General features: G+C 41.1%; 2 protein-coding genes across 3 annotated transcripts; one reads left to right on the forward strand and one right to left on the reverse strand.

Annotated features, from left to right (window-relative positions):
* The first annotated feature begins 19,043 nt into the window (after positions 1–19,043).
* On the forward strand, positions 19,044–22,871 carry LOC145057842 (ERAD-associated E3 ubiquitin-protein ligase HRD1B-like). The gene is made up of 8 exons (XM_079005753.1): positions 19,044–19,321; positions 20,103–20,648; positions 20,724–20,900; positions 20,973–21,122; positions 21,221–21,417; positions 21,893–22,049; positions 22,149–22,353; positions 22,470–22,871. Exons 2-8 carry the CDS (start codon positions 20,116–20,118, stop codon positions 22,698–22,700), a joined length of 1,650 nt encoding a protein of 549 aa, XP_078861879.1. The 5' UTR covers positions 19,044–19,321; positions 20,103–20,115; the 3' UTR covers positions 22,701–22,871.
* Positions 22,872–26,798: 3,927 nt separating this feature from the next.
* Positions 26,799–30,258, reverse strand: LOC145057845 (NAC domain-containing protein 82-like). 2 transcript variants are annotated; one of them, XM_079005756.1, is made up of 5 exons: positions 30,107–30,258; positions 29,207–29,592; positions 27,793–28,070; positions 27,277–27,705; positions 26,799–27,185 (listed from the first exon to the last, which is right to left on the reverse strand). In XM_079005756.1, exons 2-5 carry the CDS (start codon positions 29,361–29,363, stop codon positions 26,991–26,993), a joined length of 1,059 nt encoding a protein of 352 aa, XP_078861882.1. In that variant the 5' UTR covers positions 29,364–29,592; positions 30,107–30,258; the 3' UTR covers positions 26,799–26,990. The 2 variants fall into 2 exon arrangements, with proteins under 2 accessions (XP_078861882.1, XP_078861883.1); XM_079005757.1 differs by lacking the exon at positions 30,107–30,258 and adding an exon at positions 30,027–30,087.
* Between the last annotated feature and the right edge of the window lie 41,831 nt (positions 30,259–72,089).

A 72,089-nucleotide genomic window follows, 5' to 3' on the forward strand; every position in this document is an offset into this window, starting at 1 on the left:
TTTTGATTGCCGGTATTGGGCCTGTCCAACCGTGCATGTTTTTGTACTAGGGTTTAGTATATAAGCTGCATGCATGCAGTCTTAGATGTTATTGCTTTTATTATTATTTTTTTTCTCTGAGTTTTGTAAACCCTAGCTCGCCTCTACAGCGGAAGTTCTTCATCGAGCTCTGCTGAGGCGTGACTTTATTTTGAATCATAAGCATACATTTGATTCCATTCCGTGTTCATTCTCTTACTGTTTTTGACTTGTTTGATTTCCATAATCATACCTGTGAAAGATCTAATCGATATATAGTTTAATTCTCATCACCCATAAGCAATAAAGTCTCGACCTTTAAGGTCCTTTTATGATCATGCATGAGTTTGGAGTCATTTCCATGAAAGTTAGTTGCTATATTCCAAGTCTGGTCACACTTTGTCACACCCCAAAACCGATAACGGCGGAATACGTTTCGGGGTGGATGACGTAGCGAACAGTATCATCACAATTGCATAATAGTAGAAACAAGAAACATACAACCATAGTATTACATTGTGAGTTTAATTACAAGCGTGTTTTGTAACATTTAACAATCACCCAAAAGTAAATCAAAAATAAGAGATGGGTCTCGGGTGCTCCATCTTCTCCAAAAACACTGCGTCTGTACCTGTTTATCTTTGACCTGAAGATACAAGTTATTTTGAAAACGATTATCAGCATAAAGCTGGTGAGTTCATAAGAGTTTAGTGTGAGTTTTTGTATACAAAGCATTAGTGCTAAAAATGTATCATTTATGTTCATAAGTAGTAGAAACTTAGAAAATCCCATATTTTCCAGGAAATACATTGTAAGTGACAATCTATGAAAAGTATGCATTCTTTATTTCTTTGGAACAGTTTATTGTAAAAATACATTGGCAAATCTCCAAATAATAAATGTGATAGGATAAGTTAAGCCCGTGATCAATGATAGAGGTGCGAGCTTCCTTTAGTGATAGATACTTACTTACTTCGGGGTGCAGTTTAGCATTTAGTGTAGTATTTTAGAGTAGTTGTAGTGTATTCCTTGTATATTACTAATAGTGAGGATAATAGAGGATTCCATGACCTTCCCAGTCATGCACAGTATAGTGAAGTAGTGGCATCCCTGGGCCTGCACGGCGCGGACTGAGTTTAACAGTCGGGATGTAATAGCGTCTGCCCCGTATAGATCTATACATGTAGAGTCGTCTCCTGCTGGAACACTCCGGGCGTAGTGAATAGCAAATAGAGTATCTCGTAGCGGGTTAGTGTATTATTGTTGTTTAGTGCTTTCTATATTGTTATAGTGTAGTAATCTTTTAGTATGATCATAGTGTATTCTCTTACTAGTGTATCGTCTGGTAATAGTGAGTATTATAGTGTAGTTAGTAATAACTTTAGCGAGTAGTAGCGGTAGCGACCCTAACCATACCTATTATGGTTATCTTAGTGGGGATGTTTCTTAGCACGTTAGTGACTTTAGCATTAAGTGAAAGCAGTAATATTCGTATTCCATACTGATATACAGATTATATAAGTAAGAAATCAACGACAGTCGGACGGATAACTACTACCCTAAGCCCACAATCAAACAAGAACAGGAAATAAGGCGAGATATCGGTCCTAAGTCCTCCAAGTCTTATTTATATAAATGTATCAGAGTGGTTACATTTTATAAGTAAATTGATTTAATGAAAGTATTTTTCCAAAAGAACATTTATTATCTGACTCACTGTTTAAAAATAGTTTGAAAAGGGTGAAACCCGTTTATAAGGCATAGGGACAAATCACATGTGATTTGAACTAAGAGTAGTGAATCACATGTGATTAATCCTTGTAACTCGGAAATCGTTCTGTAAAACTTTACGTAAACATTTATAAGCAACTTGTATCTCCCCCCTAAAACATGTAAAACACTTGAAAGGTTCATTAAAGGGGTATGAACTCACCTGAAATCGCGGAAATCGGGTGAATCGGGTAAATCGGGTAATAGTGTCGATTGAGCGTTTGGTACCAAATATCCACTTGAGCACCTTTTAGGACCCTAATGTCATATGAAATATGTATTTTACAAGAAGTTAATCACCTTATGCTTTTCATTATAGTAATTGGACATTCTAGTGTCGTTTTCGGGGTTTTAAGGCCTAGAAAGGGTCCCCGGGAGTGGTACAAGGCTATGGATGATTTACGGGAGGGTCCATGAGTTCACTCTCTTAGAGTTTATGGCCTAAAAGCCACCCTTTGGGAGTTTACGGCCGTAAGCCCCCTAGGCTTGGCCGTAAACTCTTGTGACACTCCAAAATGTGTGTTTAGGGCCTTATCTCACTTCCTTGATTTAGTGGTGTGTGTTTTGAACCAAGAGGGAAGGATTAAACATCATAATTTGTGCCATTTTTAGGGAGTTTACGGCCAAGACTTGTTCTTGGGCCGTAAACTCCTATAGACCCTTCAAGATGTAGGTTTTACTTGTACAACATGGTCCCAAATGGCTTAGAAAAATCCTAGAAGGCCCTATAGTGAGTTTGGAACAATTTGGCCTACATTTTTGGGGAGTTTACGGCCCAAGAACATCCTTGGCCGTAAACTCTTCATTTGGTATCAAAATGAGGTGTTTAATGGTACAACACTCTTCCAAAGGCCTTAGGTAAATTCCTTTCATGCATTAGGGTAGTTTAGGGACTTGTTTGACACAATTTCTTGGGTGTTTACGGCCCAAGCTTAAGCTAGGCCGTAAACTCCTCTTTTTGGCCTCAAATGGAGTTGTTTGATGCATTTAAGTGTTCCTTGGAGTCAAGTCTAATTTACCAAACATCCTAGAAGTGTTTTTGGGGCTTAAAACATAGATTTTGGGGGTGTTTGAGGTGTTTACGGCCTAAGCACATGCTTGGGCCGTAAACTCCTTTTTAAGCATCATTTTCTTGTGTTTTAGTGTCCAAACCCTTCTAGATATATGCCTTAATTAGTCTACTAACATACAAGGAGGAAAAACTTGATCTTTGGCTTGGTTTTGGGGGTTTACGGCCTAAGGAGCTTCTTAGGCCGTAAACTCCTTTATGGTCCTTGATTTCTTTGATTTTTGGCCCTCAAATTCTATGAAGCATGTCTAGAATAAGATAGAGGATGAGTACTTACGTTTGGAAGTCGGAAATTAGTGGAAATCGGGGTCGTTTTCGAGTCTAGAGAGAGAAAATAGAGAGAGAAAGTGGGTGTGTAGTAAATGAGTGTTCAAATGTTGTGCACACCCATTGCATATGTCTCGGGAATCGCACCCGATACACGGCTACCCGATGTTTAAAGTTACCTGGGTTAAAACTTTTTACCCGGGTGAAGTGGTTGAAAAGGTAATACAACTCTATTAGGTTAAACGGGGTTAACACATACGAGTTATATTTTTCTTATGATAATATTAAGCCATGCATAAATTTAGATATTCGGATATTGACGATTCCAAATATTGCATAAAATAACGTATAGTGACACGTTCCGTTAGTGAAAATGGGGTTTGTAACGGAATTAGATTTGGGGTTGTCACATCATCCCCCCGTTAGGGGAATTTCGTCCCGAAATTTAGAATACAATCAGATACAATGTTACGATACTACTAAGCGAAGAGATGAGGGTATTTGAGTTTCATTTGATCCTCGCGCTCCCAAGTGAATTCCGGTCCTCGCTTGGCGTTCCACCGAACCTTCACAATTGGGATGCGGCTTTGCTTCGTCCGTTTTACTTCACGATCCAAAACCTCAGCAGGTTCTTCCACGAAGTTGAGGTTCTCATTGATCTCGATCTCGTCGAGGGGGATCACGAGAGTCTCGTCCGACAGACATTTCTTCAAGTTTGAGACGTGGAAGGTAGGATGTATGTTACTTAGCTCGCGGGGTAAGTTTAGTTTGTAAGCTACGGGGCCGATTCTAGCAATAATCTCAAAAGGCCCTATGTACCTTGGGTTTAACTTTCCACGCTTCCCGAAGCGTATCGTGCCTTTCCAGGGCGAGACCTTCAGAAGAACTCGGTCTCCGACCTGGAATTCCAAGGGTTTTCTTCGTTTGTCGGCGTAGCTTTTCTGTCGATCCCTAGCGGCTTTTAGTCGTTCACGTATCTGTACAATCTTCTCGGTCGTCTCTCGAATGATCTCTGGACCAGTGAGGGCGCTATCAGGAACTCGTCCTTTAGCTAACTGAGTGTCTCCCACCTCGGCCCAGCACAAAGGGGATCTGCACTTTCGGCCGTAGAGAGCTTCGAATGGAGCTGCCTTGATGCTCGTGTGATAACTATTGTTGTAGGAAAACTCCACAAGAGGTAAGTGTGTATCCCACGATTTCCTGAAGTCGATCACACAAGCTCGCAGCATGTCTTCTAATGTTTGGATCGTCCTCTCACTTTGTCCGTCAGTCTGCGGATGGTAGACTGTACTCATATCCAGCCTCGTCCCTAGCGCCTTTTGTAATGATTGCCAAAATCTAGAGGTGAATCTACTATCTCTGTCTGATATAATAGATATAGGGACGCCATGCAATCGCACTATTTCTTTTATATAGGTTCTAGTGAGTTTTTCCATCTTATCCGTCTCTTTGATGGGTAGGAAGTGGGCGGACTTGGTCAACCTGTCAACGATGACCCAAATGGTATCTAATCCACCTGCTGTTTTGGGCAGCTTGGTGATGAAATCCATTGTGATTCGCTCCCACTTCCATTCTGGTATTTCTGGTTGTTGGAGGAGTCTTGATGGCTTTTGACATTCGACTTTGACCTTCGCGCAAGTAAGGCACTTACTTACAAAGGTAGCGATCTCCGCTTTCATGTTCGGCCACCAATATAACTTTTTGAGATCCAGATACATCTTATCCGAACCCGGGTGGACGGAGTAACGAGTGTTGTGTGCTTCTCTCATAACCAATTCCTTAAAACCTCCATGGCGTGGAGTCCAGATTCGGTCCATAAAGTAATAGGTTCCGTCACCCTTAACCTCCAGATTTTTATCCATTCCGCGCAGTGATTCTCCCGCCACATTTCCAGGCTTTAAGGCTTCCAGCTGAGCCTCTTTGATCTGCGTGGATAGATGTGAATGTATAGTCATTGTCAACGACTTGGTCCTTCGTCCGGAATATTCTTTTCTGCTCAGGGCGTCTGCTACTACGTTGGCTTTCCCCGGATGATATCTAATTTCGCAGTCGTAATCGTTAAGTAACTCGACCCATCGGCGCTGTCTCATGTTGAGTTCTTTTTGGTTTAGTAGGTGTTGGAGGCTTTTATGATCAGTGTACACCACGCTCTTCGTCCCATACAAGTAGTGTCTCCAGATTTTTAATGCGAAGACGACCGCTCCTAACTCGAGGTCGTGAGTAGTGTAGTTCACTTCATGGTTCTTTAGCTGCCTCGAGGCATAGGCGATAACCTTGCCTCGTTGCATCAAAACGCAACCGAGCCCCTGATTGGATGCATCACAGTATACGACGAAATCTTCTGTCCCTTCGGGAAGGGATAATACTGGTGCGGTGCATAGGGCTCGCTTCAGGGTCTGAAATGCCTTATCCTGTTTCTCTTCCCAGTCGAATGGCACACCCTTTTGTGTTAGCATGGTGAGGGGTTTCGCAATCCGAGAGAAATTTTGGATGAACCGACGGTAGTAGCCAGCGAGGCCTAGAAATTGACGAATTTCCGTAGGCGTCTTTGGTGCTGACCAGTTCTCAATAGCCTTGATTTTGGAGGGGTCCATGTGGATTCCGTCTTCACTGACCACGTGACCTAAGAATTCTACTCTCCTGATCCAAAACTCGCACTTAGAAAACTTCGCATACAACTTCTCGGATCGCAGGGTTTCCAGGACTAATCGTAAATGGCTTCTGTGCTCTTCCTCGCTCCGAGAGTAGACAAGTATGTCGTCTATAAAGACGATGACGAACTGATCTAGATATGGACGACATACCCTATTCATCAGGTCCATGAATACTGCGGGGGCATTCGTCAGTCCAAAGGGCATCACTACGAACTCGAAATGCCCGTAGCGGGTTCGAAAAGCTGTCTTTGGAACATCTTCCTCGAGCACCCGCAACTGATGGTACCCCGATCTAAGATCAATCTTGGAGAAGTAACTGGCTCCTTGGAGTTGATCGAATAGGTCGTCGATACGAGGGAGAGGATAGCGATTTTTGATCGTGAGTTTATTGAGTTCCCTATAATCGATGCACATCCGAAACGACCCATCCTTTTTCTTCACGAACAAGACCGGAGCTCCCCAAGGTGAGAAGCTCGGTCTTATGAAGCCCTTGCTAAGCAGTTCGTTGAGTTGTCCGAATAGTTCTTGCATCTCGGCGGGCGCTAGTCGGTAGGGCGACTTAGCTACGGGGGTAGCTCCTGGGATTAGGTCGATTCTGAATTCAACCTGTCGTTTAGGAGGTAGGCCTGGGAGATCCTCCGGAAAGACATCAGGAAAATCGCATACTATTGGAATGTCTTTTGGATCTTTCGATTTCTGGTTAATGTCGACGACGTGAGCAAGAAAGGCGCGATATTCCTTGCGCAGGTATTTCTGAGCCTGAATACTAGAGATGATACGAAGGTTTGTACTTGGCTTATCTCCGTATATCACTAGGGTCTCTCGATTCGGAAAGTTCAGGCGAATGGCTTTCTCGGAACACAGGATGTCGGCGTAGTGAAGGCTTAGCCAATCCATACCAACAATGACATCGAAATTTTTGATTGAGACTGGTATAAGATCGATTAAAAAGGGGTGATCATCTAACGTGAGAGTACAACCTATATAGATTTCATTAGAGCTTTCTGTCTTCCCATTAGCCATTTCTACAACGAATGTTTCTTTTAGTGGTTGAGGGGTTTGTTTGAGTAGGTGTTTAAAGTTTTGATTTATGAAGCTTCTTTCTGCACCACTATCGAATAAGACACAAGCATAGGAGTGGTTGAGAAGAAACGTACCCGTGACCACTGTGGGATCGGCTACTGCTTCATTGTGACCGATAGCAAGTAACCTTCCAGTTCCCCCAGCATTTGCCATCTTCGGACAGTTCTTCTTAAAATGACCCGCTTCGCCGCAACCATAACACGTCGGGGTCACTCCCGTACCAGGAACCTGTGTAATAGGTTTGGGAAGGGCCTTGCAAAATCGGACAGTATGGCCCTTCCGTCCGCAGTTGGAACACTGCAATTCACGGCATGGACCATTGTGGTGAAAAGGGCACTTGGGACACTTAGGCAAATTCCCACTGTAAGCTTTCGGTGGGGCTGGAGCAGCTGGTGCGGCCGGGGTGGTGGCAGCATGGACCGCCACAATTTGCTGGTCCTTGGAGGCGGTTTGAGTCTTCTTGCCTTTCTTCTTATCCCATCGTTTCCTTTTTCTGTCAGATGATCCGGATGGTGCAGTGGTTGTTGTGGTTGTTGTTGCTGGAGTGGAGGAGATTTCGTGGTTGATCAGACTCTGGGCCAATTCCTTGGCGCTGTCGAAAGTGGTAGGGCGTGAGGCCAGAACATTTCCTCGATACGGGGGCACTAAACCCCAGATGTAACGTTCAATCTTCTTGCTTTCAGAGGGGATCATGTTGGGACACATAGCCGCCAAGTCGCAAAACCTGGCCGTATAAGCCGTTATGTCGGTCCCCTTCATCTTGAGGTTCCAGAGTTCTTCTTCAAGCTTCTGGACTTCGCCCCTAGGGCAGTACTCTCCTCTCATGAGATCTTTTAGGGTGTCCCAGCCCATGGCATTGGCTGTGACCAAGGAGAGTGCGTTGACATGGCCGTTCCACCATGACAAAGCCCTGTTAGTGAGGGTAGCAGTAGCGAACTTGATTTTGCTCTCCTCGGGACAAGAGCACATCTCGAATACAGCTTCGGTCCTTTCGAACCATTGGGACAACGCCAGAATTCCTCCAGTACCATCGAAGAAAGCGGGTTTACAATTCATGAAGTCTTTATAAGTGCATCCCTGCACTTGCTGGTGGACTTCACCAAATCTAGAATTCCCACCACTTGCATCACCCGAGTTCATTTGGGCCATGGCTGCTGTTACACCTGCAGTCACAACTGCTTGGAACAACACCGGATCGAACTATGGAGGAGGAGGTGGTGGAGGAGTTTGAGTTTCAGGTCTTCCTCTGCTGGGACGCTTTCGTGGAGGCATCCTTCACTGGAAGATCATAGAAATGATAGCAATAGTAAGAGCCTATTGCGAACATGAATAGGGTGTTTCGTGGATTAAATCAACATAATCCAAGATCAGGGTAAGAGTTATAGCAATAGAGAGATCAACTGCCAATATACTGGTATTAATGATGCAACACAAGTTCATGAAAATTGACCTAGCAGTAGGTCTTACATCACACCATAGAGAAAATGTTGGCAGTTTAGAGGTTCAGCTAGAGTACTTTTAAACTAGGAATGTTTACAGACAAGGGACCTACGGAACATAGAGATAAAAGGCTAGTCCTTTAATGAGGTAACTAGATGTCTTCTACTGGCGACGGCTGCTTGTCGGGCGAATCCTCAGATCCTCCAATTGACGCATAACTTCTTGAAGGTGTCGATCCTGAGTCCTTTGGCGTGCTCGGAGTTCCCTAACTTCAGCTCGGGATGCTGCCAGTTGATGCTGCAGAGCCTCGTTGGTCCTCCTTGTCCTGTCCATGGCTTCTTCGAGTTGGCGGATGCGAACCGTGTTGAGGTTTGAGTTGGCATCCACTTCCACAACTCGCCCAATAGCTGCTTGACCTTGCTCAACATTCCTGGCAATCCTTCGGATCATGATGGGCAGAACCTGATCCGCCGATCCTCCTTCGCTTATGTTGTAGAAGCTTCGGGCTCCACTGTAAGGCAAGGGCTGACCCTGCTCCTCGCTCCATCGATGCAAGGACATTGCCCACATAGGAGTGGGGCCCTGAAATGCCGGTCGAGGGTTAGGGTTCGGGGCTTCAGGAGGTTGGTTGTTGACTTCTGGCTCGGAGCTCGAGCTATCCGAGAAGCCTTCAGCATGATGATCATCCAAAGGAATAGGGTGATCGTCGTCTGACTCCTCTTCAAGCCATTCTCCATTGCCCTGGTTCAGAAAGTACGGATCGCCGGGTAGGTGGAAGCCAGCCATGCTATCTACGCGAGAAAGGGGAAAAGAAGATTAATAGACGTACTATTCTAAGATACTTATAGGGAGAATCATTATCAGTTGACCCAATACTTGCATAGTGCATACCGATTACATGCAATCGAAGCAAGATAGTCCTTTGAATAAACCACCCTAACTTCAGACCCCCAATCAAACAAGAACAGGGAATGAAGCAAAGGCTGCAGATTCTGAGTCTATAGCGCCCTAATCATATGTAATCGTGGTGTATCCACTTAGCAACTATTGTCCTACTAGTAACGACCCTTTTTGTTAACACATGCGTATAATCTAGAGATACAGAATACTCCTATAGTATTCTTATGGTAGCGTTATTGTGGTATTGTTGGTAAGTTTTAGACTTGTTGAAACATCGCAACCAAACTTAGGCACATGCTAGTCATTCTCAGGAAAACGTAGTTGATCAGGCTACATCGTCCTGAATGTGACTATATGTCTCTAAACCCAATTGCGCTGCCCAACCATCTTAATACTTTTGTTTTGTTCTAGAATGATACGGATTCCTGTGTTTTATAGTGATGTGAGTGTATATATACTTAGTTAGATCTTTTAGATACTTAACAGTATATATATTCTTGGTCAGAGTGTTTTAGTCCCGAAGTGTTTATAGTTCGTATATCTTTTATAGGTTGATATACTTGATTCACTATAAACCTGGCTCTGATACCAATCTGTCACACCCCAAAACCGATAACGGCGGAATACGTTTCGGGGTGGATGACGTAGCGAACAGTATCATCACAATTGCATAATAGTAGAAACAAGAAACATACAACCATAGTATTACATTGTGAGTTTAATTACAAGCGTGTTTTGTAACATTTAACAATCACCCAAAAGTAAATCAAAAATAAGAGATGGGTCTCGGGTGCTCCATCTTCTCCAAAAACACTGCGTCTGTACCTGTTTATCTTTGACCTGAAGATACAAGTTATTTTGAAAACGATTATCAGCATAAAGCTGGTGAGTTCATAAGAGTTTAGTGTGAGTTTTTGTATACAAAGCATTAGTGCTAAAAATGTATCATTTATGTTCATAAGTAGTAGAAACTTAGAAAATCCCATATTTTCCAGGAAATACATTGTAAGTGACAATCTATGAAAAGTATGCATTCTTTATTTCTTTGGAACAGTTTATTGTAAAAATACATTGGCAAATCTCCAAATAATAAATGTGATAGGATAAGTTAAGCCCGTGATCAATGATAGAGGTGCGAGCTTCCTTTAGTGATAGATACTTACTTACTTCGGGGTGCAGTTTAGCATTTAGTGTAGTATTTTAGAGTAGTTGTAGTGTATTCCTTGTATATTACTAATAGTGAGGATAATAGAGGATTCCATGACCTTCCCAGTCATGCACAGTATAGTGAAGTAGTGGCATCCCTGGGCCTGCACGGCGCGGACTGAGTTTAACAGTCGGGATGTAATAGCGTCTGCCCCGTATAGATCTATACATGTAGAGTCGTCTCCTGCTGGAACACTCCGGGCGTAGTGAATAGCAAATAGAGTATCTCGTAGCGGGTTAGTGTATTATTGTTGTTTAGTGCTTTCTATATTGTTATAGTGTAGTAATCTTTTAGTATGATCATAGTGTATTCTCTTACTAGTGTATCGTCTGGTAATAGTGAGTATTATAGTGTAGTTAGTAATAACTTTAGCGAGTAGTAGCGGTAGCGACCCTAACCATACCTATTATGGTTATCTTAGTGGGGATGTTTCTTAGCACGTTAGTGACTTTAGCATTAAGTGAAAGCAGTAATATTCGTATTCCATACTGATATACAGATTATATAAGTAAGAAATCAACGACAGTCGGACGGATAACTACTACCCTAAGCCCACAATCAAACAAGAACAGGAAATAAGGCGAGATATCGGTCCTAAGTCCTCCAAGTCTTATTTATATAAATGTATCAGAGTGGTTACATTTTATAAGTAAATTGATTTAATGAAAGTATTTTTCCAAAAGAACATTTATTATCTGACTCACTGTTTAAAAATAGTTTGAAAAGGGTGAAACCCGTTTATAAGGCATAGGGACAAATCACATGTGATTTGAACTAAGAGTAGTGAATCACATGTGATTAATCCTTGTAACTCGGAAATCGTTCTGTAAAACTTTACGTAAACATTTATAAGCAACTTGTATCTCCCCCCTAAAACATGTAAAACACTTGAAAGGTTCATTAAAGGGGTATGAACTCACCTGAAATCGCGGAAATCGGGTGAATCGGGTAAATCGGGTAATAGTGTCGATTGAGCGTTTGGTACCAAATATCCACTTGAGCACCTTTTAGGACCCTAATGTCATATGAAATATGTATTTTACAAGAAGTTAATCACCTTATGCTTTTCATTATAGTAATTGGACATTCTAGTGTCGTTTTCGGGGTTTTAAGGCCTAGAAAGGGTCCCCGGGAGTGGTACAAGGCTATGGATGATTTACGGGAGGGTCCATGAGTTCACTCTCTTAGAGTTTATGGCCTAAAAGCCACCCTTTGGGAGTTTACGGCCGTAAGCCCCCTAGGCTTGGCCGTAAACTCTTGTGACACTCCAAAATGTGTGTTTAGGGCCTTATCTCACTTCCTTGATTTAGTGGTGTGTGTTTTGAACCAAGAGGGAAGGATTAAACATCATAATTTGTGCCATTTTTAGGGAGTTTACGGCCAAGACTTGTTCTTGGGCCGTAAACTCCTATAGACCCTTCAAGATGTAGGTTTTACTTGTACAACATGGTCCCAAATGGCTTAGAAAAATCCTAGAAGGCCCTATAGTGAGTTTGGAACAATTTGGCCTACATTTTTGGGGAGTTTACGGCCCAAGAACATCCTTGGCCGTAAACTCTTCATTTGGTATCAAAATGAGGTGTTTAATGGTACAACACTCTTCCAAAGGCCTTAGGTAAATTCCTTTCATGCATTAGGGTAGTTTAGGGACTTGTTTGACACAATTTCTTGGGTGTTTACGGCCCAAGCTTAAGCTAGGCCGTAAACTCCTCTTTTTGGCCTCAAATGGAGTTGTTTGATGCATTTAAGTGTTCCTTGGAGTCAAGTCTAATTTACCAAACATCCTAGAAGTGTTTTTGGGGCTTAAAACATAGATTTTGGGGGTGTTTGAGGTGTTTACGGCCTAAGCACATGCTTGGGCCGTAAACTCCTTTTTAAGCATCATTTTCTTGTGTTTTAGTGTCCAAACCCTTCTAGATATATGCCTTAATTAGTCTACTAACATACAAGGAGGAAAAACTTGATCTTTGGCTTGGTTTTGGGGGTTTACGGCCTAAGGAGCTTCTTAGGCCGTAAACTCCTTTATGGTCCTTGATTTCTTTGATTTTTGGCCCTCAAATTCTATGAAGCATGTCTAGAATAAGATAGAGGATGAGTACTTACGTTTGGAAGTCGGAAATTAGTGGAAATCGGGGTCGTTTTCGAGTCTAGAGAGAGAAAATAGAGAGAGAAAGTGGGTGTGTAGTAAATGAGTGTTCAAATGTTGTGCACACCCATTGCATATGTCTTGGGAATCGCACCCGATACACGGCTACCCGATGTTTAAAGTTACCTGGGTTAAAACTTTTTACCCGGGTGAAGTGGTTGAAAAGGTAATACAACTCTATTAGGTTAAACGGGGTTAACACATACGAGTTATATTTTTCTTATGATAATATTAAGCCATGCATAAATTTATATATTCGGATATTGACGATTCCAAATATTGCATAAAATAACGTATAGTGACACGTTCCGTTAGTGAAAATGGGGTTTGTAACGGAATTAGATTTGGGGTTGTCACACACTTGGTGGGTTGCAAGCCACCAAGTAACCGACTTTATGGGTTAATACAGGTTATTGGACTCAGATCGATAATTTGGACTTAGTGTCTTAAGGGATTAAACAATTTGAAGAAAATGGCTTAACAGAGAAGTACACTGGGCGTACACGCAAGTACGCGCAGTTTACAAGCCATGCAAGCTGTACGCGTAGCGTACAGAGGAGTACGCTCAACGTACTCTCAGATTTTGGGCTTTGCGACATTTGGGCCTCGATTTGGACAAATCTTTGGGCTTAGCAGATGTTGGGCCGAAATGGGCCATTAGAAGTCAGATAGTGGATCAAGGACATGTTTAGGCTTAAGGGAAGGCCCATTTGAGGAGTTGGGCCCAATTTAGAAAATTAGGCAATTGGTGGGACGTTAGTTGGTCATTAGTGAGTTGGAAAGATTAGAAGGAATTGGGCCTAGGTTATGGTCCAAATTAGATCAGGGGTAAAATGGTCATTTTACCCTTAGAAGGATTCTCAGTTTTTGACTAAGCTTTTATTATGATAATGATAGGCAGGGAGTCGTTGGAGAATCCATCAGAGATTTCCTCACACGAGTCTTCAGCAGTCAGCTTGAGAGGTGTGTCTTCTCCCAGTAGGAATGGGTCTAAGGCACCAATGCCGACCCGTTTATGTGTGTTAGCAATGTTGGGATTAGCCCAATGTAGTTATATGTTTTCGGACTTCGGTCCGATGCCGGGGAAAGCTTGAGGAATGTTTGTATGCTTGATGTCTTCGTGATTCTTGCATGTGTTTGCTTATGTGTTCCGGACTTCGGTCCGATGTCGGGGCAAGCCCGAGGAATGTTTAGCTTATATGTTATGTCTATGTATACCGGGCTTTGGTCCGATGTCGGGGCAAGCCCGAGGAATATTTATATGTTTATGTTATATGTTTACATTATATGTTTGTTGATTGATATATGTATACCGGACTTACGTCCGATGTCGGGCGGGCCCCGTTGTAGTGGGCATGGCCCAATGAATGTTATTATGTGATTATGTGTATGGTATGTGGTAGTTTGAGGAGACTTACTAAGCTTCGTGCTTACAATTTTCATATTTGGTTTCAGGTACTTATGCCAGCAAGGGGAAGAGCTCGGGATGACTGCATGACACACACCACAACTTTTAGCCTGGGATGTTTAGACTCTGATATTTGACACATGATTTTGATACAATATTTTATTATGATGATTTGAGATATATATATATATATATATATATATATATATATATATTGCCATTTTACATTGCTTTTTCATGACCTCGGCCTTGCAGGTCAACTTACATAAGTCTAACGTCTTTGGCGTGGAAGCCACAAGTTCTTTGGTGGAACAATTTGCTTCTTTTACAAGTTGCAAAGTGGCGAAACTCCCTTCTCATGTCTTAGTCTCCCAATGGACGATGTTATGTCACGTTCTACGGGGTAATAACCAATTATTGATATGTTCAGAAAAACTTTTGTCTTGGAAAATAAGATTTTTATCTATGGGGCGCTATATTGATGTTACTAAAATCCGTGTTGGGGTCCCTAGGGATTTATTACACGTCTCTATTTCAAAGGCATAAAGTTATTAATAAATCCACGTAGAATTTGAGATCGAGTTCCTTATGGGGTGGTGAAGATTGTGAAAGAAAGCTTCATCAGGTAAAATGTGATCTTATTATGGCAAGTAAAGAAAAAGGTGGTATGGATTATGGAAACCAATTCTCTTGTAGCGTTTAATAACACTCTTCATTTCAAATATAAGTGACGTTTTTTAAACACCCCTTATGAATTGTGGTGTAGAGTTTTAAGGCTACTTCATGGTCCTATCGCAAGGTTGGAGGTTTTGAATGGCAATCAGGTTCTGAAAGAGAGAGTTTGGTCTAAAATTGTAGGTATTATTAATCAACTTCATGATAAGGAAAATATTCCGAGGGACGCAGTGCAAATGATAATTTGAAATGGTAATAGTACTTTATTTTGGAAGGATCAATGGATTGATGATAATACATTAATGATGCGGTTTCCTATTTTTATCCTTTAGATACAAAGAAAGATTATTTCCTATTTTTATCCTTTAGATACAAAGAAAGATTATTTTATTAATCAGAGAAGGCTTGGTAGTAATTGGAGATAGTCTTGAATGCGTCTAATGAACTCCAAAAATATTTACCTACTTTTATGTTAGAAATTTGGGTGTAGAAAGGCTTGGAAATTCTGAGAATTGTGATTATCACTTTCAAATCGAAGTATTTGGTGGTACTCCCAAATCCTCAATTGGATAAGACTCAGAGAGACAAGAACCGAGAATGTTTGATGATATTTTCGTATGTACCAGAAAATGAGATTAAAACCAACTTTAATATCTTTGTCTGAAAACTGTCATATGACAGTTTTAAACTGTCATAAAACCATAAAAACTGTCATAAAAACGGATATATGGATAAGGGTCAAACCAATGGTCAATTATCTGAAAAATCAATTTTCTGATGCATTTTTAATACAGTAACATACCCTATATAAAAAATTTTCGCGCTGACCTGGCAGCTCGATCCCAGCCAGGGGCTCTGCCCCTTGGACCTCGCTCCCAGGGGCGCTACCCCCGGACCCCCGTTCGTTCAGGGGCTTCGCCCCTAAATGACAGTGTACTTTGAAACTTGATCAAACTTAAACAAGTGTGTACTCCACACCTTCCTTACTTGTTTAATATTTATCAAGATCATTTTGAGTCACACACAAAGTAATCTCATTACACTTAAATAACATTGATGATAAAAAATCACCAACATTTTAACATCTAATGAAATTATTTGGTGATTTTTAGTTCTCCACATCTAATGATAAATGGAGATGGAATTTGGGAGTCACTTAGGTTGCGTTTAGTTACGGAAAAACAATTTTCATTTTCCGTTTTTTATTTTCCCTTTTCGATTTTTGTTTTCCGTTTTCATTTTTCATTGAAAAATTTAGAAAACGCGTTTAGTTAAACTTATTCATTTTTCATTTTCAGTTTTAGAAAATTAGAAAACATGTTTAGATGTGTATTTTTCTATCAGTAGCGGTGGTAGAGTGTGGGTGGGGGCGGTGACGGTAGAGGGTCGGCGGCGGTGGTGGTGGTGGTGATGAAAGGCGATGGTGGTGGCGACGGCAATTGTGTCAGTGGTGGTGATGGTGGCGGCAGCGGTGGTGGTGGTGCTAGTGACGGGTTAGTGGTGGTGGTGGTGGTGATGGTAGGTCGGTGATTGTCGTGGTGGTGTTGGGTGGGTGGGGGTACGAGTGTGTGTTTGTGGGGGTATGTATAGGTTTGTGTGTGTGTGTGGGTGTGTGTGTCTGTGAGGGTAGGGGTGGGGGTAGGTGTGGGTTTGTGTATGGGTGTGTGTGTGTGTGTGTGGGGGTGGATATGTATGTGTGTGTGCGTGCGGGTGTGTGTATGGGTGGGTATATATGTGTGTGTGTTTGTGGGTTGGTGTGTGTGCGGGTGTGTGTGTGGGGGGGGGGGTGTGGGGGGGGGTAGGTATGTATGTGTGTGTTTGTGGGTGGGTATGTGTGTGTGGGTGGGTATGTATGTGTATGTGTGTGTGGGTATGTATGTGTGTGTATGGGGGCTGGGTATGTATGTGTATGTGTGGGTGGGGAGTGTTAAGGTGGGGGTAGGTAGAGGTGGATGGGGTGGAGTGGGTGTGTGTTTATAGAAAAATTTTGGAATTAGAAAAATGTGGAAAACAATGATTATCAGTTTTCCAAAAATTTCCAACTTCTTTGTAATTTTAGAAAACGGAAAATTTTCATTTTCTATGAAAAATTTAGAAAAATAAACGAACTAAACGCGTTTTCAAAATTTTCATTTTTCTTGGAAATTTTTTCCGGAAAACGGTCCATTTTCCGCAACTAAACGCACCCTTACTGTTTCATAATAGAAGATGTTAGAAAAACTATTGATGAGGTCATTTTATCGAATAATAATGTTTATTATGAGAAGATTGTGAATAGAAATAAAAAGATCAACATTAGCATAATGTGTTAGCTTTAAGCTAACTTTTTAATAAATCATTTAGCTGTTAAAAAAAGTTCTTATATATATGTGGAATATAAAAATCCAGATCTATAAATTTTCAACTTAATAATCATTATATAATTTACAAATATATAATTTACTAGTTTATAACCCGTGGGAACCACGGTTATAAAATTAATCAAACCTTTATAGTAAAAACTCAAAATTATTGATAAGTTAATTTAAATAAATTATTAATTTAAGAGATATTTTTTATTAGTTATGTGAAATTATAATCATTGATTCAAATAAATATATAAAATTAATTTTTAATATATATTAAATATTTTTTATTTGTGAGTTAATGAAAACAATAATTTAAAATTTAAAAATTAAAATAGAATCATATTAATGAGGAGGTCTAATAAATTTAAAATGGAAAACTAATAGATTGACAAGTGACAACACATTAATTAAAATGCCTAATATGATGACACATGGCAAAAAAACTACTCTTTTATTAGTATAGATTTTGGACCTTAATAAGTTATTTTCTAGGGTAAATTACACCAATCGTCCCTCGTGGATATGTCAGAAAGCGTGTTTAGTCCCTATTATCAAAAATTAACTCGGACCGTCCCTCGAGTTGTTTTTTCTTGCACGCTTAGTCCCTCCGTACATAAAAAGACCATTTTGCCCTTATTTATTTATTTTTTGATTTTTTTCTATTTATTTGTTGTTTATTAATTATTTATTAATTTGTTTATTATAAAAAATAAAGAAATACTCTTACAACTCTTTCTCTTCTCTATTACTCTTTTAGGAACCTCCCAGTAACCAACATTCATCGCCATCGGGAACCACCATCCACCGTCACCACAAATCACCGTTCACCGCCATTGGAGACCACTATCCAACGTCGATTACCACCGGTTCTCTCCATATCTCTCTCTCTCTCTCTCTCTGACCTTTCTCACTTGTCATTATCCCCTCTCAAAACCTCTGGTACCTTCACCTATGACCGATAATACCTCCTGAACAACCATCATTTGACTACCACTAAAAACACCATTCACCACCACCTAACAAAACCAAAACAAACCTGTAATCAACACCAAAAAGACAATGGAGCTCGATCTGAAACCCTAGGCTGTTTCTGAAAACCTAGGCGGCGTTTGTTCGAAACTTAGGCAATAGGGATCTGGAGAGACGAAGATGTTCCTGAGATGGTGAAGGTTCAAAACAACTCACCTCTGAGACAAACGGTGTACATCACACTTCCAGATCTATGAGCTTTGATGAACTACCATCTCCGTCTCCAGATTTCAGCTCCAGTGAGCCACTGATAAACCCCAATCTAGCAACACCATTTTCGAAATGATGGCTAACAAACCCAATTCTATGAACGTTCATCGGCAGATCTTAGTGGTTCATAGACGTTTTTCCACAGATAAACTATCTGATTATCACCGTAAATTGGTTCTACAGAGGCAGCAATTAAAAGGTTTAATTGATAATGTTAATTCGTTCATTTTTTTATTGTTGATTGCGATGATATCAAGGTTTACATAGAGTCGATTAGGATTAGGTTGATGTATTATAACGATTCAAGGAGGAATCTGATGAAGGATGATGTTCCTAGGGTTCTTGGTATCTTGAAGGTAAAAGAAGTAGTGGAATGTAACGTAGTTGAGAGAGAAAAAAGAAATAAGAGTAAATTAAAAGTGAATTATAATTAACAAGGGATTGTAATTAGTTTTTTTATTTTTTATTTCTTTTAAATACAAAATCAATTATAATTAAATTAAAAATAAGACAAAAGGGCATAATAGTCATTTTATGTCGCATAAGGGATGAAACGTGCAAATTAAAACTAACGAGGGATGAAACGTGCAAGTTTTAACCAAATGAGGGACGGTCCGAGTTAAATTTTGAAAATAAGGACTAAACACACTTTTTGGCATGTGCACGAGGGACGATTGGTGTAATTTACCCTATTTTCTAAATTGAAATAGTTTCATGTTAATGACTGTCACTTGAATCAAACTTGATTTCAAGATGGATGACAAATCTCGTTGCCACATACGCAAGAGCAGCCTAGTCGGCATGTTACACGTGGGAAGAAGTAATTGGTAGGGATCTGCAGCGGTGACGAGAACGAGACCCATTTTGTCGTTTAATTTATCTAATTTCGTCCTGTGTTTCTCCGATCTTCATCTCTGGGTTCTTGAACTTTCGCCCCACCTTTTTCCAGATATTCAAACCCCTATTGGCTCCATCTCGTCGTTGATATCTTGAATACGAATGATTTAGGGTAGGATTAAACGTATGGTTTAGGAAATTTTACTCCTATCATACAAAATCAATTTGCAGAAGTCAAATAATCGGGAGTTTTTTAACAGGTACAACGCGATCCTTTCCAACTTCGAGGTTTTTAATGGAATTTTAGGGTTTATTATGATCGTACGTTTCCGATTCTTGTTACGCGTGATTATTTTCGTAATCGTTAGGTGTCGATTTGTTGTGATTTTTAGGGTTTAACTTATTTTTTGTTTGTCTTCCTAGTGTTTTCTCATTTTCTGTTTTTAGTCTGTTACATCAAATGTGATTTCCGTGAAATATGCCAGAGATGTCTCTGAAAGAAACCTTTAATAATGTTAGCTAGTTTAACTACACTTTCCTTCATTTCCATCGCCTTTGGCGTGTCTTTTTTTAAATCTGGTAATGATCCAAACGCATTTTCCAAAGAATCTTAGGCAGCTTTTATAGTTTCGTATTCTGCTTCTTAGATCATTTATCAAACGTTTATATAAGATTGTGGATTTTTGTTCACCTGTGGTCTAATGATGTGGCAAGCTGGTATTATGATAACCAAGTCCTAGCTTCAAATCCTACACTGTGTCATTGCTCAGTGAGTTACAAGCATCCGTCAATGGGCGTCCAATTGACAGATATTAATGTCCGACCCACTCTTTTGTGGTTTCATGGGTCTCCAAGAACAGATAATGCAATCTGCAGTTTGGACGCCATGTAATATTATTGCAAATTTAAGTGAGAATCAATGAATCATATAGAAACCGGATAAGTGGAAACAGATCTCTATTTGAACCATGGGTGTAGGTTAAGAGTATATGGACGACTTTCTTTTCCGAGAAGCTAATTGATTACTTTGTAATGTAACAGTGCTTACAGCAAAATGATGAAGCTGCAGACTTATGCTGGACTCAGTGTGATTGCTACACTGGCTGTCATCTATCATGCCTTTAGTAGTCGAGGACAGTTCTATCCAGCAACAGTCTATCTTTCTACCTCCAAAGTCTGTTTAGTGCTTCTTCTCAACATGGGTTTGGTGATCATGTGCATTATGTGGCAGCTAACAAAACGAATCTTTCTTGGTTCTCTTCGAGAAGCTGAGATTGAGAGGCTGAATGAGCAATCATGGAGAGAAGTTATGGAAATCCTTTTTGCCATCACTATATTCCGCCAGGACTTCTCTGTTATGTTTCTTGCCATGGTTACTGCTCTTTTACTTATCAAGTCTTTGCATTGGTTGGCTCAGAAGAGAGTTGAATACATTGAAACAACTCCAACTGTTCCCATGTTGTCTCACATCCGAATTGTTTCTTTCATGGGATTCCTTCTCCTTGTAGACTCTCTTTTTCTATATAACTCAGTGAAGTATTTGATACAAACCCGACAAGCTTCAGTTTCTCTTTTCTTTTCATTCGAGTAAGTGACTTAATGCTTATAATATCTCCTCTTTAAAAATATTTTGGGTTCATTAATGATGTTTGTCAAATTCAGGTACATGATATTGGCTACAACAACAATATCTACATTTGTGAAATACGTTTTCTATGTGAGTGACATGCTCATGGAAGGACAATGGGAGAAAAAAGCTGTGTACACATTCTATTTGGAGCTTATTCGCGACTTGCTACACTTGTCTCTGTATCTCGGCTTTTTCCTTGTAATCTTTGTGTAAGTATTTTACCTTTGGTGAAATATTTGGAAGTCAAACTGGCTATGTTATTCACACTTTGGTTTCTACAGTAACTATGGTGTGCCACTGCACTTGATTCGGGAGCTATACGAGACATTCAGAAACTTCAAACTGAGAATTGCTGATTACATCCGTTATCGAAAGATCACATCAAATATGAATGATCGGTTTCCAGATGCAACACCTGAAGAGTTGAACGCGTTAGTTTTCTACAACTGATAGAGGTTTATATTACTCATGCAAATCAGTGATGTATTTGTCTCATATCTTGTATATTTTATGATTTTGTCATATACAGAAGTGATGCAACCTGCATTATCTGTAGAGAGGAGATGACTACAGCAAAAAGACTAGTCTGTGGGCATCTTTTCCATGTACACTGTCTCAGGTCTTGGTTGGAGAGACAACATACATGTCCCATTTGCAGAGCACTTGTTATACCAAATGAGAGTGGGACAACCACAACAAGGTCACGACCTGGAGCTCATCGTCAAGGTCAGAATTTCCATTTTTTTTTTTAAATCTCTCGTCATTTGTGTAGATGACAGAAATACCCTTTCTAAACCCTTTTAGGGGTTGCTTATCCCTTTTCTCCACTAAGTCTGTATGGTTAAAGTAGATGAATGGGTAATGATTTCTGTCTGCATAAATTGCTGTAAACACAGTCTGTTTATTTTCTGGACTGAATAAACTGTTTGAATGAGACCATTTTACCCTTATGTTCCGGAAAACAATTTTTAATACTCTTCACTTTTACGGTGAGAGGGTTAGGAGAAAAAAAGAAGGGCAAATAAGTGAAAAGTTAGTGTCTTAAATCTTAATACTTTAAGCCAATTGTTTTTTGCTTAACCCATTAAGCCCATTAGGTGAAAAAGAAACAACCCCTTAGTAACACTGTAGCTTGTTGGTTTCTTTGTTTTATTACTTAAATTTTGTAATTTAATATTTATAAATTATAATATGTGTTCAGGAGCGAACTCAGCTACTACATCATCTCAAGAACGAACTGGTGATGGTGCAGAAAGTGGGAATATCAGCAGGCATCAAAAGAGAGTCCAAGCAGCAGCAGCAGCAGCCTCAATATATCAAAAATCTTTTGTTTACCCTTCTCCAAGCTCTTTACCATGGTATATACGTGCTTCACATTTTTTGAAATTACTAAACTACCCTTGATATCATGCTTCAAGGAATTTGTGGCGCTTGGAAATTAAACATCATGGTTGCAGGTCATCTGGATATGGTGTGCTTCCCAACAATTCCACACCTGGAAACAATACTGGTGAAAATGACAATTCAGTCCCTGGAAACTTGCCATCTTTTCAATTCCCACATTCTGGTTTCATGCCTCCTGGTGGGAGTCCTAACCATGAGCTGCAGATGTCCGTGTCTCAACTTGAGGCCCAGAAAAAAATAATTCAGCATCAGATTGAGGTATGGGAATCCAATATCTCCTAGACTAGACTAGTGTTGGTGTGGTGGAATGGAATTTCATTCCATAGGAATGTATTCCCTTCCATTTTGTTAGTGACATGATGTTTGCTTAACAGGTGTTGCAAAATCAGCTTGAGCGCTTACAGAAGCCAGCATCTGCATCTGAGAAAAGCCCAGTCACAGAATCCACCAGCAGCAGCAACGGCGGTGGCGGCAGCTGGACGGTGGCTGCTTCTGATAGCAAAGGGAAGGCGGTTTCATCATCGTCATCATCATCGTCGTCGTCTATGGTGGTTTCTGGTGGTGTGGCTGATAATCGAGATGAAGGGAGCTTTACACCATTGTAGATGCAGGAAGTATTATTGTGGATATGATATTATAGACAGGGGAAAAGGAACAATAGATTTTGTTGCAACAGCGTTATTAGATTTTGTTTTTGTTTTTTTATTCCTGTATGTGTACAACTTACTTGGTTGTTCCAAATTCTGCTGAATCAATAGTGAATTTGCACAATACAATCGATCTTGTCCAAAGTAAAAAAGGTCACCGATTATTTTATGCACACAATAGATCGTATTTATCGCTCCCTACTTTTGTTTTGTGGAGTATTTAATGTTTTCATGCAAAACACCTTACCACATTTAGCTAAACTACTGATGCTATCAGCTAATTAGCTGTTGTCCACTAATTAACATATGTGAATCAACTGATTAGCTGTTATCAATGTATTATGATATATGAATATCAATTAACTGGGATGTCGAATTCGTTTTACATCTATATGAGTTACATGATACTACGACCAGGTCGTTTGTTTATAAAACAATTAACTTTCCCTTTTAGAAAAGGGTATATATATATATATATATATATATATATATATATATATATATATATATATATATATATATAGGGTTAGGTTATTTTGTTTTCACTATCTATTGTGTGTCTGTATGATTGATTCTGGACCAATCATTTTAGTTATTTTAAGAAAGTAATTAATGCATATTACATGTTGAAGATATAATGGGTATTAATTACATCTTCAGCATTTAATATGCATTAATTAGTTTCTTAAAATAACTAAAATGATTGGTCCAGAATCAATAATACAGGCACACAATAGATAATGAAAACATTTGAACCTAACTCTCTCTCTCTCTCTCTCTCTCTCTCTATATATATATATATATATATATATATATATATATATATGTGTGTGTGTGTGTGTGTGTGTGTGTGTGAGCGTGCGCGTTGAAGTTTAATATAGAAGCATTATTAACTATGAAACCAAGGAACCAATATTTTTTTTAACTTTTAGAGCTTATTTTTTATAAAAAAAAACAAAATAAAAATACAAAAATTCATAACTTTTTATCCTTTTTTCAATGATATCAAATTCAATTAAAAATTTATTTTTTTCGTCAAATTCACAGTGTGAATTTATGCAGATTCACAATGTGGATCTAAACTCAGACAGTGAATCCGAAAAATATATTTAGCATTCACTAAGTGAAGATATGAATTAAGATATTTTTAATTTTTTTTTATTTTTTTGATAAAGACTAAGCTCTATAATTTAAAAAATATATATATTTTTTGTTCCTTAAAAAACCATTGATAATGATTCTCTATTGAACTCTCTCTCTCTCTCTCTCTCTCTCTCTCTATATATATATATATATATATATATATATATATATATATATATATATATATATATATATATATATATATATATATATATATATATATATATATATATATATAAAATTTAAGGCCAAATTTTGTTAAAATTTAATACAAATATTGGAGCCACACGAAACCGTGCTTTTAAGAACTTTGAGGAAAACAAATATGAAGAAACAAGTCGCATCCCTCTCTTATCGGCAATACACACCTCTCTTACTTTTTGTATTTTTATTTTTGTAATATTTATTGTATATACAACAAAATAGGCGGGAACTAACAAATGAGCAAGTCCAACGTCTAACTAACTAACACACGTGTAAATTACTAAATGCCCTTGTGCAGCTTAATTAGGAAATTGAAGCTAACAGTTTCGAACTTCAAAGTACATAAAAGGTTTCATTCCAATTGGGCCCCGATCCATCACATTTTCTCACTCTTGGCAAAAGCTACTTTCATCACCTTGGGCCCAAAACACCTCCTATCACAATTCACAAGGGTAATTCTGTAATACATAAATCCATTTTTAACTTCACTTGCATGAAATTACAACGATTTATTTAATTTTCTATTTTACCTATCAAAAAACAAATTTAAATAAATTAATGTATTACATTCTTTTAAAAACCGGTATTTAAACATTTTAGTTTGTTAACAATCACTATCCAAAACATCAACTTACAATTCAAAACCTAGATCAATTTAATAGAACTTATATAAAGTTGGTGAAGTAATAGCATATCTTAGCTAATAATCGTATTTAGAGTAATAAAACATGAGAAAATGACTCGAAAATATTTAAAAGGGTCAGACTTCAGATATTCGTTTTCACTCCGCAGAAACTTCTTTGCCATTATGGATGACAATTCTCGACACTACATGCGACACGACACGAAATAAATGGTTTGGGTTGAGTTTTTCAACCCGTCAACCCGTTTATTAAACGGGTCATATATGGGTTTCTCAAAAAATAAACGGGTTAACCCGCCAACCCGTTTATATTCTTAATAAAAAAATTAATTTATTTTTAAATTTATTTGTGTATCAAGTATTAGTATTTAACAGTGTTTTAAAACCGGTTCTAACCGGCCGGTTGAATCGGTCGAACCGGAAACCGGAGGTCAGGACGGTTCGATTTGGACCGGTTTTATAATGACTTTCTGACCGGATTGAACCGGCCGGTTTTGGTAAAAAACCGGTTCAACCGGCTAAATTGAACCGAATGGACCGGGTTGAACCGGATATTCTTGGATTTTTGTGTTTGTTTTGGACTCTTTTGTTTGATTTTGACTTCTATAATGATTGTTTTTATATGTTGCATTCTATTTACATTTGTAATACTAAAAAGATGACAAGTTTTGTAATCAATGTATGCAGAATAATTAAAAACATATAAAAATATAGAACCGGTTTGACCATCCGGTTGAACCGGAAAACGTCCCCCGACCGGTTCAATTAAAAAACCGGTTTTTAAAACATTTGTATTTAATAAGTATTATATAATATATACCATTGATTCATAGACCATTTGACTGTTTTGATATTTTGACGCGTGGTGGATTGTCTAAGGTCATAAGTCGTGACCTATAAGGTTAAATCTGTAACATGTTTCTAGAGGTGACAAAAATTAACACGATACGAAACCCGACACGAACCCAACACGAAATAAACGAGTTTGCGTAAGATATTTCAACCCGTTTAAATAAATGGGTTGACACGATACGACACGAAAATTAAATGGGTAAGGTTAGGGTTGAGAATCTCAACTCGAATATGACTCAGAAATGACTCGTTTATTTATATGCAAGTTTTTTGAATTATTTAAATCATCTAGAAAGATACAAAACCAAAACCATAAGCAAAATAAAATCTTTGAATTGAATTGTTTTGTAATGTTGAAATGACTTAGCCGTCTACATCAAGACTTCATTTTTGTTTTTCCATTCTCTCCCAAACTACCCAGTCTCTTTCACCATTCTCACATCCTCATGACCTTGTCATCCGCCTCCCCAACTCCCACTCTTTTAATTTTGTCATCTGAATTTGCTATGAATTCATCTATTATGCCTTCAAACTATTAGTTTTTCCTTTCTGCTACCCATGTCTTACTCTTTCAACATGCTCAATTTTTTAACCTCACATGACATGACATATTTCAAGGTATATCCCTAACCCGAAACCCGACACGAACTCGACACGAAAATAAACGGAATGACACGATACGACACGTTAATTAAATGGGTCGGGTTAGGGTCGTGCACTTTCAACCGTATAGTGTTTCGACACGACACGAACCCCACACGACACGACACAATTGCCATCTCTACATGTTTCTATGAATGTTTTTAATTTTCATTTGGATGTTTAAGACTTAAATGTCTAAAATTCGAACCCACGAACCCAAATCTGAACCACGAACCCGCCAACCTGTAAACCAGTATAAATAAATGGGTTGGCGGGTCATATATGGGTTTATGTTCCAAATCCGCCAACCCGTGACCTGTATATTTAAATGGGTCGTGTTTGGGTTGACATATTTTGACCCGCCAACCCGCGACACGCCAACCCGAACACGACACGATTGTCAGGCCTATTTGTCATTCCCTCTTTGAAGGTCCAATCCCGAAGAACAAGTTTGCAGAGGGTATTGCAGACTCATTAAAAATTGCCAAAATATCCCTTCAGAATTGAATTATCCTTAAAAGGAAATCTCTTCAGTTTCTCAATAACTAATAGGTTTCAACCAAACATCATAATAATAGAAACAAACAAATTTATTCAGGAAATTCAAAATATACAAAGAATCCAGCAAATTTTTAAAGCCATAAATTAGGCCAAATAGTCAGTCATACATTGGCCACCAAATTACAAAAATCACCTTCAGTCAGGATTAGGAATCATCATCAGCACAAGTAGCAAGTTTCCAACATCATCCAAAAACCATCCCTTCAATCGACACAAAATCTTCCCAGATCAACATCAAGATCATCAGCTCCCATCATCATGCCCATCGTGTACTCACTTCCATCAGTCTCAAACCTATTTAATTCAGCTCCTACAAAGTCATCCAGATTAACCAAGTTCACCAAGTCACCAAAAATACCTTCATCTTCATTGGGTCCCACGCCTTTGACTTCAACCCCCTGCATGCAAACAAAACAATATATAATCAATCTAAAAAAAAACAAGAAAAGCAAAATCACCATTTTACCCTTTCTAGATCAAAAGGTTTACCTTGTCTTTGTTGTTGCTATTAAGGCCACCAGTAGGCACCCCGAAAATCGAGGCAAGGTCTTCATAAAGCATGACATCATCATCATTGCCAGGTGTATCATTTGCATTTGCATTTGCAGAAGAAGATGGAGCTGGTTCAGTTAAGGTACATGTACTTTGAGGTAAAGTCTTGTTGTTGATTGTAGCTGCTGGACCTTTCTGCTTGTAAATTACAGTCTCATTTGCAGAATATGTGATTGTAGATGAACCTGGTTCAGTTAAAGACAAGGTGAGTGGGCCCTTCTGCTTATCATCCGGTTTGTTTGTGGGCCCAGAACAGCTTGCCACATCATCATCCCACTCTTCTTCATTAAACGGTGCACCATATTGCGCACCATTTTTCGGCCCTGCACCCTCTTTCTCAAAGATTTTACACAGCACATACATATCCTGAAATACAATGTGTTAAAACATTATAATATAACCATTTGTTTGCTAAATTGGAGAGATATAAACTGAACAACCCTAATAAAATACCTGAACGACGCCTTCATCAGCTAACTTTTGATCTTCCATATTGTATTCATGCATGACCCAGTTTGTTCTTTGGCCATCTGATGCAGTTTTTAGATGAAAAACCAGAGTCTTGATTCTTGCTACAACTCTTCCTTTGTATTCAACCTTCCTGTCTTTCCCAGTGGCTTTCCAGAACCCAGATTCAGTTGTCCGGTTTGATCGGGCCCCACTTGAATATTTTTTTGATTTCGGACAAAAAAAGAACCACTCCAAGTCTCCACTTTTTAATGAGGATTTATCTGAAGATTCCGAAAGGATAATTTTGTAAGGTAAAAAGAAATATAAGCAAAAGTAATGCAGATAAAAGTTCAGTTAAAAGATAAGACAATGCACAAAAGTAGTTGAATGATTAATAAGATTTAGGTGATAAATGTCCTATCTATATTTTGAGTCTGCATTTAGCCATTCTTTAAAGTTTTTAATCACTACAAACCAATGTATGATAGCTTTTTTCATACAATAGCATGTATTAGACATTTGAAATTTGTATAAGATGTTTGAGATTAACACCTCTTATGCTTTTTTCATGTTATGTTTGGTTTAAGGAGTTTTAAGAATTCAGGATTCCTGCTATTCCTTTTTCTAATGAAATTACATTGTTTCTGGATGTTATAGTTGGTACCAGAGCATATGTTTTAGCAAATTAGATATTGCTTTGCTACCTAGGCCTAAACAAAATAGTGCAAGTATAAGCACCTAGGTAATGATGTTGCGCCTAAGCTTAAACTATGACAACGTTACAACTATGTTATGATGTTGAATACTCCTATGGAAGTAAATGATAATATTATATTAAAGGTGATGTAGAAGAATGAGAACAAGGGTTAAGTTGTAAGTATACATTGTGATATGATTTGTAAGAATGAGAACAATGTTAAATCTATCTTACCTTATTTTTACAGTGACATAACGAGCTGCATTGTATGGTGATTATGTATTTTACTATTTAGTTAATTCTTATTATCAATAAGTAAGTAAATATAGAGATCACTTCTTAGATAAAGATCAGAAGAGAAGTAGTAAGGAAAACAATGAAGGGGCTAGCAGTTTATGAAGATCAAGCAGTTAGTAGGTATCAATTTTTATGTAGTAAATACCAATGGGATTTAAGTATATGAATGTTACATGTTGTTTAGGAAAAATATTGCATGATTCTTTTAATAAAACAATATAACAAGTTTATAAGGAAATTGCCTAAGATGTGTACAAAGATAGCATAAGATGATTTAGCATATATTGTGCAATGTTAGGACTTAGGAGGAAGTTGTAGGTAAAGTGTATGTAATGATGCAGGAAGTAGTGTTACAAGCGTATGCAAATGATGAAATGATCCTATAAAGCATCTGCAAAGTTTGTAATCAAGAAAGATTAATACCTGGAAGATCCCAGGGACTAAACTCGTATATATTGACTTCAGCAACAGCATTGACAATGATTCTCTTCCCCAATAACTTCCTCTTCAAATAGTACATTACCAACTCATGATCAGTAGGATGAAACCGAAACCCCGGAATGAGAGATGATCTTTCCATTGAAACAAAAAACTAATGAAATGTTCAAAAATCAATATCTTATGGAAACCAATAAATCTTTTGGTTAAATAACTAACTAGCAAACAACAAACACAAAATTTTTAATCGTTATCAGGTCCAATGGCGGAAAAATATCCACCCAAAGCTTCCCAGTCTTCCCCGGTTCATCAAGTGCACACGAGAATGTAACCACTTATGTGCGCAGGAGGTGGCAAAAGACATTTGTTTCCTGTATAAAAAAAACTATATATTAGAAGAGCAATCAAACCCAAGAAGATAATAATAGGATTCTTGCGTCCATGAATGTCCCAATTAGTACACTAAACATAAAAAGATCGGATATAATTTGATACAAAAAACCAACACTAGAGTTGAATTTTAGTAGTGTTAATCTAAAACAAGTGTAAGAAACCACACAAGATCGGACTTAATTTACAAAAAAGAACTCAAATCAACTTTGAAGTCGAGAACACTACCACGATCCAAACCAAAAGTCAACGAAAACCTAAATCTTGGACACGTAGTGTAATTTCAGTACAAGATTCACAGAAACCCTAGATTATTAAAGTCGGTCGAGTGGAATAACCCTAACGTTGGACGCGAATAACCCAGAGACAACATATAATCGTAACTGATACCAAGAATAAAAAGAATTTAACTTACCAAGATTGCAGAAGAGATTGAAGAGAACAAGATTAACGATAGAGATACAAATAAAAAGAAAACGCAGAAAGGTAGCTTACCGGAGAAGGATAGGGATGCGGGTGGCGCGAGAAATTTGGAGGAAGCAGTGTGGTGAAAGTGAGAGGTACGAAGGGCGGAGCTTGGAGGTTTTATGGAATGACAGTATACATGGCCCAGCCCACGCGTATTCCACTTGGTTTTGGGCACAAATTAACCAAATCAAGTGATAATTACATAATTAGAAAGGTTGTTTACATAAAAGTTTCAAGCTTTTTAAACTTTTTTTTTTCTTTGATTAAAATATTTTTTTTATAAAAATGGGTTTAATTTATGGTTGATTTTTCAAATAAGGATAAATAGGTAGTTTTTGTACCAATATCGGTAATGATATGATTACATGTCAAACATATGTGTATTTTGTAACGTCCCAAATTTAATCCAAAATTTTTATTTTTAAATAAAGATAATCATGCAAATCTTATTCCCAAAAAGTATGATTAAGCATTCATTTGTTATGTAAAAAGATGATCAAACCATAGTAATATAATGATAGTAAAATCAAATCAGCAAAAGTCTCTAAAACATATCCATGGATACGATGCAATCAAACCATGCCCTTCCCGTTGCAGTCAAACCACTTGAAAACATTTAACTTAAATGATTAATCGCAAAGCTTGGTGAGTTCTTCAAGATACCACATATCCAATATGAATGTTATGATTCAACCATAGCCTTACAACCACTTTTGGTGCTACAGTCTCACTAAATCTTTCCTGTTATGACCTCATCATAGTCTTTCATGCAAGTATTATGGACCTATAGTCTTTCATACAAGTTTTATGGGCCCCATAGTCTTTCATACAAGTGTTATGGCCCACATAGTATTTCATGCAAGTGATATGGTCGCCATAGTCTTTCGTACAAGTGTTATGGCCCCCATACTTTTCATGAAGAAGGCCACAAAGACAATCTAACATACCATTAGTCCATGACACCTAGTATCCTACATAGTATAGTGAGAAAACTCATATGATTCTAGTAACATAACTCAACAGTGACCTCTACAAGTGGATCAGCTATCACAAACCACCTAATCACTCAACTGAGACCAAAAATCAATCCAACACTCAAATCCATTAAAATTTAACCAAAACTCATATCAATAAAAAAAATCAATGGTCAAAGGTTATTCGCGGTGCAACCCAGCTCTTGGTCATGATGCTACCACAAAATGTCAAAACAGTCTCAACTCAAAACTCGTGCCACGACCCCATCATTGGTCATGTCCCAAAATCTGAGGCAGAATCATCTTTCCATTAAGTTCTTAATACCTTATGACTAAGGCTTAAACTTTCCAGATCACATCAAAATAATGACTTAATGGATAAAGTTTCCAACTTTATTCATTTGCATGCCTAAAACACAACCATTTCTAAATCTAAGTCTAAAATTCGACCAAAATGATACAATCTTCATGCATGGTCAAATGGGAAGTTGGTCACACACATAATGCACCACTAAGGGTCCAGAATAATAGTCAAAACCATCTATCAACCTAGAATTATCCAAAATCCAAGGAATCAAGAGGAAAAAGGACCCGTTAAGCTCAAAATACTAGACCTAGCATGGAAAAAGCCTTAAAGGTAGGAGCTTGATGACTTATAGAGCACAAAGAGATGATAAGAAAGCTTATATTCTCTAGATCTAGCTTTTAGTGCACCAAATCTTTTTGTTTCTTCTTCAAGCTTCACCAAATTGCACCAAGAACACCAAAATAGGATGAGAGCGGCTAGGGTTTTGCGAGTTAAAATTTCTAGAGGTTTTTAGTCGCAAATGAGAGAAATTCTGTAACAACCAAAAATTTGAGTCAATTTAAAACATTTTATTTCATTCAAAAACCATTAAGTTCATACATCTTATTTTCAAAATAGTTTAAACATCAGAGTATCCCCCAGAACCATATCACGTGAATCATAAAACATGAGGAACGATACGATCACGCCTTCGCCTTGCCACAATCTCCTGAAGTACCTGAAACAATACACTAAACTGTAAGCCCGAAAGCTTAGTGAGTTACCCCCAAAATACCAACCACATACAACCATAATCATAACATATTGTATCACAATATAGAACATCCATGCCTCTCAAGTCTGTAGCGTGACTGGTCCACCCTCAACAGGCCTTCAGTTCACCTGGTCCACTCTCTGAGTCTACAATATGACTGGACCGCCCGCACCAAGCCTTCAGTCTACCTGGATCTATCCTAGCCTTCGATATGACTGGACCGCCATACCGGCCTACAATCTATCCGGACCGCTCGTAGGGTATGTTGGCCTTCAGCACAAGGCAGGACCGCCTCAACCCAAACATCAAGCAAATAACCATGTGTACATATAACAGGAAATCACATAACAGTCCATAGGCAAACAAATCGATCTAGCAGATCATAAAGCATAGCATCATCCTATATACTAGGATACCGACCTAAACTAGGTCACTAACATAACATCATCCTATATACCAGGATACCGACCTAAACCAGGTCACTAACATAACATCATCCTATATACCAGGATACCGACCTAAACCAGGTCACTAACATAACATTGTCCCAATTACCAGGACGCCGATCTAACAGATCAATAAGCACATCAACAGTACAAGTACAAATATCAGATATAACTATCTCACCGATCATCGATCATAGCAATCTCTCATGACCGAGGCATCGACCTAACCAGGTCACTAACATACTAATCCTAACGGATCACATGAGCATAACAACATACTGTCTATTCTGACACCAATCTAACAGATCATAACCACATGTAGCATATTGTAAGCAAGATAACACCTATAAGGGCCGGCCTTGGTGCCTTAGACCCTATTGATATAGTGATGATAACTCACCTGAAGTTGCTGACTGAAAAGATAAGACTAAGCTGCTCCGACCTCCGACACGATCTCCGCCACTGAACACTACCAAAGAACCAATTCCATAAATACCAATATTACCAAAGTACCCTTGGAAGTCAAACTAGTCAACTCTTGGTCAAGGTCAATGTCCTCAGTCAAAGTCAACCCTCCTGGTTGACTCTACTCGTTGAGTCGCCCGTCGACTTGCCGAGTTCCCCTTACCCAGAAAACTCTCATGACACAAGTTAACTCGCCGAGTCGCCCCAAGACTCACCGAGTCCAACGATCTCTGAGTCCCATCCCGTCGAACTCACTGAGTCGCCAACCAACTCACTAATCCAAGTGAAACGACCCAAAAAAAATTTCATTTTCAATATCACCAAAGACCATAAATCTGAGTGTTATATAAATAAACCACACACTATGTATCTCAAACCATAGTAAAATACTATGAGTAAAACTGTATCATAACTGTAACAAAACATAATCAAGAAACTGAATTAACTCCCAGGATAAAAACTGAAGTTGTGGTGTGTGCGATGCCATCATCCCGAGCTCTTCCCTTTGCTTGCGGAAGTACCTGAAACCAAAACTGAAACTGTAAGCACGAAGCTTAGTGAGCTCCCCCAAACTACCACATACCATACAATACATATAAAGCACATATTGGGCCTTGCCCACTGACTGGGACCCCGTCCCCTGCATCGGACCGAAGTCCGGAGCTGACTCTCTGGGACCCCGTCCCCTACATCGGACCGAAGTCCGAAGCTGACTGGCTGGGACCCCGTCCCCTACATCGGACCGAAGTCCGAAACTGACTGGGACCCCGTCCCTTACATCGAATCGAAACCCGAAGCTGACTGGGACCCCGTCCCCTGCATCGGACCGAAGCCCGGACTAACTGAACACAGCATAGCATAACATATCAACTGGCATAAACACATAAATCCTGTCTGAGCCACGTAGGCGTCAAATATACCAACTACTGCATTGGACGGAAGTCCAGGAACTACTGCTAACTGAACGGGCCGGCATTGAGGCCTTAGACCCATTCCTACTGGAAGGAAACTCACCTCGTGAACTGGCTGCTGTGTGTATGGCTCTGGAAGCTAACTGCTGCTGCTCCGGTATCTCCCCGACTACAAATCCATAACACACTGAATCAAATGCTAATCACTGCACTGGGGTAAAATGACTCTTTTACCCTTGGTCAAAGTCAACTCTCCTGATCAAAGTCAACTTTCCTGATCAAAGTCAACTCTCCTGGTCAAAGTCAACTCTCCTGGTCAAAGTCGACCCACAGTTGACCTGACTCGCCGAGTCCCTATTCTCACTTCTCAACCCTACTCGCTGCTACTCGTCGAGTATGGCATCAACTCGACGAGTTCCCTTTCGAATCCACAACTCAGGCAATCTGCATCCGACTCGCTGAGTCGTATGAACAACTCGACGAGTTGTTCTTCGAGCTAAGAAGATTTCCTTGGACTCGCCGAGTTATATGAACAACTCGCCGAGTCCCTCCATTACTGAGTCTGACCTCAAACTCGCTGAGTCCACTCTACCACTCACTGGTACCACTCGGCATCACTCGATAAGGGAAAATCGGGGACTCGTGACTCGACTCGCCGAGTCGTTCTTCCGACTCGCCGAGTCGCTTGCATGCAGCAACTCAAAACTCGATTCTGCTTGAATCCAGTGTATGAAACTTATAGATCTGGACTCCCTTAACTTGATTAGCACGTAAAGATTCCATCTTTACGTGCCCATATGCATCCATGAAGATAAAATAGCTCAAAAAGCATAATAAAGGCTAGATCTAGGGTTTTCATGCAAAGTATCTTCAAAAAGGCAATAGATCTGGGCTCTACAACTCCTAAATGAACAGATCTAAGGATATCTCGTTCTACTAAGGCATCCATACAATCATAAGGCTTGAGAAAGGCATCAAACTATTACTAGAAGAGTTCTAATGGAAATTTGAAGCATAAAAGGGGAGGAAATCCGAAGAATACCTCAATGGATTCTGATTTGCCCTTGAATCTTTGCTCTACACTTCTTCCCCTTGCTCCTTTCTTCTTCTTCTTCTTCTTCAAGCCTTCAAAATATCACACAAGAATACTTAAATCACTCAAGGATGGATTAGGGTTTTCTCACAGCTCTCTGAGGGTGAAGGAGGCGAGATTGGGGCTATAAGGTGGTTTAAATAGTGAGCAACCCGGGGATTTAGGGTTTCTTCCAGGCAGGCAGACTTGCTGAGTCCCGAATATGGACTCGCCGAGTCGCCAACTAACATGTGCTCGAAATCCCATCCCTACTCGGCGAGTCAGGCTATGAACTCGCCGAGTCCCTCATGCAAACTTCTAATTAAATACCATGGAATCATCATACCGGAGACGGGTCGTTACAATTCTCCCCCACTTATCTCAGACTTCGTCCTCGAAGTCTGCTACGGCTGAATCTGCAAATATCTCTGGGTAGTGCTCTCTCATCTCCTCCTCAGCCTCCCACGTCCACTCAGACCCCTTCCGGTGCTGCCACTGCACCTTCACTAACTGAATTTCTTTGTTCCTCAAGGTCTTTGTCTTCCGATCCAAAATCGCGACCGGCCTCTCAATATAATTCAGGCTGCTATCAACCTGAATATCCTCTAGGGGAACGACTGCTGACTCATCCACCAAACACTTCCTCAACTGAGACACATGGAAAATGTTGTGGATATGACTAAGCTCCTCAGGAAGATCCAACCGATAAGCAACCCGACCTACCCGGGCCAAAACCCTGAAAGGACCAATAAACCTGGGACCCAACTTGCCCCTCTTCCAGAACCTGATGACACCCTTCCATGGTGAGACCTTCAGAAGGACCATATCACCCACCCGGAACTCCAAGTCTGAACGCCTCCTGTCGGCGTAGCTCTTCTGCCGACTCTGCGCAGTCTGCAGTCTACTACGGACCTGCTGGATCAACTCGGTCGTCTTGAGCACCACCTCTGTGCTCCAGATGACTCGCTGACCGACCTCGCCCCAACAAATCGGGGTCCTACACTTCCTCCCATAAAGCATCTCAAAGGGAGGTCGATCAATGCTCGCATGATAACTGTTGTTATACGAAAATTCCGCTAACGGAAGATACGTATCCCAACTGCCACCGAAATCTAAAACACATGCCCTGAGCATGTCCTCGAGAGTCTGAATCGTCCTGTCACTCTGCCCATCCGTCTGAGGGTGGAAAGCGGTGCTGAAATGGAGACGAGTACCCATCTCGTCGTGGAACCGCTTCCAGAATCTGGATGTAAAGCGGACATCTCGGTCTGACACCACCGATACCGGTACTCCATGACGTGCCACAATCTCACGCACATAGATATCATCTAACTTTTTTGCCGATATACTCTCCTGGATCGGGATAAAATGAGCAGTCTTCGTCAACCGATCCACTACTACCCATATCGAATCTACTCCTCGTGCAGTCCTGGGAAGCTTGGTGACAAAATCCATGGTGATGTCCTCCCATTTCCACACTGGAATGTCTAACGGCTGCATCTTGCCGTGAGGCCTCTGGTGCTCTGCCTTGACCTTCCTGCAGGTCAGGCATCTCTCAACATACCAGGCGACGTCCCGCTTCATGCAGGGCCACCAATAATCGGGTCGAAGATCTCCATACATCTTCGTCGCCCCTGGGTGGATAGAAAATCGAGACTTATGAGCCTCATCCATCAACACCTGCCGTACCCCACCCCAGTACGGTACCCACACTCTCCCGTGAAGCGTCAGCAACCCCCGACTGTCATAATCGAACGAAGCTACTCGACCCACTATCCTTTCACACTTTTGTCTCTCCTCCTTGAGGCCCTCAACCTGAGCCTCCTTGATCCGCTCCAACAATGGAGTGATCACTGTCATCCTCAAACACATATCTCTGATAGGGGCTACCGACACTTTGCGGCTTAGGGCGTCGGCCACCACGTTGGCCTTCCCTGGATGGTAAAGGATCTCACAATCATAATCCTTTAGCACATCCAACCATCTCCTCTGCCTCATGTTCAGACTCGGCTAATCCATAAGGTACCTCAAACTCTTTTGATCCGTGTAGATAGTACAACGGACCCCATAAAGATAATGTCTCCAAATCTTGAGGGCAAACACCACCGCCCCCAGCTCTAAATCATGGGTAGGGTAATTAGCCTCGTGAGGCTTCAACTGTCTCGAGGCATAAACTATCACATGGCCTCGCTGCATCAACACTGCTCCCATACCTGTGATCGAGGCATCACAGTAGACTACGAAGTCCTCTACTCCCTCTGGCAAGGTAAGGATCGGAGTCTCTGTCTGAGGGTCTCGAACGCTGCCTGCTGCTCAGGCCCCCAACGAAATACCACCGACTTCTTGGTCAGTCGGGTGAGCGGCACTGCTATCTTGGAGAAATCCTGAATGAATCTTCGGTAATACCCTGCCAACCCTAGGAAGCTCCGAATCTCGGATGGAGACTTCGGGACCTCCCACTGCATCACGGCCTCTATCTTGGCCGGATCTACCAAAATACCCTTCTGGTTGACGAGGTGACCAAGGAACTGCACCTCGCACAACCAGAACTCACACTTGGAGAACTTTGCGAAAAGTCTCTCCCTCCTCAAAACTTCCAGCACCTCCCTCAGGTGCTCCTCGTGCTGCTCCTGCGTCTTGGAATACACCAAGATATCATCTATGAATACTATCACTGACCGATCCAGCATCGGCCGGCACACGCGATTCATGAGATCCATGAACACGGCTAGAGCATTGGTGAGCCCAAATGGCATCACCACAAACTCATAATGACCATACCTGGTCCTAAAAGCAGTCTTCTGCACATCCTCATCTCTAACCCGCATCTGATGATAACCGGAGCGTAGATCGATCTTGGAGAACCAAGACGCTCCTTGAAGCTGGTCAAACAAATCATCTATCCTCGGAAATGGGTAACGGTTCTTCACCGTTACCTTATTCAACTCCCGGTAATCTATACACATACGATGCGACCCATCCTTCTTCCTCACAAACAGGATCGACGCTCCCCAAGGCGAACTGCTCGGCCGAATGAAACCCTTGTCTAGCAGCTCATGCAGCTGCGTAGACAACTCCTGCATCTCAGGGGGATCTAGGCGATACAGTGCCTTGGCTATCGGAGCCGCACCAGGAATCAGGTCGATCCTAAACTCAACCTGCCTCTCAGGAGGTATCCCCGGTAAATCCTTGGGAAATACATCCGGGAAGTCTCGCACTATAGGAACATCATTAACTGTCGTCTTGCCCTTCTCCCGGGCATCCAAGACATAAGCTACATAACCAGCGCAACCCTGCTGAAAATAGCGCCTCGCCCTTGCGGCGGAACAAAAGGTCGGTCCGCGCTGTGGCCTCTAGCCCTGAATCACTAACTCTCCCCCACTGGGAGTGCGAACCCTCACTAGCTGAAGCTCATAATCAATCACCGCCCCATTGGGGCTTAGCCAATCCATGCCCACAATAACCTTATTCCCTCGCAGGGGAATGGGAACCAGGTCCACCGAAAACTGCTCATCAAACAACTAAAGAGAACACCCTCTATGCACTCTGCCGACCCTCACGGTCCTATCATCTACTATCTCAACCTCTAATGGACAATCCAGCTCCCCTGGAGCTCTACTAAATCTCTTGCTAAGCGCAAGCGATACGAATGATCGGGTAGCCCCCGAATCGAATAATACCATAGCAGAAATGCCGTTCACAGAGAACGACCCTAAATAAAACATACAATCATAAGCAATAATCAATCAATAATAATAAAGAGATGAAGGGAAGATACATACCTGTCACCACATCAGGAGTCGCTCGCGCCTCCTCTGCTGTCATCTGAAACACCCTACTCTTCGCTATTGGCGTCTCGGCTCGGCCCTGCCGGCCATCTGTAATCCTCAAGGTAGCAGGGGCAGGTGCAGCCACCTTCCCTGCTGCGGCTAAGCTCGGACACTGGGACTTTTTATGTCCCCTCTGATTGCACTGAAAGCAAATCAGATCTGATGCTGCAATGGCAGTAGCAGGGGTCGTACAATCCCTGCTCAAATGCCCCGTCCGACCGTACTTGAAGCAGCCGGAACTCCCTGCCTTGCACACCCCATCGTGCATCCTCCCACACTTGCCACATCGACTGTGGCTCGGCTGACTCCTGGACCTGTGATCTGAAACATCGGGCTTTTTGCCCGAACTGCCTGTACCCGAAACCGCCTCCGGTTTCCTTTTCTTCTCCATCTCGAGATCAATCTCCCTCTCCCGAGCCCTAACAATCATGTCATCCAGCGTTTTACAGCTGGACCGGCTCACAAACTGGTGGATATCGCTCTGCAACATCTCATGATAACGGGCCTTCTTCATCTCCTCATCGGCTGCATACTGAGGAACGAGAAGAGCCCTCTCCCTGAACTTGGCGGTGATCTCCGCCACTGTCTCTGTAGTCTGGGTGAGGTCCTGAAACTCTCTAGCCAACTGCTGCACCTCAATAACCGGTGCAAACTCCGCCCTGAACCTGGTAGAGAAGTCAGCCCAGGTCATGGCGTCCAATGCTGCATCATCTCCAATGGTATGCCCGACCTCCTCCCACCAATCCCGTGCCCTGTCCTTCAGAAGACAGGACGCCAATCTGACCTTGTCCCCCTCGGGACACCTGCTAGTGCGGAAATCGTTGGCCACATCCACCAACCATCTAGTACTCGCTATGGGGTCCCGCGCCCCGTGATAATCTGGAGCTCCACAGGCCCTGAACTTCCTGAATGTAAGGGTGCGCGACCCCATCATGGCCGCCACCTCGGCACGGAAGGTGCCTAATCTCTCATCCATCAGCTCTAGGATACCCTCCTTGATCGAACCGAAGATCACATGAGTCTGCTCTATAATGATACGAGTAATCTCTGAAGAAAGAAACTCTCGGGTTTGCTCATCCATGCGCTCGCCTCCGAGCCTGAACCTGATCCCTCCCCGGCACCTCCACTGTCGGCTGCTGGTCTCGAACGCAAAACCACCATTCTGAAACACATCACAACGACATCAGAAAACTGAAATATCTCGAGGAATCATTGATGCTACAACTAGCTTCCTGGTCTTGTCTCGGCCTTCCTTGATTCGAGTACGGATCCTCTGCTTTCAGTAGTACGGGCCCATACTACCTTCCACATCTATCCGTACTTTCCTCAAGAACTGCCTTGACTCCACCAAGTCACTTCTACTACTACTGATCTCTGCTACTCTCATCCTAGGCTTGCCCTAGGGAAATCTCTGACTCCACTCAACCAGTCCTCAGCTGCTGAAGGCCTCCTTGTAATGCCAATTAGCCACCACCTGAATACCATCACATGTGACGAGGCTCAAATAATCCTTCAAGTAAAAGACTCATCCCTACAACGGTTGGACTCAGACAAGAGCTGCGCAATAGGGCCAATTCTAGCACTCTGAGATTATTCAACCCTGATCACATGTGGTGTGACGTATTCACCTAATGGCTAATTCCCATCACTCAGAGTCCCACAAAGCACAAAGCAAGCAGCATTCGAACACAAGAAACTACTCAAGCAATCCTATCCCCATAACGAGGAAACTATACTAGCATATAATGCTAAGCTCATACTATCAGGCATAACCTAAACAAGCTATCCTACTGCTGTCTACTCAATACTAGCATGCAATACTCATAAAGCTGAAACACATATAGCAGGCACATAAGGCATCCTCCTAGATCCTTAGTCCTATACTAGCATGCTATTCTACTAAAACTGAAACTGAACAAATAACTTATATGGGTAATTTGGGAGTACTTACTTGAGCTCGGCTGATCGCATGCACCACACCCTTATCTCGTTTAAACATTTCTTTCTTTTTAAGTGCTTTTAAAATTCTTTTAGAAAACATTTTCCTTTTTTAAAAAAAAAATCTTTTACTTTCCCTTAGTTTGAGTTCAGATACACCCGGAAGTGTATCCGAATCCCTCAAACCAAGGCTCTGATACCAACTTGAAACGACCCAAAAATACGACCCAAAAAAAATTTCATTTTCAATATCACCAAAGACCATAAATCTGAGTGTTATATAAATAAACCACACACTATGTATCTCAAACCATAGTAAAATACTATGAGTAAAACTGTATCATAACTGTAACAAAACATAATCAAGAAACTGAATCAACTCCCAGGATAAAAACTGAAGTCGTGGTGTGTGCGATGCCATCATCCCGAGCTCTTCCCTTTGCTTGCGGAAGTACCTGAAACCAAAACTGAAACTGTAAGCACGAAGCTTAGTGAGCTCCCCCAAACTACCACATACCATACAATACATATAAAGCACATATTGGGCCTTGCCCACTGACTGGGACCCCGTCCCCTGCATCGGACCGAAGTCCGGACTAACTATCTGGGACCCCATCGCCTGAATCGGACCGAAGTCCGAAGCTGACTGGCTGGGACCCCGTCCCCTACATCGGACCGAAGTCCGAAACTGACTGGGACCCCGTCCCTTACACTGGATCGAAACCCGAAGCTGACTGGGACCCCGTCCCCTGCATCGGACCGAAGCCCGGACTAACTGAACACAGCATAGCATAACATATCAACTGGCATAAACACATAAATCCTGTCTGAGCCACGTAGGTGTCAAACATACCAACTACTGCATTGGACCGAAGTCCAGGAACTACTGCTAACTGAACGGGCCGGCATTGAGGCCTTAGACCCGTTCCTACTGGAAGGAAACTCACCTCGTGAACTGGTTGCTGTGTGTATGGCTCTGGAAGCTAACTGCTGCTGCTCCGGTATCTCCCCGACTACAAATCCATAACACACTGAATCAAATGCTAATCACTGCACTGGGGTAAAATGACTCTTTTACCCTTAGTCAAAGTCAACTCTCCTGATCAAAGTCAACTCTCCTGGTCAAAGTCAACTCTCCTGGTCAAAGTCAACCCACAGTTGACCTGACTCGCCGAGTTGGGCCGCCAACTTGCTGAGTCCCTATTCTCACTTCTCAACCCTACTCGCTGCTACTCGTCGAGTATGGCATCAACTCGACGAGTTCCCTTTCGAATCCACAACTCAGGCAATCTGCATCCGACTCGCCGAGTCGTATGAACAACTCGACGAGTTGTTCTTCGAGCTAAGAAGATTGCCTTGGACTCGCCGAGTTGTATGAACAACTCGCCGAGTCCCTCCATTACTGAGTCTGACCTCAAACTCGCTGATTCCACTCTACCACTCACTGGTCCCACTCAGCATCACTCAATAAGGGAAAATCGAGGACTCACGACTCGACTCGCCGAGTCGTTCTTCCGACTCGCCGAGTCGCTTGCATGCAGCAACTCAAAACTCGATTCTGCTTGAATCCAGTGTATGAAACTTATAGATCTGGACTCCCTTAACTCGATTAGCACGTAAAGATTCCATCTTTACGTGCCCATATGCATCCATGAAGATAAAATAGCTCAAAAAGCATAATAAAGGCTAGATCTAGGGTTTTCATGCAAAGTATCTTCAAAAAGGCAATAGATCCGGGCTCTACAACTCCTAAATGAACAGATCTAAGGATATCTCGATCTACTAAGGCATCCATACAATCATAAGGCTTGAGAAAGGCATCAAACTATTACTAGAAGAGTTCTAATGGAAATTTGAAGCATAAAAGGGGAGGAAATCCGAAGAATACCTCAATGGATTCTGATTTGCCCTTGAATCTTTTCTCTACACTTCTTCCCCTTGCTCCTTTCTTCTTCTTCTTCTTCAAGCCTTCAAAATATCACACAAGAACACTTAAATCACTCAAGGATGGATTAGGGTTTTCTCACAGCTCTCTGAGGGTGAAGGAGGCGAGATTGGGGCTATAAGGTGGTTTAAATAGTGAGCAACCCGGGGATTTAGGGTTTCTTCCAGGCAGGCAGACTTGCCGAGTCCTGAATATGGACTCGCCGAGTCGCCAATTAACACGTGCTCGAAATCCCGTCCCTACTCGGCGAGTCAGGCTATGAACTCGCCGAGTCCCTCATGCAAACTTCTAATTAAATACCATGGAATCATCATACCGGAGACGGTTCGTTACACCAAGGCTTTAACCAAAAGAGGTTGGGGTTCTGCGACCCGACTCGCCGAGTCCAAGGCAGTCTTCAACGGACTCGCCGAGTTGTTCTTCCAACTCGTCGAGTCCATGCACGTGTTCATACAACTCGTCGAGTACACCCATGTGACTCGCCGAGTCTCTCCAGTTCTCAATCCATTCAGAGGCTTTTCGAGCCATGCTGAGGCTCCAATTGTAGACCCACCCTTCTACAATCTGTCCCTCACATAAAGTTGCAAACTTTACATGAAACCAAAGAGATATAGGCCCAAAACACACTAGGGCTTGGGTTTTAGACAAAAGGGTTTCACTAACAATTCAATAACTGATGCTTTATGACTTTCTGGAGCAATACAAGTTTAGATCTGAAGTAGCAACCTCAGATCTGGACTCCAAACCCGAGGTGGATCTCAATCATACAAAAATGGCCCCAAATCTCATTCACGAATAAATCTAGAAGCAACAAAGGAAAGGTAACACCTCATTACCTCCAAGATGTACCTAAAACTGCAGTAGATTCTGGATCTACACTACTTTCTTGATGCAAACCCTTTTTGATCTTCAAGTTTCTTCCACTAGAACACCTCTCAAAGCTTCAATCTCCCTCTAATGGCCTTATACACACGAGCTAGGGTTTACTAGATCTCAAAGGGGCTAAGGGAGCTGAGGTGTCACACCCCGAAAACCGAAGGCGGAAACATTTCCGGGGCGGACTCCACGTTGAGTATCAAATCCAATGCACATAGTAAGCAAAGTAAACAACCATTACATTACATATATAAAAGGTTTACATTTGTTTCAAAAGTAAATTGTACAAGTGTGATACATAGTATATATGAACAAAATGAGACGAGTCTTCTACGCACTCCGTCTTCGCCAAAAGAGATCGTCGGGTACCTGTCTAATGCGAACCTGAGAATACAAGCGGTTTGAAAATCAGCATAAAGCCGGTGAGTTCATAAGCAGTTAGTTTTCTGAAAATGTACGAGTTCCTTTAGTTTCCTGAAAATGTGGTTATCCAAGAAAATCCCATATTTTCTTAAAAGTTGGTTACCAAATCCAAAATGTAATTGTAAAAGATGTACACTGAAAACATGATTGTTCTTGTGAATTGTAAAATTTAGTTATCTAAATTGTTACACGTTTCTGGTTACGTATTACTGTTACCCAGGAAAATCCTATATTTTCCTGCATGTGTGTGTGTGTGACTTGTTACCTGTAACACCGAAAATTTCAAACAAAATTTTCATTTAAAATAAACGTTTTAATTCTTAGAAACACTTGCTTAAAAATCTTATTTACAAAACATAACTCCATTTTCGCTTGTATAGAAAACCAGGATCCTCCAAAACATAACTCTTTCTCTGGTGTGTACAATCAAGCCGGTGCCGTCCCGTGATACTGAAAGAAACCTGCAAAACATCATACAAAACACTGTAAGCACGAAGCTTAGTGAGTTCCCCAAAATACCACACACATAACACATATAAGCCACTTGAGGCTATAACTCTATGGGTCCGTGCACCCAAACTCTGTGAACCCTCAGGTTCTAACTCTGTGAACCTTCCGGTTCTAACTCTAGGAACCCTTCGGTTCCAACTCTGCAAACATGCACATCATAAATCACATAGAAATAATGCAGTACAACACATAACATACATAACATACACATACTCTGTCACATAACTCTGGTTACCTACTCAAGGTAAAGTATAGTGAGAAGACTCACCTGGCAAGCAGAAAGCAGATATCTCCACACTTGAATCTCGAACTCGCCACCGCCTAACACGTAAGGCAAAAACTCTCATGACTATAACTCTCGAGACTAGAATCAATCCTCTTAATGCACCCTCTTAAGGGTAAAAGACTATTCTACCCCCTCTCTTGGCCCAAAGGCCACATCGCTGACCAAACCCTAAAAGTCAACGGTTAACTCTTGGTCAAAGGCAAGGTCAAAGTCAACCCCTGAGTGACCCTACTCGCCGAGTCAACCCTATGACTCGCCGAGTTCCCATAATCAGAACTTCACTCAATCCGCGACCTAACTCGCCGAGTCACCCCGAGACTCGCCGAGTCCAACGACTCTGAGTCCACTCGCATACAACTCACCGAGTCATCCCTTGACTCGCCGATTCTCGACCCAACCAGGGAATATCAAGACTCTTCGACAAGACTCGCCGAGTCCAAGAACAGACTCGCCGAGTCCAAGATTATCATCAACCTACTCGCCGAGTTGTTCATACAGCTCGCCGAGTTCCAGGCCATCTTCATCCAACTCGCCGAGTCCCAGCTCATCTTCAAGCAACTCGTTGAGTACACCCATGTGACTCGCCGAGTACCACCGGTCTGAATCCATTCAGAAGCATTCCAGGCCATGCAATTGATCCAAAACATAGATCTAGCCTCATACAACCCATCCATCACGTAAAGTGGCGTACGTGAATCCAAAGAGATCTAGGCCTTTTTCACTTATAACTAGGGTTTGGGACATGCAAGCTTCACTAAACACTCCAACATAGGGACTTTCATGCTCTCTGATTCTTCTCCATTCCAGATCTGAGGTAGCAACCTCAGATCTAACCTCTAGACTTCCAATTTCATCCATAGACAAGATCCCACAAACCCCAAAATGAAGAAACAACATACAATCAGTCCAAGAACGAGATATTACCTCCAATGGACGCCCCAACTGCTATAAAATTTGATTCCAATCAAAGCCCCTTGCCCCAAGCCTTCAATCTCACAAAATTCCTTCCACAACTCCTCCAATGCTCCAAATACACTCCAATCTTCTTCAATTGCACTTTCTAGGGTTTCTGGACTTCAAAGGGGAATAAAGAGGCTGGGGGAAGGGTATAATGTTCTTTAAATAGGGCTCAACCCCGAGGATTAGGGTTTTCTCCACTCAGCGCCTACTCGCCGAGTCCATCTCATCGACTCGCCGAGTCGGCTACTTAACACGCGACCAAGTCGCGACTCTACTCGCCGAGTCCATCCATGGACTCGCAGAGTCACTCTTTCCCAAATAATACTTTTAGCCCTTCAACTCTACTCTGGCTATTCCGGGATGTTACATTACCGATTCTGATTATGTTCAATGTTATCCCCAGGAAAATCCCATATTTTCCTGAATGTGTGTGTGTGTGTGTGTGTGAAGTCTCCTGAAAGTCTGATTATCCTAAATTGTACATTAGTTTTAACACATAAATAAAACTAATAATTAAGTGTAAAGTGTTCATAATATTGATTGTGAGTCCTTAACCATACTTCAGACTAGATATGACTCGGGCCAGGGCCAGTATCCTTTTTATGACTTTCTTCACCCTTGAACCTTTCGGTTCGGCTGTAGCTAGCAGCCAGGTGCGGGATTGTCAATCTCGTATAGATCTATACACTCAAGTCACGTTCTCCCTCCTAGAGATTCTGGTTACAGGGGTAGTCCTCCACTCTCTCGTGCCAAGGATGTGTTATAGAGGACGTGTCTCCAATCTTTAAGATTACTCTTTACTTCTCGTACTTAGGGAAGTAGTATCTATGACTAACTAAGTTCTAATGGTGCCTGTCCTTTACACTCAAGCCTAGGTGTTTTATTAAGGACATTAAAAATGTTTTATGTTTTCTAACGGTGTCTGTCTTTTACACTCGAGCCTAGGGTGTTTTATTACAGACATTACAAATGTTTTATGATCTCTATCAATATAAGTGTGAACAATCAATTGTGGTTTGGAAGGGTTTTGTTGCTCAAAAACCCCATTTGTATGAGTTTACAGCCTAGGACTGTTCTAGGGCCGTAAACTCATGATAATGGTCCTAATCCATGGTTTAAACTCGAATTTGAAGGCTAGAGAGGTTGCATAACAAGTTAGGGAAGGTACCTTGGTGATTAGAAGCCTTAAATTTGAGATTTGGACCCTTAAACTTGAATTTAGGAGAGAGGTTAGAGAGAGAGAGTTGTGAGATGAAGCAAAAGCTTCAAATGGAAGCTTGGATCACTTTAAATAATGTCCAAGTTTGGGACACGGTGAAATTCTACCCAAGACCGGCGTTAGACGGGGCTTTTGGTCGTACCCGATCAAGTTGCCGTAACTCGATATGGTTAATTCTAGAAATGATCCGATTACTAATATGAGGCGTTAGAATGAGTTCTAAAGGTATTAGGACATCCATTAAGTCATAATATAAAATACACGTTAATGACTTAATTGAATGACGGAATCGAAAACGAAATTGGAAACGGCGATTGGATTATCGAAATGAGTTACTAAAAGGGTTACAAGCAGTGATACGAATTTCGGGTTGTTACATTATCCCCCCCTTAGAGGGAATTTCGTCCCGAAATTCAAAGATTTGAACAAAGATCGTGAAGTGAAAAGAGATATGAGGATGAATCTACTGCTTTGGGTCTTCATGCTCCTAAGTGGAATCGGGTCTCCGCTTGACATTCCAGCGAACCCTCACTGTCGGGATGCGACTTTGTTTCGAACGGTCAACCTATCCATCCCTGATCTCAATTGATTCATCCATGATGGTTCGGACTTCCGTTGGTTTCGATCTCATCATGGGATTACTAGGGTTTCTTCAGGTCGGCACTCCTTACGAACAAGGATGTGGAATACCAGATGGTTGCTGCTGAGTTCTGAAGATAGCTCGGAGAGGGCTACAGGATCGATTCCGAATGAGGATCTCGAAGGGTCTAATGTTCCACGAGTTAAGTTTTCTGCACTTCCCAAGGCGTACTATGTCTTTCCAGAGTAAGACTTCCAACAAGTGGGTACATTTTCACGTGGCAGGGTAACTAAGGGTCCGATGGTCCTAAAGGAAACTTCTACGCGGGTTTGCAATAATAGTCGACGGGACCCAAGAGTTGACGGGTTTCTATGGGTACCTCCGGTGCCGACTAATTCTTTATTGCCTTAGCTTTTCGAAAGGTCCATGAGTATGACTGCTTTGTTTATCTACATTACCAGAAAGTGGTTTGACCGAAGGGCACCACTACTATCTCATAGTGATCGTATCAAGTCCTGGTTGTTGTCTTGGACACATCGTCCTCACTAAGGTTTTGGCTACGAGGTAATTCTAGGGATTAGGCTGATGCGAGACTTGACTACGCTCGGAAGGAAATTCTCAGGAAATTTTTGGAAAAATGCATCGGGGAAAGGGTTGTAGACTTCTTGATTCTCGATGATCATGCGGACGAGGAATACATGGGAAAACTTTCTAAGCTTCGATGCACAAAGACCATGAGATTCGGGTCGGAGAAAAGTTAAGACGAATGGCTTTCTCGAAACCAAAAATAACAACATGAATGAAGCTCGGTCATTTCATGCTAAAGATGGCATCAAAGCATTTCATGAAAAGTTTGCCATTAGATTGAATGGAAAAGAGTAATTGTCCGGATTGAGGATACAATCTCAGGACATGGAGTTAGCGTTCTCCTTCTCACTTGTTAATCATTTCGACGGTACATGTTTTCGATTACTAACGAAGGACAGGGTTTAGAAAGATGTTTGGAATGGATGGTTAGCAAATTTCTTTCAGCAATAAAATCGAAAAGAATCATAGGCATAAGATTCAATGAGGGGAAATATACCTGTGGCAACGGTGGGATCGGTGGCTGTCTCCTCTTGTCCTATCGCTAGAACTCTTCCGGTGTTGCCAGATGTTACTGCCTTGGGGCAGTTTCGCTTGTAATGTCCAACTTCTCCACAACCATAGCAGGCCCGACCAATGCCCGCTCCGGAAGTTTGACTCGTTGATTGAGTTGGTGTCTTACAGTTTTTCGCCATGTGGCCCTTTATGCCACAACTGTTGCCAAATACCTCTATACATGGACTGGAAGGGAGGTAATGATAGTTGCACTTGTCACAACTAGGAAGGGTTCCAGCATACCTACTGGCAGGTTTTCGAGTTGAGGATCCAACAACAGAAACAGTTGCAGGGGAAGTGGCAGCGTGAACTGCCACCGTTTGCTGCCTCTTCGAAGACTCCTGTGATGTCTGACTTTTCTCCTTCTTCCCAATTTTTCTTTTCTCACCACTCCTCTCGTTCGGATCAGGAGTGGTAGCTGCCTCCTTAAGGTCTTCACTATGATCGATTAGGATTTGTGCTAAGCATTTGGCGCTGTCGTATGTATCCGGCCTCGCAGCTATGACGTTTCCTTTCGTTGGCTGGGTCAGCCCCCAGATGAATCTCTCTATCTTCTTACTCTCCGGGGTAACCATTCCCGGGCAGAGTAATGCCAAGTCATCGAACCTGGAAGTGTAAGCGGTGATATCGGAACCCTTCATCTTCAGGTTCCAGAGTTCGTGTTCTAACTTCTGCATTTCGTCCCAAGGGCAGTATTCAGCCAGCATAAGTTCCTTCATGGCTTCCCAACCCATGGAATTGGCTACAGGTAAGGTTAGGGATTTAACTCGGCCGTTCCACCAAGTTAGGGCTTTGTCGATAAAGGTGCAGGCGGCAAACTTCACCTTGTCAGATTCTGAGCAGGCACAAATTTCAAAGATGGATTCGATCTTCTCGAACCATCGGGTGAGGGAAATGATACCTCCAGTGCCATCAAAGGAAGTGGGTTTTGCGTTCATGAAATCTTTATAGGAACCCTCTTTTCGGTGTCCCTGACTGCTTTCTTGGTTTTGGGTTTGGGTACCACCTCCAGAACCACCGGAACCGCCAGAGTTCCGTTGAGACATGGCAGCTACCACTGCAACTGTAACAACTGCCTGGAATACTACAGGGTCTATTTGGGGAGGAGGTGGTGGTGGAGGGTTGTTGGTCTTGGAGCTGGGTCTCTTTCTTGGAGGCATCTTGATCTAATAAGATCAAGAAAGAGAGGATGATAAGTCCTCTGAATTGAATCAAGAGATATGACAGATATATGTTGATTAAGCGATAAAGCAGGAAAGAGTTATCAAAGCTAGAAAATTTATTGCTAAGGGAATGGTCAAAGAACAATACATGAACGAGGATTTATACAAAGGATTGGCTCGAGAAATACTCCAATAGTATTTCATGATTCGCTACGACACTGGCTCGATGTTTGTGGTATTAGGGTAAGTTTTAGGCATGCCGCATACCACAGTCACTCCCAAGCACATGTTGACCGTGTCTCGAATGAATATAGTTGTCCAGGCTATATTGATCCTAGACACGACTACATAACTGCCCAGGTTTAACCGCAGTACACAACACCTATTTACTTATGTTTTGTTCTACTTGTAGTTACGGATCTCGACGGTTCGGTATACTTGTATACTTTTGAAAATACTTATAGTTTGAAGATACTTTTAATTCAAAGCACTTAGGCCCTTTAGTGTTTATAGTTTTATACCATGTAAGGTTTGGTATACTTCATTCACTATAAACAAGGGCTCTGATACCAATCTGTCACACCCCGAAAACCGAAGGCGGAAACATTTCCGGGGCAGACTCCACGTTGAGTATCAAATCCAATGCACATAGTAAGCAAAGTAAACAACCATTACATTACATATATAAAAGGTTTACATTTGTTTCAAAAGTAAATTGTACAAGTGTGATACATTGTGACATCCCCTAATTTCTCGGCCAGAAAAGACCGATTTAATTTATGCTTTTTAAAATAAAATCAGAGAAATCTTTTTAAAAGATGTTGCGGAATTGGTCCCCAAACAAAATATGATAAAAGTTTATCAAAACCCTTCATTAAGAAGGTATATATTTTCCATATATATATCAAAACCTCGGGATGTCATGTTCCGATACAGATCCAAAAGCATAAACAAGACATTATAAGCCTTTCAACAGTTATTTACAACTACTGGCCTATAATCCAAAAATCTCTCGTTGTCCTCTGACTATGCTCGGGGTCCACTACCTGTAACATAAAAAGTTGAGTGGGTCAGGCTTGGGAGCCTGGTGAGCATATAGGGTTTTCAACCCACAATAATAAGCTTACTAAGTTCATCAATCAATAATAACCCTGATTACTCGTTCCCGTTATCCTCACTTTATGTCCCTAAACACTTGTCACAAGGGACCTAGCCTAAAGAATATCATCGGGATGGACACTACTGCTAAGGGGTTTCCTCAGCCATACATGTCCTAAAGGAAACCATGAGGGGGATGGAGTACAGCGAATGAACACTCTTAGTTCATTAACACCTACAGGTTGCGGACCTGCTAATGTTTCCCACTGGATTGTCTAGAAAGTCCGTGGTCGTCATCCAAACTCCGCTAGATGACTGGATATCAAAACACATCGAGGCCTCTCATCAATTTTATTTTATCACACATCACAATCTACCCATGTTCTACCCAACATATTTGTAGATAAAAATACTTATACAGTTTAAAACTTGTATAAAACATCAACACAACAATCACCTCAAATAAATAATTAATATATTTACACATAGCACATATTATAAGGTAAATACTTCATATCTATGTGGTCCTAAATGCCAGGTCCGAAAATGAACAAGTATTTGTCATACTTAAGGATATAAATGTGGTTTTAAATTGGCGTAAAACCCTTTCTAATTTGAGAAAAATCCCGAAATGAATGATGTGTAGTCTTAAATACCAAAACTGAAAATATACCATAATATCTATAATTATTGATATAAAAAGTGATTTTAAATAGACATAAAACCCCTTTTGATTTATGAAAATCCCTATAAACTTATGATGTTAAATCCCTATGTGAGCCGCTATAATCATACTAATGACTGAATAAACCTGCCACGACGTTTCTCAGGCGTCGTGAAACTGAAATGACACTTGTCACCTCAAACCTGCCGGTCTAGCTGTTGCAAGCAGCTCTGGTGTGGGTTTGTCAAACCCAATATAGATCTATACAAAACTATCACGTTCTCCCTCCAGGAGACTCTGATTATAACTACTAGGAATTTAGATCCCGCACTCGGACGTACGGAAGAGATTGTCTCACAATTTAGGTTAACAAGTTTACGTGTGGTGTGAGTGAGTGTAAAACCTTTTTGTATGAATGTACCCTTTTTGTACGAGTGTGTTATGTGATGAATCATAAACTATACCTATTATAGTTTATCTAAAACGTTTGTAATGTATAAGGCTCTTTTATGAAAATGCATTAGTGTTATGAATCCATAAACTATGCTTATTATAGCTTAATATACATGTACTAAATGAATGAATAATCTTATCAGGAATGACTAAGTTTCAGTTTATGATGATAAACTAACAAGGAAACACATTCAATATTTAGAACTCATTGTGATACACTTTGCTCAACATAATACAAAGTGTTATGAAATTTATATGCTGTTAACTAAATTTAGCCTTTCTGCGCTGTTTTAGAAAAGTCATAGAAAAATCATACGAAGTCGAAAACTAATTCCGTAAATTCTTTGAGTTCCCAAAATGTGTCTAGTTTACTCATAATTTTTATCATGATTTTCAATGACCTCCAACTTGGGTGAAAAAGTCGATAATCACAGACTAGTCCGGATTGGTGTTTGAAGTGATAGGCAGTTTTGTAAAATCACCATAAATTGTAGAAAAATCGTATGGAGATGTGCAAGTAGTAATTTTAACGATAAGAACTGGAACTACTTACACCTAAAAGAGTTTTTCAAACAAAAATGTTTAAGTTGTCCAAAACAGTCCGTGAATGGAGTCCAACTTTTCTGATGAAAGCTGTTAGAAAATCTTAGTTATGTTCTTGGTGTTTTAACTTGTATTCCCCCCCCCCTAAAAACTTGAGAAAACATGAAAATGTAGGGGTATGAACTCACCTTGAGTGGTTTCAGAAGGTGAGTGTTGGATATGAGAAGTGTTCAACTCAAGAACACTTGAAGATTGCTTGAAGATTCAAGAATCTAGCACAATTTATGATGGAAATTTGTGTAAGAATAAATGATTTGAGTACAAGGAAATGTATTAATCATGAGAAAGGTGATAAATCTTACCACAAATGAGAGGAAACTTGATGATCAGCCCTTGAATCTCGAATTTGAGGGAGAGAATTTGAGAGAAAAGTGGGTTTGATCTTTGGTAGAAATGAGAGAAGTGAGTGAGAATGAGGAGAGAGAGAGAGAGTTGTTTCAGCTCTAAAATGTGGGAGAGGCTGAAAATTGAGTGGAAGAGGACTATGAAGTGACTAGGGATGGTGGGGAGGTGTGTGGGTTAGTCATGGAGTGGGTGTGGTGGTTGCTTGTGTCATAAAGCAAAGATAAGTCAACACTCCACCTTAAATATTCACCCACTAGATTTTATTCTTATATAAATATTTCATAAAAAATGATTAAATTATGAATATTTAGGGTCTTATATGTTAAAATATGATTTCTGGAGAAAATCCCGCGTTAAAATAATTAAAAACGGGCTTAAAACGGAGAAATGATTGAAAACCGGGTGAAAAAGGGTGAAATCCGAAGTCTGAGCGAGATTGCTGTCATCAGCAGCCTTGGAATCCGGAGGGAGTCTTGGTCGCGGAGGCGGATCCGAAGGAAAGAAGCTGCAGTCCAAGGGAAGTTCTGCTGTGGTGCGTGGCTGCGGCTCGCTGGCTGCGGTCGGCTTGCTGCGGCTCGCTGACTGCGGTCGGCCTCCTTGGCTGCGGCTCCGGATGGCTTCTCCTGGGGCTTCGGTTCTACTCTAGACCTCGGTTCAAGAGGGACTTGGCCCCTAAGGGGAGGCTTCGGTCCCAAGGGGTCTTTTTCCTTGGTTTTTCCCTTCCTTGAGTGATTTCTCATCAAACCAAGTATCGGGATGCCCCAATTGCTTATAAAAATTTCAAGAGAGGTTTCGGGGGAGATTTTGGAGAGATTTTACAATTTTGGAGAGATTTTACAATCTTGGAGAGATTTCACATATGGAGAGAGATTTGGGAGAGATTCCACATTCTTGGAGAGATTTCTCATACCAAGAGAGATTTAGGAGAGATTTCACATATGGAGAAAGATTTGGGAGAGATTCCACATTCTTGGAGAGATTTCTCATACAAGGAGAGATTTGGGAGAGATTTCACAATCTTGGAGAGATTTGGGAGAGATTCTCGATAAAGAGAGATAAAGTGAAAACGATTGAGAGAGTTTTCGTGTGTGACATTTGTGAGTGACCGGCTTCGCAAAGCAAGGTCCGTAAACCCCGTTAAGCCTTGTTTAAGGACCTTACACACTTCCGATGAGTATGCAACATTGTTTTATCGGTTTGGTTCGTCACTTACCACCGTTTTAGGTTAGGGAGATCTAGATGTACGTACTCTTCGATTTATGATCTCTTATAAGAATAACGAGTTTTTTTTAGTAATTACATAACGTAAGCCCTAGTAGACAAGGGTTAGTTGAGTCGATCGGTTTGACTTGTTGACTTTGACTTGACCGGAAATTGACGGTTGTCACAGATAAACAGGATATGTCATGGGAGAGAGTACCCTGCAAAGATGACAAAGGTCAACCCGGTTTCAAAATGGACTGGGTTCCAAAGACCAACTGATCCCGCTCTGTGTCGGAGCAGCTATGGAGGCATATCATCAGACTTCGGTTTGTTGGTAGTGGTTGTTCCTGGCACTTGACAGGGGACATCTCTCAACTGTACAACACTAGGAATTTCATTTGAGAGTATGTGTCCTTTGCGGGAAGGGAAGAAAGGAAGGGATCACATGGGGTCTATCTTAACGACATGAAGAATTTTCGGATCTGTTCTGAGATTATGTGTGTTGTTCTCATACCTTCTAGATGCAAATTCAATCGGTGACTTACGGTTTGTTTTCTTCTCTATACTCCTGAGTTTTTCTTAAGCTGATTTGCTTTAAAGACTAATTTTTGTTTTAGGATAGTTTAAATTTGGCATTTACTTTCGTTTCTCTCCTATGCACAAATTTAGGGGGAGAAATAAAACCAAAACAAAAATTAAAAAAATTAAAAAAAAATTAATATGCTGGTTATGGAATGTGCTTGAGGGAGATGTTTTGGGAAGTGAGTGATAACAGGCAACCTGAGTCTGCGTAACGTACCCAAAGTTGAAGGGTCTATGCTTTGGTTTGATGCGTCGGTAGGCACGAAAGATTCTAAATGGATATGACTAGGCAGAGTTGAACTTAAGAAATCAAATGACTTGATAAATCTTGACCTAGATAGTTCTGTTTAGCCTGACAATACGACGCTTGGATAGGTTGAGCAGGGAGATATATATGGGAATCTACTCGTCACATTTATTGAACCTGTATCTGGAACCGTGGTTTAACTTTTCCTCCATGTGCGGATTCTGTCCTTAATTCCGGTATTGATGGGGCAACTGGTAAATTCTGATAAATTAGGTCTGTAGAAAATCATTTTCTTTCTTTCTGTCTGTTAGTCATATGTTACCTCCTCTACGTGATTGGAAGAGATCCGACCTAGACTGTAACATATGCAACTCTATTTCTCTGCATATTATATATATATATATATATATATATATGAAATTTCTCTTATCTGTTAGCCATATGCTGTCTCCTTTGCGTGACTAACAATCCGACCTGGTACACAACATATGCACTATAAATGATAATACTCTGAATCTATCTTCTCCCCTAATGATGGTCTGCTCATCCGATGTAAGGAGTACTATGGAAGTCCTTGATTACCGGGGCATATCTAGAAGCGGGAAACATGTTCCAGTAGAATTAAAATTGAACACTCAAAGATTGTCTATAGATCTCGCTGCTCAATTTAGGTGGACAACAATATCCCTGGTCGTCATCAGCTGAATGGTCCTTAAGATATAGTATCTAGAAACTTAGGATCAGATATAATATCTAGGAACTTAGGATCACATTGTCTTGTCACTTATAGGATGTCCTAATTTTGTCACAATTTTTCGCGTTTAAGTGGGCAACAATACCGGCGATCGACCAGACAAAGACGTGAAGATAAAAGGTACCAACAAGCGGATAAAGGTTGTCTAAAAACTTTGATCCCAAATCATTCTTAAAGTTAGATATCATTTTACTTTTGTTAAATTTGTTCATAGTTTTCCTCTATGCACAAATTTTAGGGGGAGAATTAAAAATAATTCAAAAATCAAACAAAAATCAGAAAATTAAAAATCCAAAAATAGTGTTATTTCTTGTTCAAAAAAATCAGAAAATCCAAAAATATTTTTTCTTTCTGTTTTTATTTTTCCAGAAAATATAAAAAATCCAAAAATATTTTTTTGTGTGCTAATTTTTCTTTTAGTTTTGTTTTGTCTTGAAAAATGAATTCAGATGTAGATGAGACTCAAGGGGACTGTATCGAAGATTTTCTGAGCCAAGGCTTCATCTGTGAGCATCGAAGAATTTTCATTCGAAGGAGCAAGAAATGAAGACTATTCTTCCATCATTCAATCTGTCAACCCCATAAGCATGGTGAAGCTGTACTTGAAGATTATGTGACAGATTTCATTGAAGCCTCCTCAATCAATTTGCTGCTATCTATGAACCTGTTGAAGTGATCCAGAAGATTTGTTCTCTCTGTTCTCTCTGAAGATTCTCAAGCTAAAAGCGCTATCTTTCAAGAATCAGTACATCAAGCCTCCTCACCCAATGTGCGTTCAATGTCAAATTCTACCGAAATCCCAACTGCTCAAGATGAAGCCATTTATTGAAGATTCATATGTTCATCTTGACGCTGCGAAGAAATTTGAAGATTAATGCTGAAGCCAAGTTCCCAATGAAGACTAACAAGAATAGCCAGCTACTTTTTAGGGGGAGTTTGTTGGGCCAATTAGAAAAGAAAGATATAAACCAAGGGGGAGATTGTTGGGTCAAAAATATGGTTTATACTTTGCTTTTCTAGGAAATATATTTTTATGTAATGTTGTATGTGTTTGCGGTTTTTGTGTATAGCCGTACACGTGTGTACGGCCGCACACCCTGTGTACGGCCATACACATGGTGTGCTACTGTACACATGTGTATGGCTGGAGGTCCATATAAATAGAGGAGTGCATGTGGGAGTGTACGATTAGAAGAGAAGAGGCTAGAGAAGAGAGAGCAAGTTAGGAAGAAGAAGTGTGTGTGAGAGAGAATCTATGTATATGGAGCATCACTCAATTTATTGAATACATCATTAGATTCATCTTAATTCTTCTTTTCCTTCTCTTATATTTGATATGACAACATCCAATTGATTGGGATTCCGCACCATCAATTGGATCTGATTGATACACAAGCAATTTTGGGGAATTACAAAGTCACAATTGTCACTCCTCTAATGGCTTACAAACACCAACTAGCAAGAGGATGATATTGAGAGAGAGGAGAGAGTGGGAAATCGACCCTAGGGTTCCTTGCCTTGCATGAGTTGTGATTTCCCTCACCCTAGGGGTCTATTTATACTATGAGCTACTAGGGTTCCAACTTAAATCCTAATTGAATAACTTAGGCCCTAAGCAATCCAAGATCCTCCTAGATACTAGGCTTGGACGATTTTAAGGTTTCTAAACCCTAAATTTCGTCCACCCTCATATCCATAAGGATACATAGCCCAAAACACAACTATCACACATTTGACAGTTTATGCCCCTTTATTCAATTAACCTCTTTAAGTCACCAAATTAATTCTCAATTAATATATGACTTATATTAATCAAATAACAATATTATTCCTTTAATATATTATTCTCATAATATATTAACAATAATATCTCTTCTCTCTTAACAAATCATCCTGTCAAGTTGCTATGGTGAAGGCAACCCAAAAGGACCACGCACAACCGGGTCAAGTACTTACCAAATATAGTTATAGCCTTAGACACTAATCCAATAGTCTCCCACATGGATAAGTCTAGTAACTATATATGCAAACACAATCCGATTAGCAATCATAGCTCTTAAAGATGTTGTCAACTCTGACCTTATCAATCTCCTGTCCTTTAGATAAGGGATCGTACATGTTGAGTTAAAAACTAATCTTGAAGATCGATTAGATCTTATAACAGGTAAAATAATGAATACGAAAACTGTAAATAACACAAGTATGGATCGAAGTATATCGAATGATTAATCAACAATCCTCAACAGAGCTCGATAAAGAACTTCCACTGTAGAGGATTTAGGGTTTACAGGAACGATGAAGAAATAAATCTTTGATCTATCGTAATAATCTTTTCTATCGTTTTCTAAATCGTTAACCTAATATGCATGCAAGCATATCAATATATACTAAACCCTATCAAGCTCTCGGTTGGGCAGGCCCAAACTGGAGTAACAAAACTTGGACTAATAACCGAGCCCAATGGACGCAATACATTAAAAACCGCTACCCAACAATCTCCCCCTTTGCGTCAAATTGGAGCGAGATTACTTTGTCTTCTTGCTTGGGCCAGCAGTAGGAACCTTCTTCTTGACAGTATCAAACAAACATGAGATAAGCGCGAGGATCGTTTGTCTGAACCGAATGTACCATTGTATCATGTCGTCAAAATACTTGATATCATCCGCTGTATTTTCCTTGCATCTATGGATGATCCCCAACACATGCTCAAGGCAAGCAGTGGTATAAAGATGTTTATCAGCTAAGGCAAAGAGACATTTCTGTCCTTCACTCCTAGTGAACATGATTGAGTTTCGCCTCGGGTCAATTTTGCCCATCTTCATCTGGTTTAGATCACTGGCCGAGCCAACAGGAGATATCTTTGGTTTCTTCTTGAAGACATTTGCAATCTCCTGATCCATCAGTGCGACCTCCATGATATAGCACACCAGCATCCTCTTGAGATGGTCAATGATCAGACCATATTCAGCTTCGTTGGTCAGAAGGATGTTGTGCAGGATGATCCAATCATGGGGATTGAGGTTCGGTAGATCTGCTAAAGAAATGGCATGTTCAGTTTTGGCAGATCCCCTGAGCACCTTGAACCGAACGTTGATAAACTTCCCTTCAGTGTACGGTTTCAAGACCCAAACGTTGATAATCTTCTGAGCGCTCCAGGTTTGATATTGGGGTTGAGCAGCCTTCAGATAGAATTTAATCAAGTCCCGATCAACCTCCGGACGAGGATGAGGGAACTCAGCAACGTTGGCGAAGGCATGAAAGATGAACGCCTTTCGGGTCAATGGCATGTCGAACTGAGAGTCGACGGAATTGAAACAGTCAAATGAGATAACTGGTTCCAGCCATAAGATGCTTAGAGTGTCGATTGCCTCCTTTATCATCCTCTCGAGAGTCCAAGAAGGAAAAAGAGTTTTCCTACTCTTGAGAAGGTCGTGGGCTTCTTTCTTTTTGCGTTCAGCTTCTTCAGCTTCTCTTGCCACACGAGCACTATCATCTTCATCATTGCGTCGACTTTTGCGTTTCAACAAGTCGGCAATGGTTTCTTGGTCATCTTCCTCTTCATCCTCAACAATCTTCTTGCCTTTATCTTTCACACCCGAACCGGAGGCTTGGCCTACAGGAGGAGGTTCGGTTGTGTGAGTTGCCTTTGAGGAATGAGGTGGTTGAGATGCAGACTCCTTTTCTCCCCCTTGTTTCGGAATGGACACGAAATCGGGTAGCCCTTCAATTTTGCTTAACAGGTCTAGGGCAGGAGCGAGCTTCTCTGCAAGGGTACGCCTCACAGAATGATTGAGTATAGGATCATGTGCTTCGAGGATGTTGGAGATGGCTGAGTGGACATCCGAAACACACGTCTTGATGACCTCCCGTTCGGACTGAAAAGTGTCAATTTGTTGTTGAGAATGGGAGAGTTGAGCACTCTTGACTTTCAGGGCAGTGGTCTTCCTTGCCAAAACATCCATCAACGAGTTCTCGGCAGCCAAATCTTCTTGAAGCTTGGAGAGATGGTCGTCAATAGAAGCACGAAAGGCTGAGTTGTCGTCTGTGAGCGATTGACGAAGTGAAGCAAAGGACTTCAACTCAGTAGAGACAAACGTGGCCAACTGTTGAACAATTGGTTCCAACGTAGTCTTGGTAGCATCAGCACTCTCCTGTAAAGACTTTAACAGGGCAGAGGCATCAGAAAATAGTTTATCGACTTTTTCGGTCGCAGCCTCACAAGCTTTCGTTGAGGCATCAATGGCGGCGGTTGCAGAAGCGACAGAGTCTTGCTGAGCCCTTGAGAAAGCGTCAACAATCTTCTAAATAGCAGCTTCAGAGATGGATGATTGAGACGTAGAGGAAGAGGCAATGAGCAAGTCGACCTTGTCATGGAGCTCCTTAAGGTGTTTCTTTGTGACCGGAGCGTCATCATCATCATCGCTCTGCACTTGAAACGGACTGTAGTAGACCGAATCAAACATCATGTTTTCCCTGCCAAGGAAAGGGTTATCTCCGTCAGAGGCATGACCGGGAGATGGCGGTGGAGGTGAAGCTGGTGGTACAGTGGTGTGGGTAGGTTCGGGTTGGGTTGTGTCGGGTGTAGGTGTAGGTGTAGGTTCAGGTTGTTTTTGGGTAGGGGTAGGTTCGGGTGCTTTTTGGGTTTCGGTTGTGTTTATGGTTTCGGGTGCTGGTGGAGGTTCGGTTGCATCAATATGAACCCCCGTATCAGATACGTTGGTTGTAACCTTTGCAGTGGATGTTGCTGTTGCATCGGTGAAGATTGGTGGTGGCATTGGGATTGAGGTGTTTGGAATATGGGTAAAGGGGTTTATGGTGGGAATGGAAGTAGGAATAGTTGTAAGAGGAGAGGGAATTGGAGAAGGAGGGATTTACATTTCAGGGGTAGGTGATCTGGGTGGTGTGTTGCCTCTTGGAGAGCCGTCAGAATCCGAACTCTCACCCTCTGAATCACTGGAAGAGGAAGCGATAATCAACTTTCTCTTTGGTTGTGTTTTCCCCCTCTTGTGCTGCGGAGAATGAGCAGCTTTTGTTGGTTTCCTCTTCTTAGGAGAAGGGCCTTTAGCCCCTTTCGCCACCTGTTTTCCTTTGTCCGCCTTCTTGCCTCTAGGTGCAGGCTTGTCGGCGTCGTGAATCGATTTCAGCATCTCCGGCGTGAGATCCCTCGGACTAGAACGCTTGAACTCCTTGTAGGTTCTGATGATCCGGCTGTCAGCTGGAACGTCAGCATACATGGATTCTAGAATGGAACCATTGAAAGGGAATTTGGAAGCATCTGAGACGATGATCTTCGTGGTGTGGAATGTACCAATCGAAGACATCGGTGCGCCAGCGACAGTGGGGATGCTGTACTTGTCCATGACTCACTTCGTAATCAAGGTCCAAAACCTAGCATAAGACACCTCTGAATGCCGTGAAGAAGATGAGAGACTCTGGATGAGTTGTTGCCAAAGAACAAACCCATGATCGACATCGATGCCATTGTAGACACCATATAAGATGGACAGGAACAGTCGAATGGAACCATCTGAGCCAGAGCTCCTTTTAGAGAGACCTTTGAATAACACAGTGAACATTCCGTTCCACTGTGGCGGCAAGCACGACTTCTTGAACTTGGCGACGGAAGTAAGCGCCTCCGTATACCCCATATTGTAGAACATATTGAACAGGTGCCCCATTGGAATTGTCTCTGGATTAACTCTTGTAGGATCAGCTTCAAACCCTAGCAGAGAGCAAAAGCGTTGCTTGGAGATAGACGCTTTGTGATGAGAAACGTCAAAGAAAATTCGATCGACTACTTTGTTGTAATGAGCAGTCGCATAGATCTGCGACAGGAACTCCATTGGTACTGATTCCGCCCTTGAGAGTGCATGAGCAATCGACGAATACTTCAAGCACTCGATGATGGGGAACATATAGGAATCATAAGCGTGAGGGGTTAAATCGATAATGAGGCATTGTTGAGGGCGAATGGGAAGAATGTGGGAAGTGGCATGAACAGAGGATGAATCTGCCATTGTTGAAGAGAGTGAAGAAGATGATGAACAGTTAGGGTTCAGGGATTTCTTGCGCTCTGGGAATTTTGAATGCAGTAAAGAGGTAAATGGTAGAGGATGTCGCCTTTTATACTGGGGTTTTAGGAAAGAGAAGGATCTTCCCAAATCTTCCAACGAAATACGAAGGGTTTTCCGGAATTTGACTGATGCGTGACAGTTAGGGAACCGATGATCACGCATGAGAGAGAGTGTCAGATTCCTAAGAACACGCCTCCCATCAAGCGCCGTTTGGAGACAAACCGTTTCAGATTCACACGCGCCCTTTCTGTGCCATTTAGAGAAGAACCGTTTCAAATTCACACACGCGTCTGCGACGTCATTTGGAGATTAGACGTTTCAAATTCGCACGCGTCCCCTTTTACGCCGTTTGAAATCAAATCAATTAGACTCTCGCCTGAGTCAGCAACCCTTCATCTTAGCCCTTTAAAGTGTAACAGCATCTTTTGAATAATACGCCCACGTGGATTAAAATTGACCACAACTTATAATCAACCACCAATTCAATGAAAAAGCCTGTAATTATTATAACCAGAATTTTGGAAAATCAAAGATTTTCGTGCTAAGGGTGTAACAGATAAGAAATAAAGCAATTCTTTTTAGGAAAAGTTGTGATGTCAATAAAGACACGAAACAAATGATCCCGGGCACGAATCTCTTCTTTCAAAGTCAAGAGAGACCTTAAAGTGTTAGTGTAGTTTCCCGTTGAATAACGATCAAACACTTATTAAGAAATGTTGAAAGGCTTCTTTTAATTAAGCTTTTTAGGGTGGCTTAGCTTTGATTCAACAGTCCTAATCTTGAAATAAGATAGAAAGTGAACAAAGTACTTGTGAGACCGGCGTAGTCTGTTGAACAAGTAGGTTTGAAGTAATTTTAAAGTGGCTGGGAAAATATAAAATCTCAACAAAAAAAATTAAAAACTGGATCCCAAGGGAAGAAATGTTATGGTTTTTAACAATTTCATAGGAATCACACAAAATAAAAAATGTGAGATTTCATGAAGATACATCCGTTAATTCATTAGTGAAAACTAGAGCAAATTAATTGTTCACCGTCAATTCAGATTGGGTATTGAATTTTGGGTTTCACTCAGCTCGTAGTGGCACGAAACTAAGATCATAAACACAGTTTTTGAGTAACCATAAACCTTAGTGGTAATGTCTGAGAGTCTCAAGGGTTACGTTAGTGAAACGAATTTAATGGAGAAATACAATAGAGATGGTGTAAGAAATCAAAGTACCTCTGCTGTGAATAATAGGACCAAGCAGAAAACCCTTATCTCATGTGAGAAGAGAGTTAGGTAGCTCACGATTAGAATAAATGTGATAGCCTAATTGGGAAGACAAGGTTTGTGTATACCAGGTCATTAAGGCTATTATTCAGAATCTGATGAGGCTTTGGGCACATACAACAACATGCTTCTAGGGACACTTAACTAATTCAACAATTTCCCCATAAACAAACACACAAATAAAAGTAAAGCCAATAAGAAAATGAAAAACAGACTATTTTTGGAGTTTTTGATATTAGAAGAAAAGAAATATTTTTGGAATTTTTGATATTAAAAAAAATGATAAAAGAAAATAAGAAAATAAGACTGAGAAAGAAAATAAAAAGATTAAAAAAAAACTTTGGAACCGAACCCGAGCGTTCGGTTGATTTCGGTTGTGAAAAATTTTGAAAAACCGAACCCGAGCGTTCGATTGGTTTCGGTTTTGAAAAATTTTGGAAAACCGAACCCGAGCGTTCGGTTGGTTTCGGTTTTGAAAAATTTTGGAAAACCGAACCCGAGCGTTCGGTTGATTTCGGTTTTGAAAATTTTTGGAAAACCGAACCCGAACCTTCGGTTGATTTCGGTTTTGAAAAATTTTGGAAAACCGAACCCGAACCTTCGGTTGATTTCGGTTTTGAAAAATTTTGGAAAACCGAACCCGAACGTTCGGTCTATTTCGGTTACCGAAGAAATTAGGTTTTTTAATAAAGGAAATACTTTTGACAATAAGAGAAATATAATAGGAACAATTATACATGAAATTTACAACCAAGAAAACTACCTTTAGTTGATGAGCGAGAGGCAGATGAACCAACCGAACCCGAACGTTCGGTCTATTTCGCTTCTTACGTTTGTGTTTGAGAGGTAGTTTGTGGTACTGACTCTGATTCCATCATACCTAGCCCTTGTAGAATTTTGTTGAACGACGCTTCAGGAAGGGCTTTGGTGAAGACATCAGCCAGTTGATCAGTGGTTCTAACAAAGTGAATTTCAACGTTTCCATCTTCCACATGATCTTTAATGAAGTGATACCTCAGTGCTATGTGCTTAGTCTTGGAGTGTTGCACTAGGTTATGACAGATCCTAATTGCACTTTCAGAGTCACAATATAGTGGGATCTTTTTCATATTGAGTCCATAGTCTCGGAGTTGACTCTGGATCCAAATCACTTGAGAAGTGCAGGATGCAGCTGCAATGTATTCTGCTTCAGCTGTAGACAAGGACACACAGGTTTGTTTCTTTGATTGCCAGCTAACCAATTTCCCGTCAAGGAATTGGCAGCCGCCAGTGGTGCTTTTCCTGTCGAGTCCACAACCTCCGAGGTCTGCATCTGAGTAGGCTTGAACGAAGAAGCCTAAGTTGGAAGGATACCACAGACCTAAAGAGGTAGTTCGCTTGAGATATCGTAGAATGTTCTTTACTGCAAGCATGTGAGGTTCGTGTGGGTTCGCCTGAAATCTAGCACAATAACAAACAAAGAACATTATGTCAGGCCTGCTAGCAGTAAGATACATCAGTGAACCAATCATCTGGCGATACAGCGTAATATCAACTGCCAGTTTATCCAAGGATGGAGTGAGCTTGGTGCCGAACGCCATTGGAACTTTGACCTTGGAATCTCCCATCATGCCAAATTTTGCAAGGAGAGTCTTCGTGTAAGCTTCCTGATTAATAAAGATGCCTTCGGGTCCCTGTCTAATTTTTAAACCAAGGAAAAAGTTAATTGGACCCATTGAGCTCATTTCAAATTTAGTCTCCATCAGCTTTCTGAATTCAGCTGTTAAGCTAGGATTCGTTGAGCCAAAGATGATATCATCGACGTAAATTTGAACAATCATAAGGTGGTTACCTTCTTTCTTACGAAAGAAGGTTGGGTCAACCGAACCTTGTTTGAACTTGGACATCTTTAAAAACTTTGTCAGCGTTTCATACCAGACTCTCGGAGCTTGTTTCAGTCCATACACAGCTTTGTCCAAAATATAACAGTGATTAGGATACCTTTCATTTACGAATCCAGGAGGTTGCTCCACGTACACTGTTTCTTCGAGTTCACCATTGAGAAATGCACACTTGACGTCCATTTGGTAGACTTCAAAGTTTTTGTGTGCAGCATAGGCGAGAAAGATTCTAACGGATTCCAGCCTAGCAACAGGAGCGAAAGTCTCTTCATAGTCAATTCCTTCCTCCTGATAATATCCTTTCACTACCAGACGTGCTTTGTTTTGTATCACGTTCCCTTCTTTGTCCATTTTGTTCCTGAAGACCCATTTAAGACCAACAACTGAGGCATCTGGAGGAGTTGGAATGAGTCGCCAAACTTTGTTCCTTTCGAATTCATTCAGTTCGTCTTGCATAGCTTGAACCCAATCGGAGTGATCAAGAGCAGTGTTAACTGTCTTTGGTTCAACTTTTGAGACGAAGGAGTTAAACATACAGAATTCTACTTTTGGAAACAAGGAAGTTTGTTTTGCCTTGAGTTGTGAACGGGTCAGAACTTTTTCAGATACATCCCCAACGACTTGAGAGACAGGATGATCTCTGGTCCATTTGACGAGAGGAGGGTAGTTTGGATCAAAGGTTGGATCCAATTCAGCGTTTATCATCTCTTCTGGTTCAGATGGACTTTCATCGTCATAAAGCATATCGGCGTGCTCCCCGTCGACAGATAAGCTTTCATGAATGTCTTGAGTGTCTTGTGCCACAGAGGTTTCTGCTGGTGCTGAGCTTTCGGGTGTTGATGCACCTTCGGGTGGTGAGGCACTTTCGGTTGGTGTGGTACTTTCGGTTGATAAAGTGCGTTTGGGAGCAGCTTGAGAACTGTTCTCCCCCTCAACATGTGAGCTCGGCTGTGATGATGATGGCGGATCCTCCCCCTCGACTGAAACATTGTGTTGTGGAGGGTCGTCAGAACTTGATCCTCCTTCATTTATTCTCTTTGCAGCATCTTCGACAAGTTGCTTCAAATGATCTACCTTGTTGTCAGCTGCGCTGGCTTCTGAGAGAGTGGCCTTCTCTGGTTCATCAAATAATTCCACAAACTTTTCAAATAATTTAGCGATTGAGGCTGTGACTTGGCCAATTTGAGGAAAGATTTCTCCTGCCGTGTCTTCGTTGGCCTTTAGCTTTTTGACATAGCTATCGTCAAAAGTCACGTAATAAGTTTCTTCTATTTTCCTCGAGCGCTTGTTTAATACCCTATACACTTTAGAAGTGAGAGAATAGCCCAGAAATATCCCTTCGTCGGCTTTGACATCAAACTTGTTGCAGTGTTCTTTAGAATTGAAGATGAAACACCGTGAACCGAACACATGGAAAAACTTGACATTTGGCTTCCTGTTGTTGATGCTCTCATAAGGAGTGAGAGTGAAGCGCTTATTGAGATATGACCTGTTCTGTGTAAAACAAGCAGCAAAAATAGCATCAGCCCAAAAATATAAAGGTAAGGAAGCGAAACTTAGCAAGGTTCGGGCTGCTTCACACAAAGATCGGTTTCGTCTTTCGACAATTCCGTTTTGTTGAGGAGTGTAGGGAGCTGAGAAGTTGTGACTGATTCCTTTTTCTGCCAAGAATTCTTCAAATTCTTTATTCTTGAATTCCAGTCCATTGTCGCTCCTGATGTTGCGAACGACTTTCTTCTGCTGTACTTCAATCTGCTTGATGAACACCTTTAGCTTGTGAGTCGCTTCAGATTTAAGCTTTAGAAAGAACACCCATGTAAAACGCGAAAAGTCATCAACAATAACAAGAATGTACTTGCTACCACCGATACTTTTGATAGATGATGGACCACACAAATCAATGTGAAGTAATTCTAGTGGTTCAACAACTTTAGTGTTTATTATAGATGGATGAATTTGACGACTCTGCTTCCCCAGTTCACATGCAACACACAAATGTTCTCTATCGTACTTGAGCAATGGAAGACCTCGAACATGACCTCCAGTGACAAGTTTGTTGATATCCTTAAAGTTGAGATGAGAGAGCCTTTGGTGCCACAACCAGCTTTCGTCAGATTGATCTTTGGATAATAGGCAGATAGCTGGGTTCCCTTTGATATGTTTGAGGTTCAGGGGAAACATCTCACCTTTACGCTCTGATTTGAGAATAACTCTTTTCGTCTTCTTTTCAATTATTTCAGAACCCTCATCGTCGAATGAAACTTTGAGACCGGTACCTCCAACAAGCTGAGATACACTAATGAGGTTATGTTGTAGTCCTTTCACGTATGCAACCTTCCTAATCGTGAAATCACCGTTTGTAATCATTCCGTAGCCTTTTATGGTATCGAAGGAGTTGTTCCCGAACTTGACATTTCCACCGTTTGAAAGAGACCTGTATTCCCTTAGCTCTTCCTTCCATCCTGTCATGTGACGCGAGCAGCCACTGTCAATGTACCATTCTTCGTCAAACTGCTCGTCACTGATAACCTGCAAAAATTAAGCAGATTTAGGAACCCAAAGTTTCTTGGGTCCTCGTGAGCCTTTCACAGGAACTGGAATAGTGAGAGAGATGTCAACAAGATATGTTCTTTTTATTAGTGTTGTTTCATCTTTCTTTTTGATGGTGAAAACTTTAATTATATTAAGATTCGTTGCTTTTGGTTTGGACTCTGGTTTAACTGATGAAACCTTCAGTTTTCCTTTCAGTTCAGTTGATGATTGAGGTTTCTGAGAGTGAACAGAATGGAATTTTGAACAAGGTGGAGAAGAATTAGAAGCATTTGAAGAATTAGAAGAGTTAGAATGAGAGAACTTAGACTGAGATGACTTCTTGACTTGAGATTCTAGGTGACCCTTTTGCTTTTGATCATTGGTGGGACCGAACCTAGAATTTTGATCTCTTTTGTTCTCTGAACCGAACCTTTGCTTTTGGTTGATGTTGTTTTCTGAACTGAACCTCTGCTTTCGGTTGTTGTTGCTCTCTTGTGATTCAACAGGACTTTTCTCTAACTTTAAGTTCCTGTCCTGATGTGAGAAATAGGCATTTTGAGCTTGCCAAAACTGTTTTCTTTCAGAGAGATTCTTCTTGTATCTCTGATTCCTTTGTTGTTTTTGATTTCTCATCTGCTTCGGTTGATGATGGATATTGGCTTTTGGTTTCTGTTTTCCTTTAGCTGGTTCACTCTGAACTGATGATGTTTCGCTTGGAGTGACTTCTTTTGCAGGGATTCCTTTTTCTTGAGGAACATCTTTTGTACCACTAGTACTTGGCACATCGAAGCTATCAGGCTTATTCAAAGGTTCTGGCACATATCTGCCTTTGCTTTTCCATGAAGTCCTTTCAGATAGACCTACCGTTTCATCAGCATTGTCGATGGGAGCTGACCAGAAGAACTCGTCGCAGCCATCAGCATTGTCTTCGTTTACAATTGCTGTGAGTTCAGCGGTCTGATGTTCGGTTACGCTTGTGACCTTATACACCTGATTTGGAGTGGTTCTAACCTTTTGATATACTACTGCCTTTTCTACAAGGATCGGGGACTTTTGTTGGGACAAACGAGCGAACTCCACTGAATTTTCTGAAATGAGATTCTTGTGGTTTTCGGGTTCGCTCTTGACAAATTCTGAGCAATCAACTGTGTCCTCTACATAAATTTCACTCATATTGTCGTCCTCATTAAGCTCAGATGCATTTTCAACATCAATTTTATTTTCTGAGCTCAAGTTGGCGTTCAATGAGTCAAATTTTTGTATGGTTTCGGTCCTCAGTTTCAGTTTATCATTTTCATCCAAAAGGTTTTTAAGCATGTCCTTATGGTCCTTGGACTTAATGAAAGATTCGATTTTGTCCAGTCCATACATATACGTCGGATTAACTTCCTCAGACGAAATAACACTTTCACAGTTATACGCTTCAGCATCAATTTCATCCTCCTTAAACTCAAGGAAGGGTAAAATCATGCGATGAATCTTTTGTCCTATTTCACAGTCCAAATGAAGCTGAGTGATATTAGTATAAAGACGTTTAGCAATCAAACAAAAAATATTTCTCTGTTTTAAAAGCTTTAAATTGTCTCTTTGCAAATAAATGTTTTCATCTTTGGTTTTGATTAACTCCGACTCCTTCAGTTCGATCCACATTCTCCGTTCCTCACTCTTCGAAGACACCCTGCTTATTTGGTCAGTTAGGTTAGAATTGGTGACTCGAGTTTGAGTTAAACTACTGTGTAGATGAGAAATTCGTGAATTAACATTTTTAATTCTTTTTCGTATGAGCATTGTGGGACTTTGAATGAAACAAAAACGGATTGTACCTTCTTGATCAGTTCATCAAGCTCGTTGAACTGCACGCTGAGCGGTTTAGCTGTAAAGCACAAATCCTGTTGCTCCTTCGTGTCTTCATTCCCACCATCAGTATTGTATCCCCTCATCTGAGATACATCAGATACCATCAAGCATTTGCCCCCGATATTCTCATCTTTCACCACATAAGCCTTTCCATGAGAAGGCTTCCTCACTTCATCATCTTCAGAGTCGGTTGACCAGACCTCCACGCCACCGAACTCATCATTTGCTACCGAACCCTGCACAATTAAAGCATTCATAGAAGGGTTAGCAGTAGATTTCTTCTTCCTGATCTCATCCAGCTTTCTCTGCAACAAAGCTTCTTCATCTTTTTCGTCATCCTTTTCTGCCATTTTCTTGAGGACGCAATCTTTTGCATAGTGGTTCTTTCCTCCACAGTAATAGCAGCTCACTCCCGAATCTCCTTTAGCTTTCGGTTCCTTCTTTGATTCTTCTGCCTTCGGTTCATCTTTGACCTTTTCAGAACTATAACTTCCCTGCCAATTTCTATTCTTATTTGTGGGAAATCTTTTCTTGATGAACCTCTTGGGGTTTGACACCATCATAACATAGTCTTCCGAAGTAAGGTCATAGTCCTCCAAGTTGAGGTCTTCTTCTTCCATCACCGCTTTGCTTTTGGACAAAAGGGCCAACGAACCCAAGCTTGAGACCACATTTTTCTCCTGCAACACGATCTTTTCTTGAGATTTCAGGATGCCCACCAGTTTCGCCAAAGAGTAGGATTTGAATTGCTCATGCGCTTTAACTGTGGACACTACAGCTCTCCACTCAGATCCGAGGCCATTCAAAAACGTAACCTTCTGCTCAATTAGCTTCCTTTCAATGTCATGTTTAATCATCTTGCTAAGAAGATGATTGAAGCGATCGAACGTTTGAGTCACGGTCTCTTCGACTCCCTGCTTGAATTCACCAAACTCAGACAAGAGTAAGGTTTGAATGGAGTGTTCAAGATCTTTGTCCGTAGAATACAATTCTCTTAGCCTGTCCCATATTTCTTTTGCAGTCGTGCATGAACTCACCAGCCTAAAAGTATCAGATTGAAGAGCGAATCTGATTAATCTCAATGCTTTGATATTGCACTGAAATTTATCTTTTTCGTCTTGAGCAATATCTTTAACGTCTTTCAAAAGATCATTATACTCCTTCTGAGTTTTAATAATCCTTGAAGTTGCTGAATGAGCAAAGGGTCCAGATACAATTGCTTCCCAGATGAGGTATCCATTGTCCTCAGATCCTATAACATAGTCTTCAAAGTGATGTGCCCAGACTTCATAATCATGGGTGTAAAGGATGGGAATCTTCGTTGTTGATCCAATGCTGTTCGAAATATTAATGGGATACAATTGCGACTCGTCCATGCTTGATCGTATAACCTGTTAAAAGATCAGACTTGTAATGTATTAAATTAGGGCAAAACAATAAATACCGATGTAACAACAGAAAATTTTAAACAAATTTTTCATTTCAAAATAAAGTGTTTTCATCCAAAACAAGGCATAAACATTCCACGTAACATATCATAATACAAATCATATGAATCCCAAGATCATAAATTATCTATCAGTGTGTACAGATCACGCCGACGCCTTCCCACGGTCCTCGCTAGTACCTGAAACACATACACAACAACTGTAAGCATAATTGCTTAGTGAGTTCCCCAAAATACAACTTACGCACATACGCCTTTCCAGGCCTTGACCTTCCGGTCCATGTGTCTTAGGGGACTTCCGTCCCTGCTGGGTAAACCTTCCGGTCCTACCCACGCCGACCCTTCGGTCCATATTACAACGCCTTCCGGCCCATAACATAATCGCCTTCCGGCCCATAACATAATGCCTTCCGGCCCACATAAATCATACATAGCACATATAATAATTAACTTATCACATATAGCACATATGTCTCATATCATATCCGACCTTCCGGTCACACAGTCAAACCCTTCTGGGTACAGTATAGTGAGAAGACTCACCTCGTGAATATCGATAGCTAGCAAATCCCGAAGTCACTCGTGCTCGATCCGCCGAGCTACAATCTCCCTATAACATCATACATCTCTTGTTAACACTTTTATCTTCTAAGTTTGACTATCCCTAAGAAGTCAAACATAGGTCAACTCAGGTCAACGGTCAACGGTCAACTTTGACCGGACTCGGCGAGTGCACAAGGGCAACTCGGCGAGTCTAGACGTTTTCGCCAACTCCCTAGGATTCCCTTCTTACACGTCGAGTGCTTCCCCTGACTCGACGAGTTCCACCTGGGAGAATCGCGGGGCCACCCCGACTCAACTCGCCGAGTCTCAAGAACAACTCGGCGAGTCCCAGCTCGACTCAGTCCACCTGTCGACCCTCTCTAACTCATCCTGACTCACTGAGTCAACCCATGACTCGACTGGATCACTCACTGACCGATCCAAGGAAATCTTCAAGCTACTCGCCGAGTCTGCTCATCGGACTCGGCGAGTCTATGCCATGCAATCACTCAAACTCGCTTCTAAGGTCAGATCTGTTCTAACAATTCATAGATCTGGCCTTCCTAGACTGATTCACCACGTAAAGCCCCAAACTTGGTGCACATACAACCTCTATATGGCTATATATGAAGGATTATCAACAAATATCACTACTC

This window comes from Lactuca serriola, chromosome 6, assembly GCF_051521515.1.
Source record: "Lactuca serriola cultivar US96UC23 chromosome 6, Lser_US96UC23_V15, whole genome shotgun sequence".
NCBI lineage: Eukaryota > Viridiplantae > Streptophyta > Magnoliopsida > Asterales > Asteraceae > Lactuca > Lactuca serriola.

Excerpts from the sequence above, each read along its gene's own strand:
- LOC145057842 (XM_079005753.1), top strand. The coding sequence starts at position 20,116 with ATGATGAAGCTGCAGACTTATGCTGGACTCAGTGTGATTGCTACACTG. Across the intron at positions 20,649-20,723 it reads TCTCTTTTCTTTTCATTCGA|GTACATGATATTGGCTACAA; the intron begins GTAAGTGACTTA and ends TGTCAAATTCAG. Across the intron at positions 22,354-22,469 it reads TAATTCAGCATCAGATTGAG|GTGTTGCAAAATCAGCTTGA; the intron begins GTATGGGAATCC and ends TTTGCTTAACAG.
- LOC145057845 (XM_079005756.1), bottom strand. The coding sequence starts at position 29,363 with ATGGAAAGATCATCTCTCATTCCGGGGTTTCGGTTTCATCCTACTGAT. Across the intron at positions 27,706-27,792 it reads CTGATGAAGGCGTCGTTCAG|GATATGTATGTGCTGTGTAA; the intron begins GTATTTTATTAG and ends ATTGTATTTCAG. Across the intron at positions 27,186-27,276 it reads ATAGCAACAACAAAGACAAG|GGGGTTGAAGTCAAAGGCGT; the intron begins GTAAACCTTTTG and ends GTTTGCATGCAG.